The sequence below is a fragment of the Cornus florida genome, unplaced genomic scaffold (assembly GCF_030987335.1).
Source record: "Cornus florida cultivar Cherokee Brave unplaced genomic scaffold, ASM3098733v1 CherokeeBrave_3.0.0_Hap2_Chr02, whole genome shotgun sequence".
NCBI classification, from domain to species: Eukaryota; Viridiplantae; Streptophyta; class Magnoliopsida; order Cornales; family Cornaceae; genus Cornus; species Cornus florida.
In genome coordinates, this window is record NW_026775572.1 from 11,201,897 (window position 1) to 11,273,985 (window position 72,089).

General features: G+C 36.5%; 6 protein-coding genes, 1 long non-coding RNA gene and 1 pseudogene across 8 annotated transcripts; 1 reads left to right on the plus strand and 7 right to left on the minus strand.

Annotated features, from left to right (window-relative positions):
- Window positions 1-7,020: 7,020 nt before the first annotated feature.
- Window positions 7,021-9,175, minus strand: LOC132293579 (L-type lectin-domain containing receptor kinase V.9-like). Its single transcript, XM_059791114.1, has one exon. It carries the CDS (start codon window positions 9,047-9,049, stop codon window positions 7,091-7,093), a length of 1,959 nt encoding a protein of 652 aa, XP_059647097.1. The 5' UTR covers window positions 9,050-9,175; the 3' UTR covers window positions 7,021-7,090.
- A 1,090-nt stretch (window positions 9,176-10,265) lies between these two features.
- On the minus strand, window positions 10,266-12,447 carry LOC132293578 (L-type lectin-domain containing receptor kinase IV.1-like). Its single transcript, XM_059791113.1, has one exon. It carries the CDS (start codon window positions 12,401-12,403, stop codon window positions 10,403-10,405), a length of 2,001 nt encoding a protein of 666 aa, XP_059647096.1. The 5' UTR covers window positions 12,404-12,447; the 3' UTR covers window positions 10,266-10,402.
- Window positions 12,448-15,213: 2,766 nt separating this feature from the next.
- Window positions 15,214-17,872, minus strand: LOC132293581 (L-type lectin-domain containing receptor kinase IV.1-like). Its single transcript, XM_059791118.1, has one exon. It carries the CDS (start codon window positions 17,752-17,754, stop codon window positions 15,781-15,783), a length of 1,974 nt encoding a protein of 657 aa, XP_059647101.1. The 5' UTR covers window positions 17,755-17,872; the 3' UTR covers window positions 15,214-15,780.
- A 7,653-nt stretch (window positions 17,873-25,525) lies between these two features.
- Window positions 25,526-27,872, minus strand: LOC132293580 (L-type lectin-domain containing receptor kinase IV.1-like). The gene has a single exon (XM_059791115.1). It carries the CDS (start codon window positions 27,748-27,750, stop codon window positions 25,723-25,725), a length of 2,028 nt encoding a protein of 675 aa, XP_059647098.1. The 5' UTR covers window positions 27,751-27,872; the 3' UTR covers window positions 25,526-25,722.
- Window positions 27,873-33,276: 5,404 nt separating this feature from the next.
- On the plus strand, window positions 33,277-34,990 carry LOC132293582 (subtilisin inhibitor CLSI-I-like). 2 transcript variants are annotated; one of them, XM_059791119.1, is made up of 2 exons: window positions 33,277-33,567; window positions 34,580-34,990. In XM_059791119.1, exons 1-2 carry the CDS (start codon window positions 33,495-33,497, stop codon window positions 34,795-34,797), a joined length of 291 nt encoding a protein of 96 aa, XP_059647102.1. In that variant the 5' UTR covers window positions 33,277-33,494; the 3' UTR covers window positions 34,798-34,990. The 2 variants fall into 2 exon arrangements, with proteins under 2 accessions (XP_059647102.1, XP_059647103.1); XM_059791120.1 differs by having other exon boundaries at window positions 33,287-33,567; window positions 34,589-34,990.
- A 908-nt stretch (window positions 34,991-35,898) lies between these two features.
- On the minus strand, window positions 35,899-38,408 carry LOC132293583 (L-type lectin-domain containing receptor kinase S.4-like). Its single transcript, XM_059791121.1, has one exon. The coding sequence runs from the start codon at window positions 38,214-38,216 to the stop codon at window positions 36,126-36,128; it is 2,091 nt and encodes a 696-aa protein (XP_059647104.1). The 5' UTR covers window positions 38,217-38,408; the 3' UTR covers window positions 35,899-36,125.
- A 2,548-nt stretch (window positions 38,409-40,956) lies between these two features.
- On the minus strand, window positions 40,957-43,762 carry LOC132293584 (ribulose bisphosphate carboxylase/oxygenase activase, chloroplastic-like; annotated as a pseudogene).
- Window positions 43,763-46,450: 2,688 nt separating this feature from the next.
- On the minus strand, window positions 46,451-57,145 carry LOC132293585 (uncharacterized). The gene is made up of 2 exons (XR_009477865.1): window positions 56,605-57,145; window positions 46,451-47,061 (listed from the first exon to the last, which is right to left on the minus strand). It is a non-coding gene; the product is annotated as an uncharacterized LOC132293585 (long non-coding RNA).
- Between the last annotated feature and the right edge of the window lie 14,944 nt (window positions 57,146-72,089).

A 72,089-nucleotide genomic window follows, 5' to 3' on the forward strand; every position in this document is an offset into this window, starting at 1 on the left:
GATCAGAGTTTGACCTCGGGAACAGTGATTCGTACTCGTGAACAGTAACTGGGTCGCACAGGTTTTTTTCCATTCTGCCCAGATTTCATCAAACATTCGATCCCGCTTCGTCCGTGGTCCGATCGAGCTGAAATTTGGAGGATAGGTTCATGACTCAGTGTCGCACAATCTGAACGGTGGAGATCAGATTTTGAGTTCAGGAATAGTGTTTCATACCCGTGAACAGTAACCGGGTTTTGGAACTCGCCGGGATTTTTTTAAGAAGATGACGTTGAAACTTTGAACAAAAGTTTCTGAGGCAAGATTCTATCCTTACTCTTTCCCTTAGGCTTCATACTCTTTGCACTCTTAAATGATTCCAAGATTAATGAAGATTAAACCAAACTAAAATGATATCTATTTTGCTATGAAACTGGTAGTTACAGTAGTGTTGTATGCTTGTTCAACCTAGATTAAGCATGTTTGTGGATGCATTGTGGTTCTGTGGTTCACGTTTTTCCTTACCACTGCTAGTATAAATTATTGGAAGGATGGGTCTAGATGATAGCTATCTTAACTTCTGTAATAGCAACTGTTGGAACTTAAATACTAGGAGGATTTGAGTTTAACACTAGATCGGTTTTGTGGAACACTATAATTTGAGCATGTCTACATACATACTGTGAATATTGTTTTGATGCTTACATTATCACAGTTAGTATCAACTGTGGAGGTTAGGATTTTGTGATACATACCCTACATATCTGTATGTCATTTGTAAGGTGTTAAATGGAAGTTTTAATTAATTCTGTCTTTATATCAGACTAAAGGGAACAACTTAAATTGGGCATGTATATGTTGTTGTTGTGACCCTGTTTATCAATGCTTATTTTATCACTGCTAACATTGAATGTTGGATGTTGGAATTTAGTTGATATATACTTGATTTATTGGTATTATTGACTACTGGAGGATTGGAAAGTAGGCACCGGTATGGGACGGTGGCATACTAAGGATGGGTTTGGTTTTTAAAACAATACCATTACCCACCTACTTGGAATAAGGATGGGATTAACTAAAAGTTAAGTCCCGTGGATTTGTATTGTCATGGCAACTACTTGTTGAGCGGCAATACCAGGGATTTTGGATGGATTTTATATATGTACTGTTATGGTGCCTCGGTATGAGCTTGAGCCTCAGGACCGATGGCTAGGGAGCGTATATGTATCGGGATGTGTAGCTGGCTATGATGGTTGGAGGTGTACCCTGTTTAGGTATAGGTACATATGCCCACTTCGTGTGCGTTTTAGCATGTTACCTCTATTCAGGTTGAAACCGGCCTGTAGTCCAGTGAGAATCCTTTAGTGTGACTTTATATATATTTATGGACTATCAGCTATTGTTGAATTGTTTAGGATGTACATGCGTATCGGGCCTCTATTTGGATTATAGTAGTATAGAACTTGCGCGTGGGCCTGACCCACTTCTATTTTTTTCAGGTACACGATAGTTCCAGGCTTAGACGTGTTCGTGCTGAGCAGAGGTCTCTATTCACTCTTCCGATGATGTAGGGCTCTCTCTATAGTTTTATTTCTGGACTTTTATTACAGTTGTTCTATCTTCCGTTTGGATGTTTAATAGGGGTCCACTAGAGATGGATTCCTAAGTTGTAAACTGATGGAGTTTTGGAGTTTGGGTTTGATGGATTTTAATAATTATAATATTTTGCGGATTCTATTTTTAGTTCCTTCTAGCTTTAATTTCATTTCTTAATTTATTTTGTATTCTGTGTTCATTATGGAATATTAATTGTTTGATATTCCCTCGGGTTTGGGCCTGGGCCTGATAAACCCGTGTCTCGGATCCGAGGGGTATCACACTTAATACATCTTCTTACATATACTACACAAAACAAGCTCAAGCTTTACAAAATTATATCCAAAATGCTTTCCAAGTTCCTTTAATTTAGTGGTGGATTTTCATCTGCTGTTTCTTTGCCATGACCTGAAAAATGTTAAATATATTGGGGTGAGCGAATCGCTCAGTAGGTAGCACTTAAGACACGCCTTTTGTGTCCCCGTGAATCCATACAAAGAATAGAGCAATGGGAAAGGGGGTTATATCATGTTGGGAATACACAACATAATAACAAATTCAATATAACCAATGCAATGCAATGAAATGCAATGCATGCCAATATCGCTCCCCATTTTCATTCTAAAACCATCACTTTTAAACGGTTAACATAACCCACCCTTTGATGACCCCGCAGCGACACAAGAGAAGGATTGGTTAGTATCCCTGACCCTTGGTACCAATGGGGGTCTTTTTGGGCCCAGCTAGCTCAACCACGCTAGGGCAATCTCCCTAATTCCCTCTGGGCTATATTAACCATCTGGCCCTTTAGTACCCCCGCGGCCACCGGGTTTTCATAAAACCAATTCATCAAAACACTTTCCCCAAAATTCCCATTTTCATTTCAAAACAATTTTCTTCATGAAAACCTAATGATATGCACATGTATATGTCCCATGCTTGCAATGTCATAGAATTTAGAGAAATTACACTACACAATTAAGCATATTCCATTTTCATCATCTCAAGTAATTTATCAACACATTACACATAACCAAACAACATTTAAGCATGTTTTTCACACCAAACAACTCATATACATAATCATGTATTTTCTAAACAACACTTAGAAGATCTTTAAAATAGTTAACATTCAAATAAAACATGCTTGTAACATTTTAGGAGATATAATTCACTAAAGAGCAAGATAACATGAATTAAGAACCCCTACCTCAAGTTTGATGCAAAACCCTTAAAATGGGTCTCCAAATTCGAAATCCAAAGAGAGCACCAAATCTGAAATTGTTGCTATCCACGCGTAGAGCTCGTCGTGCTCTCCATTTTGCCTCAAACGGCACCCCAAAATTCCAAGTATTGAAGATGGGATCAAGATTTGAAGTTTGAAAATCAAAAAAAAAGAAAAATGAAGAAGAAATGAAGGAGAGGAAGAAAACCAGCGGGGAGAGAGAAAATAGGAATGGAAATGTGGTCTCTAGACCACTTAAACAATAGTGGTGGGCCCCCCATTTATCTTTTCTTTTCTCTTTTTCTTTTTGTTTAAATTTCCACACCATACACACATGTAAGTGCACCACCTCATAAATACTATATAAAACACATAAAATAAAATGTATGAAATGCAAGTGGACTCAACTAGAATTCCGTACGCAAAACGTGAAAAGACAGAAATACCCTTGCATCAACGAAATTCCAGAAAAAATGAAAAATGCTGAAAAATCGGAAACATCACACTACAAAAGTGGATTCTTTCATTATCAACAACAATTGGGATTTCCCTCTTTCCATAACCAACAACATACCGAAATTACTCAACCTACCTGCTCCATATGTATCCAGAAGTGACACTAAAAGGTGGACAATCTCACCTTCAGGCCTCTACTCCTTCAAACACACAGTTGTATACTTTTCAGGTGAGTTCCCCACTATTCCATGGCACAATCTGGTTTGGCACTCTCCAACCATCCCTAGAATGAAATTCAATCTTTGGCTAGCTGCTCAATCCAAACTACCTACCCTTGACAGTAAATCAATAGCTATATATACACCATAACATTTGCCCTCTGTGCAACATTTCAACTGAATCCCATACCCACCTATTTTTTAATTGCCCTTACATATTCCCTTTATGGCATTTTATTAAAGACAAAAGTAACATTCAAACATCAATTGATAATTGGGATACTCTTATTCTGTGGATGAGTAATCAATAGAAAACAAATACTCCTATCAATATACATCAGAAACTATGTCTATCTTCTTTGGTGTTTCATACCTGGGAAGAAAGGAAAGCTCAAATCTTCAGAGGCTAGAAGTCTTCACAAAGGGTGGTATGCGCCAAGATCTCCTCCACAATTGTAGCAATTCTGAAGCTTGGTTATCTCAAGGAATGTCCCCTTCTCGCTGCAGACCACCTCCACGCCCGCCGGACTAATTTCAGGCGGCGTAGCCGCTGCTGCGTTACCACCGGATTGATTGCAACCTCCATAAACGGCTTTTTGCAGTTAACGGTAGTTAGCTTGTGTTTTGTTATATTGTGTTTAGGATTGTTCGACGGCTGGGCTTGTATTGCAACCTTATGGGTTGGTTTCTTTTGGGCCAAAAGCCCACCATTTGTACATTTTATTCATATATGAAAATTGCTTTAATTTTGGAAAAAAAGAAAAGAAAAGAAATTGATCAAAACAGGTATAAATATAATTGAGACCTAGTCAGAAGATACTATTCTATTGTGACTAGCATTTGCACAACTCAGTTTGCACTCAAGTTTATAATAGAAGTGTTAAAACACGTATTAGTGGTACTAATTAGTGGTACTAATATAGCAAACAAGTATTGCTATACAACTTAAACCTTAGACTTGAGTGTTAGTATTACACCAACTTACCTACGAAACAAAAAAATAAATGGAAAATTATGTATTAATGGACTTTAGGAAGGAAGCTATATGAGAGCTTTTGGCATGTCTTGTGGTGAATTTTTTTATTTTTACACACGGGAGAACACGCGGTACATAATATAATTTTAAAAGATATTATGTCAATACAAAAGTAACATACAATTTAAAATTTAAATCACGATCTAACCTAGCCGACCTCCACCCCTACCGCAAGCTCCTCCATTAGCGGGAAGAAGCTCCTTCAACCATTATCTCTCCTCCACCGCGAGCTCCTCCAGGTTTTTCGCTCTCTCACTTTCTATTCCCTTGGGATTTTTTCTTGGGGACTGTTGATACATTGCTGTTGGCGACTGTTAGTGCATTGCTTTATGGCGATTGTTTTTGCTTGGAATTTGCTTTTGCAATTTTCTTCGTGATTTATCTTTTTTGTCATTGTTGACCTGAAAAAACGATTAGAATATTCTAAATGCTATATTGCTATTTGAATTTTGAAGGAAATGAATTCTACGATTTCGATTCTACTTACGTAAATCATGAAATGAGTTATTTGTGTCATGTAGTTGCTTTTTTATTTATGAACAAATTAATGATTACATTCATGATTTATGGATAAAATAAGCAAAATTCATTTTTTCCATATATACAATAACAAAAAGCAGCCATTTTTCCAACTACTTAGGATCCGCTGCATGAATTCTATGTTTTGGCATGAATTCTATGTTTTCATCCCACTGTATCTTAGGCTATAGATTGAATCAAACCACATGCCAATATGCCATCATATACTTCTTTAGTAACTCCCACATTAACTTTGGCCTTCCTCTTTCCCTAGCATTACCTCACAGTGGACTATGTCAAAAAAGTGAACATTTTCGTTATTTAGGTTCAATTATTCATAATGAAGGAGAAATTGGAGATGACGTTAATTGCAGAATCAAGGTAGGATGGGTTAAATAGATGAGTGCATTTAGTATATTGTGTGATAGGTGTATTCCCTTATGATTGAAAGAGAAATTCTATCGAACCGCTAGTAGACCAGCCATACTTTGACACAAAATGTTGGGCAACTAGGAAACAACATATGCATAAAGTGAGTGTGGTGGAAATGTGAATGTTGAGATGAATTTGCGGTAAGACTAGAGAGGATAGAATTATATGTAATAATATGCATCTAGTATATTGTGTGATAGGCATATCCCCTTACAAATGAAAAGGAAGTTCTATCGAACCGCCATTAGACAGCCATACTTTATGGTACAAAATGTTGGGCAACTAAGAAATAAAGTGAGTGTGGCTGTAATGCGAATATTGAGATTTTTTTATTTTTATTTTTATTTTATAAGTAAGTAATGCGAATATTGAGATGAATTTGCCAAGACTAGAAAGGATAGAATTAGATACAATAATACATTATATAATTTATTTTTAGTTTTTATCGTGTTGTACTTGTGTTCCGTGTCCGTATCTATAGGGGATATGCACCTCTCCACTTTGGTCTTTGAAGAAACCAGTGGAAAGCCTCGACAAAATGGAGACATCTTTTTATGGATAAATCTGAAATTGCTTCTCTAATGGCAAATAATGACAGAGAGATTAAGTGTTGGGAGAATCACGTGTAGTGGTGGAATTAGGGGGTTTTGACAAGAGAGGGTTTTTGGAGAACATGACAGTTTAAAAAGAGAGGAGAGAATAGAAAATAATCCGTTCTTTCACAGAATTTGAGTTTCCAATTGAAAAACAAATTAGGGTGCAAAATATCACATCATAGTATCCATTAAGGCACTGTGAAAGTGTGATGGAATTTTTGACAGAGTTTCGTGTAATTTTTGAAAATCTAGATAAGGTCTAATTTTTACGAATCTCAAGGAAGGTCGGTGTAATTTTACCTTATATTTTAAATATTCTGTTGAGGCTATTAATCGGATTACTACTTGCTGTTTGGGCTTAACTAATACTCCTCATGCCAATTTGGAAAGATTCCCCTTAACATTTATAGCTTTCTTCAGCTTCACCAAGCGACAGCAAACTGACCGGTGGTAACAGGAGTTCCAAACTTCTACTTGTAGATAGCAATTTCAAGAAAGATTATGCTTCAGAAAACTGAAGCTAAATTTAATTAACTAAATTTGACAATGGATTACTGGACAAACTAGCTGAAGTTTCAGATACCTAATGCCGATCATCAATCCATCTACAAGGCCTGATTTGCTGATGCATTACATCAGCCACCTATGTGATAAATATCTATATAACTAAATGCATGTTGCATTGAACCAATCTGAATGTTTAATAGAATAAATACTATCCTACGAGACCTTAGTTGCTGATTGTACTGAGCCAATCGTGACTTATCACACCGAAAATTTTCAATGAATTGAAGTGCTAAGTAATGGGTCATAACTCCCAGGAACACAACAACGATGTATACACTTTATTTGATACTAGAAAAATAAAATGTTTTAACACCAGCTGTCCAGCTTTGGGCTGGCACGCGATACTAAATGCTTCCTTTGACCTGGTTAAATTCATATATAAATTATACTCCTCAAACATAGATGATCATCAGGATTTAACTATTTATCTACAAAGTACAGCTTCTAAGAAATTTCTTTTATACAATCAACGGCCAGTAACAATGAACAATTCAGTGATCGTTAATGAAGGTTTAGAGTCATTTGACTGGGAAGTACCTCCAAAATGATCCTCTGTCCAATGAGAATCCAACTTTTCAGGAATCAAAGCATGGCCGTTCAAGTACTGCAGAACTTGAGACATGCTTGGCCTAATTGCTGCCGCAGGGTGTGAACAAAGCAGTCCAAGCTTCAGAATTAATTCTAACTCATCCACCTTGAAATCACCTTTCAGTTTGGAATCTGCCACTTTCAAAATTTCCCCATTTCTCCAACATTCCAATACCCAGTCCACCAGAATTACCTCTTCATATGGTGCTCGATGCTCCACTGGTCTCCTACCACAAGCAACCTCCAAGCAAAATGCGCCAAATGCGAAAACATCGCTGCTTGTTGTTGCCTTGCCATTTCTTGCAAGTTCAGGAGCAATGTAGCCCAATGTGCCAGCTAAGTGAGTTGTTTGAGGATCCTTTCCATGATTGTTACACCTTGCCAGTCCAAATTCGCCCAATTTTCCATTTAGTTCATCATCCAGTAGCACATTGCTTGCCTTGATATCTCTGTGAACAATAACTTCCACCCATTCTTCGTGCAAGTAAGCAAGTCCTGAAGCTATGTCTTTGATGATTTTAAATCTTTGATTCCATTTAAGCATGGCATTTGTCTCATTAAAGATAAATTTGTCGAGACTAGTATTTGTCATCAAATCATAGATCAAATAGAGCTCACATTTTCGTCGACAATAACCAAGCAGTCTTACCAAATTGGGGTGCCGCACTCTCCCAATGGTGGCAATTTCTGCAACAAATTCCTTCATTCCTTGTCTTGCATTGTGTGAAATTCTCTTCACAGCAATTTGAACATTGGACATTGGTAGGGCGCCTTTATAGACTTCACCAAAACCTCCTCTTCCAAGAAGTTCTGTATCTTTGAAACCTTCGGTGGCTAGAAATAGATCTTTGTATTGAAACCTGTGTGGCCCATACTGAACCTCCCAATCTTCCAGTATTTCGGAGTATTTTGCCTTTCTTTTCAACCAGAAAAAAATGATAAAAATTATTGTTGTTGCCAAAATTATACCCATTAAGGACAATCCAATAGCCAGAGTAATCTGTGTCTTTATGGATTTTTTTTCATGTGAAAGAGACCGAAGTTTGGAAAGATCAAGTTCCTCAGCTTTCCCATTCAACTGAAAACTCCAACCCAGAACATAATGAGACTGTTGATTTACAACAATAGATGAAGAAAACCCCACATACATTTGGTCTAAAAAGATTGGTGATAGATCAATTTTCAAGGACAATAGTGGAAGATTTGGTTTGTTTATGTTTATGGGTGACAAAGTGACATTAAGTTGTTTCACAATACCATCATATTCCACCCAAGCTTGTATTGGCTCCCCACTTGTAAGGCTGAGGTTTTTAAATTCACCATTTTCATTTTTAAAATAGCCTGCAGGAGCCGATTTGATTGATCTTATGCTGTTAATATTAATCCCAACATGGTTATCATTGATATCCCCAAATTCTTTTTCTTTAGATGTGTCAAACCTGATGGAGACCATGTGATTAGATGGTTGTCCATCATTTGTAAGATTGACTAACCCAAGATGTTGGGAATCTCCAGCTCCAGGGATCTCTTTGGAGGGAGCAATGACAAAACCCATTCCGAGTCCTATGCGATCCTGAATTTCAGGGACAATTTCAAATACAAACATAGTGGAGAAAGAGAGAGCATTACCAGTTAACGAATTCTTGAAGCCGAACGGAAGGGAGTAGAAAGTGTGGATTATTCCCCATGATGTTTCATTGATGTGCTTGAAGAGACCATCAGGTGCAATTTCTGCTTCTCCAACTAGTTTGAAGCTTTTGTAAAATGTGAAACCATTATCAGAAGAGGAAACCACTTTGATAAGGAGAAAGAGCAACAAATGAGCCTTGGACAACATGAATCAAAATATTTATTCTACTTCAGAACTATTTGTTCTTCTCTAAAGGTGCGTAGAGAATTATGAGAGATTGCTTAATTATCCTAAAAATGACTTCTAACTGAGCAATTTCTTGTTTTGTGTTGTGCATATAATGATATAGAATAGATGAACAAGACAGGCATTACTATAAAAGATTAAGCTGGAAGAAATTCAGACTCTCTGAAATCAATGAAAGTCAACTTAAAGTAATTCTTGTTATGAATTCAAGGTCTGTCCTTCCCCAATTTCCTTTCTTTTTCTTGGTGCCTTGGTTGACAAGATTTTGGATGGACTCAGAATAAAAAAATGCTAAAGAGGTGAATTCTGTTCCAACAAATATTTTAAAACTCAAATCACCACCAAAGCTATTTCAGAAAACATCTTACCTCTTTGACAGACACTTCCATTAGAACAATTGAGATAAAGATTTTTCACCGGCCTTTTAGAGTTGGCTGAGGAGCAACAATGGCTACCCCATGAAACTTGAAATCAGGACTAGATTATTTACGTGCCATCACTAGGGTTCTTGATTTCATGCCCTCATGCGGATGAAGTTCCGTGATCCCTGTCAATGGAAAGTGGTTGCCTTTGTGGCTTTGGGTTACTTTTCATGCCAATACATGTACCACCCCCTTAACCCAAAAAAAGAAAAAAAAAGAAATAGTGGTTCTTTGTGAAGAATGCCACAATACTTTAAATGAAATTCGGACTAACAATACTTCAAATGAAATTCGGACTAACTTTTATTTTTAATCAAGTTTAGAAATTAGAGAGCAGGCAATTTGGACTGACTTTTATTTAATACATTAATTTTGTGAGCATATTGGCAATCTTTCTTTATTTCTTTCTTACTCTTATACGGAGTAATTTTTTCTTATATATATATATATATTATACAATAGTTTTCAGTAAAATTTTCTACCCCTAGTTTGTAAGACTCTCACCTTATGTCATTAGTGTAGATCATCATAATCCATCTGCCTTCCTGTGCTCTTTTAACATTAGCTCGATATATGTGATGTATAAAATGTGTATCCACCCAAAAATAGAATTTACAAATTGGAAACGGTTTTAATTTAGATGGTGGGTTTTTTTAGAGAGGGAGGAAGGGAGAAATATCAATCTGTGTGCAAGAACATCTTACTGATATAGATTTCTCCCAAACGATATGGAGTTTGTCCGTACGAGACTTGGATTCGAAATTATGTAATGACCCTTGAAAATAGAAACCAGTGGAATTGTGATTTACATTATTCTATATTGCACCAATACTGATATGGCAGGTACACTAACGCTTATGAATAATTACAGAAACAAATGGTTTAGTACTCATTATCCAGAGAGAAGTGATTCTGCAGCAGAGCATGAGTGTGAAAATGCGTTCTCCATAGAAGTTGGATACGATGATGCAAACTCATCGAAGCCTTCACGGTGTCCAAAAGTTAGGCCAGTGGCAGTTATACCAAGAGATGACAACTCCGGTAGAGGAATGTCACCCTTCAAATACTGCACAACTTGTCGCATAGTTGGCCTAGCCACAGGCTCTGAATGAGAGCACAGCAAACCAAGTTTCAACACTAACACCACTTCCTCTGGCACATAGTTGGTATCCAAGTTTGGATCAACTGCCCGAAGAATATCACCTCCACTCCAGCAAGCAAACACCCAATCAACCAAAATTAGATCCTCAGCTGGTGCTTGTGGCTCTATTGGCCGTCTTCCACAAGCAACCTCAAGCAAAAATGCCCCAAAAGCATACACATCAGTGCTTGGCGTGGCCTTGCCGGTCCTAGTGTGCTCCGGGGCAAGGTACCCAAATGTTCCAACCACATGGGTAGTTTCAGGAGCAGTTCCATGTTGATACAATCTTGCTAGGCCAAAATCCCCCAATCTCCCATTTAATTCTCCATCCAACAGGACATTACTAGCCTTGATATCTCTGTGAACCACAACTTGTTCCCATTCTTCGTGTAGATAGAAAAGCCCTGATGCTACACCTTTGATGACTTGAAATCTCCGGCTCCAGTTGAGGGTGAACTCTGGTTGGTCATACAAGAACTTCTCTAAACTTCCATTGGGCATGTAATCATAGACCAAAAGCAACTCTCCTTTGCGCCTGCAATAGCCCAAGAATTGTACTACGTTGCGATGGCGGAGCCTGCCAATACTAACAATTTCTGCAACAAATTCCTTCATACCTTGTCTAGATTCATGAGAGACCACCTTCACTGCTATTTCAATTTTAGAGGTAGGTAATACACCTCTGTAGACCCTTCCAAATCCTCCAGTTCCCAACAATTCTGTCTCTCGAAACCCTTTGGTGGCAATATATAGATCTTTGTACTTGAATCTATGAGGTCCATAGTCAAGCTCCCAATCTTCTACTACTTCTGCATACTTCATCTTCCTTCTAACATAATAAACTGTGCCCCAGACCACTGCTAACACTAAAACTACACAAATCACAGGCAACCCAATTGTCAAAACTCGAGATGTTTGCTTTGGTCCAATTCGAGGAAGCTTAGGAAGTTGAGAGAGGTTGAGCTCTTGAGCCTTGCCATTCATCTTGAAGCTCCATCCTAATATATAATGGGTTGCTAGAACCGAGCCAGTGGACGAAGAGAAGCCAACGTACATGGTTTCACTGATTACAGGCGAAAGATCGAAGTAGAAGGACAAAAGTGAAATATTTGGTTTCTGGACATCAACAGGAGCTAGTGTGACATTCATGAGCTTCTCCACACCATCATAGACCACCCAGACTTGCATCGGATGGCCACTAATAAGGGACAAGTTCTGGAAAAGACCATTATTAGGAGCATAATAGCCTGCTGTCTTGGCTACTTTGGATTTCAACCCATAAATGTCAATCCCAACATGGTTGTTATCAATATCATTGAACTCCGGGCTCTGAATTGTATCGAGCTCTACAGCAACAACACGATTAGTGGAGTTGCCTTCGTTGGTCATGTTGAAAAGGCCAAGGTATGTGCTTGGAAGAGCACCGGGGAGGCCTCTTGTTGGTGCGATCACGAAAGCAATACCGTGACCACTCACGTCTGGATATTTGGGGATGATGGCAAAGACGAAAGTGGTGGAGAAGGAGAAAGTAGTGTTTGATGAATTCTTGAAGTTAATTGGGTAAGGGTAGAAGGCATGACCCATTTGTTGTACGGTGTTATTGGTGAGCTCCAAGAGGCCATTGGGCGTGAACTTGGCTACGCCGTCGAGGTTCAGATTGTCCGATCGGAAATCATTGTAGGTGAAACCAAGATCTTCAGTGGCTGCTAAGCCAAGACACAACAGTAGTACTGTTACAAGTTTGGACCACATGGCTAGAGTCTGGTCCAGGATTGATCATCTCAAATATTTGATTCACGGTTTCAGTGGTTAGATATTGCCTATTGGCCACTGGGAGTGGACCAGTCTAGAAGGAAATAAGATATTTGGTGAGCTAGGCCCACCGCGTCCACCATACAATAAAATTGGCTCCACACACATATTAACAATTCCGGTTTGTGTCCCCCTTTAAGCCAACCAAAGGTCCTTGCTTGACATGGTCACCTGAGATACGTTGTAGCTACTATGGGCTGGGTTGAAGCCTTAAACAAATGTTGACTAGGAATTATCACTTGGTTCACAGCCCCCAAAAAAGTTAATGAACCCAAAAACTGTTAAAGACTTGTTATCGGAAAAAGTTAATGAAACAACTGTTTGGCTTAAAATCCCGATCGTTAATCATCATTATCATCATAACGACTCACTCCATCACATGATATGATATTATTCGTTTTGAGCCTGAACTTGCATGATTTTTATGTGAATTGTGCATCTATAATTCATCTAGTGTGGTAGTCTGTCAGTGCACCATATGATATGATATTGTCTATTTTGGGTTCGAACTCGCACGATTTTAATGTGAGTTGTACACCTGTAACTCATCTAGTGTGGTAACTTGTCAGTACTTCTTGCACCCGCTTACGGCATACCTGTTCACAAGGTCGCCACAATACCCCCTTAGGGGTCCAACGTCCTTGTTGACTACACTTTCAGCTGGGTTAGGCTATGATATCATTTGTAATAACCCATTTCATCATATGGTATGATGATATTGTTTGTTTTAGGCCCGAGTTAGCATGGTTTTGCTCTTAGGTTTACCCTAAAATGACTCATACCAATTAGAGTTTACAAAATCTACAAATATAGCACTTCCCCTTTCTACATACACCCAGGCGATGTGAGATTGTATACGTGTAGCTCGCTCAGTGTGGTAGCCTGTCAGTTTCTCTTGCATCCGCCCACCGGACCGGACACCTGTCTACAAAGTCACCACAATAAATATAGGGTAAATTACACTGACTTGGTTTGTCATAATTTCAGAGACTACCCCCATGGTTTCAGAAATTACACAAAAATTCTCTGAAAATAAAATTAACCTACACAGACCTCTTACCTCTTACGCACCGTCAAATGCACTAACGAATCTATTTAATTTACTTAAATGCCCTTAAATTTCTATGATAAATGACTGAATTACCCAATTATATGTGTGTATGTGTATAGATATATATGGCAATGTACATCCAACCACCATGGGCTCCGCCACCGCCGCCACCACAACCATCTTTATCAATGGAATATTTTTCTCCATCTTTGTGTGTGTGTGTGTGTGAACAGTGAATGGATTCACCGGTGAAGGTAAAGTACGAAGGTACAATGCTTTAATAACCATGAATTCTGGCAAAGTTCGGTTCAGTCCGGTGAGCTTTGAATTTTATTTTTGATCCGTTTAGTTTGGTTGATCTGCATAGTGCATCTTCTTCTTTCAGTCTGCAATTACAATATATATATATATATATATATATATATATATATGGGAATGTACCATTGTCTCTGTAAACCCAAATTTTTTAAAATTAATAATTTTGACTTGAAATTGGTCTTCATTGTGTGGTTTGCAGCGAAGGTCATCGGGGTCTTGTTGATCCTGGATGTTTATGTGTGGTTGTCGCAGGGGTCATCATTTGCCTGTAATTGCCATTGTGAAAATTCTCCTAAAGTTTTTGTACATATATGTATAGAAGAGAGATAGAAGAGTTGGTATCTATTCTATTAAATGTATAAAAATAGTTCCCATAAATTATCATACATAACTAATTCCCCCCCCCCCCCCCCCCACACGCCACAGATACACACACACATATATACCCATCAATTGAAAACCCTGTGAACAGCAACTTTTAGTTTTATACACACACACACACACATACATATATATATATAGCTTCAAATAATAACATAACATAATTCAACATTCTTTATTCATTTGTTTTTTTTTTTTTTTCTTTTTTTAGTTGTTTGTCCCAAAACTAGGTTGCTTTTGGAATGTTGAACCCAAAATGTTGCTTCTGGAAGAGATGATGGTATTTTGGTAATTCAATTTTTTTTTTTTTTTTTTTTGTAAGATTTAAAATATCTTTCATTGCAATAAGAGTTTTAATTTATTTATGACATGATATCAACAAAATCTGTCATTGACTCGCATTAACGGTTACGGAATGAAGGTATGTGTAAGTTAGTCTAGGGAGGGTCCTTGTAATTTCTGAAATCGCAAGAGAGAGTCTTGTAATTATATAAGATGATTGGTGATAAATCAATTTCGTTTTTAAAGTGTGGGTCTCCCTTTCGTTTTCTTGATGCCATGGTTGACAAGGTGTTGGATGGACTTTGAAAAATCTAGATTTTTGGGTGATTAAAAGGGTTTAAAGACGGTAAATTCCCCCTAGGACTCAAAGACGACAAAGAAGTTGCCAAAAATGAATAAATCACAAGGATGCACAATTTTCTTTTTACCAGTACTACTGTTTTTATTATATGTTATGTTAGTCAATAGTGGTTGCTCCACTTTGTTTACTGCATACTAGTATCCACTAATTATTACTGTAGATAATCATAGTTGATCTTCCTTCTTGTGCTCTTTTAACATTAGTTTTTTTTTATTTATTTTTTATTTTTTATTTATATATGATGCATAAAATGTGGATCCACCCCAAGCAGAGCATAAAAATTGGAAACAGTTTGAATTTAGATGGGGGTTGTTCTTGGAGAGAGTGGGAGGGAGAAATAGTAATCATACTATGTAATACCCTTGAAAATTGCAACAGTTTGAATTTAGACGGGGATTTATGCACCAATATTGACATGAAAGGGTACACCAACGTAAATAAATAAAATAATAATAAAAAAGGGGGCACCCCTCAAATACGTCAATTGTCCATAATGTCACGGGTCTAGAGATTTGGCGCAGCGGCACGGCCTGTGCGGCACCAAGGCATTGCTTCAGCTCGCGCAAGCGCCCTGGTCAGCCACCACGACCTGCCTTCCTAAGGATACATGCTGACTGGTTTCGGCCTGCCATGGCCTCGTCAGGGGAACGGCTCCAGCTCCCGATCAGTTTGTGCAGGGATGGCCAACTCCCTTCTTCATAGTCAAGTCCACGACTAGCGACAAGCACCTCGAATTGAACCGAGTCGACCTGTCTGAACTCTGAAGAGGTACCATCCTGTGTTCCTGCACGCCCCTTCCCTGAAACCATTCCCAGTCAAACTCTGCTCTTTGCCAACCAGCATGCGTGTCTTCCATCCTCCAAGCGTCTTAGGAATCATTTCGTGACAAAAAGGTTGATAACTGAAACAAATGGTCTAGAATTATTATCGGCCTCCAGAAAGAAGTGATTCTGCAACAGAGCCTGGCTGTGAAAAGCCTTCACCAAAAGTTAGTCCGGTGGCAGTTATAGTAAGCGATGTCAACTCTGGCAGAGGAATGTCACCCTCCAAATATTGGACAACTTGACGCGTAGTTGGCCTAGCCACAGCCTTTGAATGAGAGCACAGCAACCCAAGCTTCAATACTAATTCCACTTCCTCTGCCACATAGTTGGTACCCAAATTTAGATCAACTGCCCGAAGAATATCACCTCCACTCCAACAAGCAAACACCCATTCAACCAAAATTAGGTACTCATCTGGTGCTCGCGACTCTATTGGCCGTCTTCCACAAGCAACCTCAAGCAAAAATGCCCCAAAAGCATACACATCAGAGCTCGCTGTGGCCTTGCCTGTCCTAGTGTGCTCCGGGGCAAGGTATCCAAAAGTTCCAACCACACGGGTTGTTTGAGGAACGGTTCCATGCCGATACAATCTTGCTAGGCCAAAATCTCCCAATCTCCCATTAAATTCTCCATCCAACAGGACATTGCTAGCCTTGATATCTCTGTGTACCACAACTTGTTCCCATTCTTCGTGCAGATAGACAAGCCCTGATGCTACACCTTTGATGACTCGAAATCTCTGGCTCCAATTCAAGGTGAACTCCGGTTGGTCATACAAGCATTTGTCTAAACTTCCATTGGGCATGTAATCATACACCAAAAGTAACTCTCCTTTGCGCCTGCAATAGCCCAGGAGTTGAACTATGTTGCGGTGGCGTAGCCTCCCAATACTAACAATTTCTGCTACAAATTCCTTCATACCCTGTCTAGATTCATGAGAGACCCTCTTCACTGCTATTTCAATTTTAGAAGTAGGTAATACACCTTTATAGACCCTTCCAAATCCTCCACTTCCCAACAAATCTTTGTCTCGGAACCCATTGGTTGCAATATATAGATCTTTGTACTTGAATCTATGAGGTCCATAGGCAAGCTCCCAATCTTCTAGTACTTCTGCATACTTCCTCTTCCTTCTAACATAGTAAACTGTGCCTGAGACCACTGCTAACACTAAAACTACACAAATCACAGGCAACCCAATTGTCAAAACTCGAGATGTTTGCTTTGGTCCAATTCGAGGAAGCTTAGGAAGTTGAGAGAGGTCTAGCTCTTGAGCCTGGCCATTCATCTTGAAGCTCCATCCTAATATATAATGGGAGGTTAGGACCGCGGTAGTGGACGATGAGAAGCCAACATACATGTTTTTATTGATTACAGGCGAAAGATCATAGTGAAAGGACATAAGTGGAGTATTTGGTTTCTGGACATCAACAGGAGCTAGTGTGACGTTCATGAGCTTCTCCACACCATCGTAGACCACCCAGACTTGCATCGGATGGCCACTAACAAGGGACAAGTTCTGGAACAGACCATTATTAGGAGCATAATAGCCTGCTTGTTTGGCTACTTTGGAATGCAACCCATTAATGTCAATCCCAACATGGTTGTCTTTAGTATCATTGAACTCCAGGTTCTGAATTGCATCGAGCTCTACAGCGACAATGCGATTAGTGAAGTTACCATTGTTGGTCTTATTGAAAAGACCAAGGTACTGGCTTGGAAGAGCACCGGGGAGGCCTCTTGTTGGTGCGATCACGAAAGCAATTCCGTGACCACCCCCGAGTGGATGCTTGGGGATGATGGCAAAGACGAAAGTGGTGGAGAAGGAGAAAGTAGTGTTTGATGAATTCTTGAAGTTAATTGGGTAAGGGTAGAAGACGTGAGCCGTTTGTTGGTCGGTGTAATTGGTGAGCTGCAAGAGGCCATTGGGCATGAACTTGGCCAAGCCGTCCAGGGTCAGATTCTCCGATCGTTGGAACCCATTGTAGGTGAAACCAAGATCTTCAGTGGCTGCTAAGCCAAGAATACTACTACTACTGTAGACCAGTATTAATATTAGAATCTCAGAGAACATGGCTAGAGTCTGGAAACAACTCTTTCCCGGAGTGATCACCTCCTAATATGATTGGTGATAAATCAATCTTTAAGGATAAGAGTGGTGTTTTTGGTTCGCCGTTTATAATTGACGATATTGGGATACCAAAAGAGAGTGGGTGGGAGGTGGTGGATCCCACACACTATTTTCAGTCGTTATTTCAATGTCGGCGATCGATCATTTTCATTTGCAAAATAGTATTCGGGATTGGATTTGACTGAATTTATGCTTTTTAATGTTTATGCCGACATGGTTGTCATTGATATGCTCAAATTCAAAATCAAAGTGTCAAAGTCAATTACGACGGCATGTCATTATATCAAGATGCTGGGAATTAACAGCTTCAGGGATGCCACTCTCCAGGGTATGCATTACCAGTTGATGAGTTTCTTGAAGCTAATTAGGAATTGGTGTGCCCCACGATGTTTTCATTGATGACCATGAGAAGATCATCTGGTGCAATAAATAAGCGTGGGACAACAAGATTGGAATTTTTGTTTCTAATAGCAAAAGAATTTGGAAATTCATTTAATTAGTATTATGAATTTGTGGTATAAAACACAACTAAATTTGAAACCATCAATTACCAAAGCTTTGACTTGAGTGCTACTACATCATTCACCTCTGCAAAGCAAAAGACTAAATACCCCAGCGAGAAACATTGTATTTCAAAAAATTATGAAATTACAGTGCTTGCATTTTCAAAAAGTCATTTTTTGGAGACATAAACTTCGATAATTCAATAACCAATAGCACTTGTTTTGATCGAAAGAATAAATGGTAATATGCAATACCCAGAAAAAATAAGGAAAGAAACATACAGAACAAAAGTAGCTAGTAGAGTCTAGTTGCAACACTTCGATAATTTGAACAAAGACTGTGAAGTGGACATTTTAAACCTGAACAAATAATTCTCAATGCATAATTTAATCAATGTATATATAATTATTTTGTTTAATTTAATCAATGTAAAAAATAAAATCTTAAAATAGTTCATTTACTATTTAGAATCTTTAATTTTATGTAAATGTAGTTAATTAGAGTCATGGATGAAATTTGTAGAAATTACAAACAATTTAAAAGCCAACAACTCACATAGGTGAAATATAGTTCATACTTCCTACTCAATAAAAAATGAGTAGTGATTGAGCAATGGGATCTTATCTCGAAAATAATCACCGAATTGGCCACCTCAGACTCCTTAAAAGGTAAAACTTAGATAATAAATCTACTCGATGATTTTTCGTGCAAACTGAAGGAAAAAATAAAAGATAAAAGCCTGCTCAATAATCGTGGATAGAGAAAGACAATGGTGTGAAGATATGGTAGTTAAATACACAAATTTGACACACACACACACACACACACACACACACACACACACACACACATATATATATGAGTTCTCACAAATTATAAAAGTTAAATAACAGAATATATTCTCACAACAATATCGATTCGGGATTCACACTTACAATAATATCGATTCGGGATTTACACTTCTTCCAAGGTTTGTAACGAGTTTTTTTCTCTAATAGCTATTTAATCAATACTCTCTTTCACAATTTTTGAAAGCAAAGATTAGGGCAAAATATGAAACCGACATGGTGATGGTAGAATCGAATGGTAGAATCGAATGAATTGGGTTTTTTATTTATTTTTTATTCTATTTTATTATATAGTTTTAATAATATTTTGTATAATCTTTGTGGTCAAGCCTACAAAATATCTAAAAGACCAAGTATTCAAACGAGAATTTTTCTTTTTTTTAAAAGTCTGATATGACCGATCCAGCTCACGAATTGGTGGTTGTTGCATGTATATTTTTCGGGTGTTCTCTCCTTTTTCATAAAGAATTCTTATTTTGTTTGTATTGTAGTGTCGTGATTTTATTTACTTCTTTATAATTTATTATTATTTTTACACGAGGAGATGGGAACTCTGGGAGAGTATATGTGGCTCAAAATATAATTTCAAAAGATATTATGGATCAATACGAAAATAACATAAAATTTAAAACCTAATTGACGACCTAGCCGCCCTCCACCGCCTACCGCGATTTCCTCCACCACCAACCGCAAGCTCCTTCACCAGCGAAAAGAAGCTCCTTCACCACCTTATCTCTCCTCCACCGCGAGCTCCTCCAGGTTTTTCGCTCTCTCACTTTCTATTCCCTTGAAATTTATTCTTGGCGACTGTTGATGGATTGCTGTTGGTGACTGTTAGTGCGTTGTTTTTTTATAATTTTTTTTTGCTTGGAATTTGCTTCTTTGTGGTTTTTCTTATTCGTCATCTTTGGCCTGCAAAATATAGCAAAAACGATTAGAATATTCTAAATGCTATATTGCTATTGCTGAAATGAGTTATTTGTGTCATGTCACTGCCTTTTTTATTTATGAACAAATTTTTTATTACATTCATGATTTGTCGATAAAATGAGCAAAAATCAATATTTTTCATATATACATCAACAGCCAGATTTGTTTTCCCAATTAATTAGGTCCGGGTACATAAATTCTATGTTTTCATTTTTCTCTATCTAAAGCCATAGTCTCATTCAAGTCACATCCTATCCTATCATATCTTTTTTTACTAATTCTATCCACGTTAACTTTGGCCCCTAATTTTACCCTCAATGTGAACTATGTCAAAAAAGTGAACATTTTTGTTATTTACGTTCAATTATTATTCATGATGAATGAGAAATTGAAGATGACGTTAATCATAAAATCAAGGCAGGGTTAAATGGAAGGGTGCATTTAGTATATTGTATGATAGGCATATCTCCTTAAGATTGAAAGGGAAGTTATATCGAACCGTTATTAGACCAGCCATACGTAATGGCACAAATTGTTGGGCAATTAAGAAACAACATATGCATAAACTGAGTGTGGCAAAAATGCAAATTTTAAAATGAATTTGCGGTGAGACTGGAAAGAATAGAATTAGATATAATAATACATTTTTGTCGTGTTGTACTCGTGTTTCTTGTCTGTATGCACCTCTCCATTGTAAACCCCATCTCCTTCAAACATCATATTATTCGCTACCCACCATCTGCCATTAGTCCCATGTTCCACCCCACCACTATAAACTTTTTTTTTGATAAGTACCCCTCCATTGTAAACATCGCCTGTCACAGAGTGACTGTTCATCACACGCAATGATAATTAGGTGGATACGTGATTTTTTCTGGGTTACCTTGCTATGTGATCTTTGAAGAAACCGGTGAAAGGCCTCGACAAAATAGAGATATCCTCAAGAGTGGTGAGGACAGAGATAACTCTGTTCTTTCACAAAATTTGAGTTTCCAACTGAAAAACAAATTTAGTATTAAGGGGCAAAATATCACATTAGAAGATCCATTAAGGCCCTGTGAAAGTGTGATGGAATTTTTGACAAGTGAGTTTAGTGTAAATTTTAAAATCTAGTTAAGGTCTAATTTTTACGAATCTCAAGGAAGGCCGGTGTAACTTTTGCGGATCCATTACTACTTGTTGATTGGGCATAACTAATACTCTTGATGGCAATTCGAAGATATTCCCCTTAACTTATAGCTTTCTTCAGCTTCACCAAGCGACATGGTAACAGGAGTTCCAAACTTCTACTTGTAGATAGTAATTTCAACGATAATGTTTTAGCACCATCTGTCCAGCTTCGGGCTTACACAAGGTACTACATGCTTCCTTTGACCTGATTAAATTCATGTATAACTTCTACTCAAACGTACATGACAATCATAATTACAGGAATTAACTATTAATCTGAAAGAACAGCTTGTATGAATTTTTCTTAATACAATCAGCAGCCAGTAAAAATGAACAATTCAGTGATTGTTGGCGAAGGTTTAGAGTCCTTCGACTCTGAAGTACCTCCAAAATGCTCCTCTGTCCAATGAGAAATCCAACTTTTGAGGGATCGAAGCATGCCCGTTCAAGTACTGCAGAACTTGAGACATGCTTGGCCTAATTGCTGCCACAGGGTGTGAACAAATCAATCCAAGCTTCAGAACTAACTCTATCTCATCCACCCTGAAATGACTTTTCTGTTTTGAATCTGCCACTTTCAAGATTTCCCCATTTTTCCAACATTTCAATACCCAGTCCACCAGAATTATTACCTCTTCATGTGGTGCACATTGCTCCACTGGCCACCTACCACAAGCAACCTCCAAGCAAAATGCGCCAAATGCAAAAACATTGTTGGTGGTTGTCGCCTTGCCATTTCTTGCAAGTTCAGGAGCAATGTAGCCCAATGTGCCAGCTAAGTGAGTTGTTTGACGATCCTTTCCATGATTGCTACACCTTGCCAGTCCAAAATTGTCCAATTTTCCATTTAGTTCATCATCCAGTACGACATTGAACAATAACTTCCTTTTTTGATAAATTTCTGTGAACAATAACTTCCAACCATTCTTCATGCAAGTAAGCGAGTCCTGAAGCTACGTCTTTGATGATTTTAAATCTTTGATTCCATTTAAGCATGGCATTTTACTCATTAAAGATAAATTTGTCAAGACTAGCATTAGTTCATGAAATCATAGATCAAATAGAGCTCACCCTTTCGTCAACAATAACCAAGTAGTCTTACCAAATTGGGGTGCCTTACTCTCCCAGTGGTGACAATAAGGTTCCCCCTATGGAGTCAGATGATGCCAAAATTGCAAAAATTTACTAAATTACAAGGATGTATATTAGTGTCTTATGTTGTATAACTGTTTAAACCCCAAAAAACGCAAAAATTTACTGTGTTTATGTTATATGTTCTATTAGTCAGTGGGTGATTGATCACTTTGATTATTGCATATTACTGTCAATTTGTTGGAAACAAGAAGGAAAACACACTTCACTTCCATTGGTTAGATTAACTAAACCAAGATGTTGGAAATCTATAATTCCAGGGATGTTACTCGTGGGTGCAAATGTGAAAGTCATTCCAAGTCCTGTGAGATTCTGAATGTCAGGGACAATATCAAATACAAACATAGTGGAGAAAGAGAGAGCATTACCAGTTGATGATGAGTTCTTGAAGCTAAAAGATTTATTGTAGAAAGTATGTCCTAAGCCCCATGAAGTTCCATTGATCAACCTTGAGAAGACCATCTGGTGCAATCTGTGATAACTCTGATTTTTTTTAATTTATGATTTTATTATTATTTATAATTTTAATATTTTTAGTTCAGTTCAGTGGAGTGTAGTAATAGTTATTTTTTTTTATAGTTTATATATATATATATATATATATATAGTATCTTATCTAATGATGAAGGTGGGACGCAGTTGGCCGAAGAGAGAAATGAGAATGGAAATGTGATGGTGATGATGGCTTTTGCGGGCCCACAGGATTAAATTTAATGGATTTTGATTTTTGTCACATGTGTGTGTATATATATTATATATGTATATATTTATCACATCTGACGAAGGAAAGTGGGCTGCAAGGCAAAACGTGTAGAGGAAGAAAAAATGTAATGATGTATTGTGGGTCCCACGGGTTGATTTTTTGGTCAAAAATTGCTTGGGCGTTGGTTTTGTTCACGTGGGTGGTAGACAGTGTGAACAAGGAAAATAGTGGGGGTTCACGTGGGTGTGTCTGTGAATTTGCAAACAAAGAACATGAGAGAAATAAAGAAAGAGAGCAAAGTTAAAAATGAGAGAGAGAGAAATAGAGTGAGAGAATGGACGGCAGACACAGGAGCCGAGAGTTGCAAAGGAGGCCGGAGCTTGAGGCTTGATGATTTTTAGTGTAGGGTTCTCTATATTTTGAATGGCGTGGGGAGGTTTTGATTAAATATTTTATGAAATGTTTTGATTAAATATATATTTATTTTATTTATATTCACCTGTATATGTTTATTTTGTGAAGCTGTTTTGTTAAATCTCCATGAAATTCTTGTTATGGTTTTTCCTACTGGGACTTTTGTCTCACCACCCTCCAATTTCAGGTATCAAAGATGGACGGGGATCGTAGAGACGGGCTTAGGATGAAGAGTTGGCAGGATTTATTTTATTTATTTGGAGAATTTTTGTATATTTGAGGGAATTAATTTTTGTAAAAGAGAGGGCAATTTTTGTGATCCTGGGTGTATTTTGATGTATTTGTATTTGAATAAATGGAGGATTTTATTAGAATTGTCGGGTCGTAACACAATCTCTGCCACTCCAACTATTTCATAAAAGATTAAACCATTGTCATAAGAGAACACCACATTGATGATAGGGGGAAAGAACAATAAATAAATGTTGGAAAACATTATTGGAAATTTGTTTCTAAGAGCAAAAGAACTTCTATATCGTGCATTGAGAAGTATCGAGGGATTGTTCCTAATTAATAAAAATGTCTTAATCCGATCCCTACAGATTGGTGAAAATTGAATCTAATCCGATCTGTTACTTTACGGATTAGATCAGATTAGATTAAGCCTTTTCACGGTTTGGATCGAATTGATTCTACGGATTGGACTTTTTCATATAGACCAATATTATTATTTTTAACCATGACCCAATAGATGAATTTTCAACCATTAGTAAAACTTAAAAATGACTAGGTCTCTAGAGTTAAAAATTAGTAAAACATAAAATATTTTAAAGGAAAATGAAATAGTTTATATATATATATATATATATATATATATATATATATTTGAATGGATTGGATTGGATCATTTAACGGATCAGATCGTTTTTTTTAAGACCCTAATTCGTTAACTGATCTGTGGATTTTATTATTTATCAATCCATAACCGAACCATGAGGCTAAGAAACCAATCCAATCTGCACGGATCGGATTGGATTGGTTTTCACGGATTCACAGATCAAATGGACACCCCTAATAACTTCGTCCACAATTTGGACTTTTAATGTGTGACCTATTGGAAGTTCATTCGCGTGAATGAACTCATTCTGCATAAAAAGTCAAGTCGCGTGGTGGAAGATATATGCAGGATGGAGCCCAATGTGGATCCCCCTTTCTTTTTCATTATGCCATGCTTGACAAAGTGTTGGATGGACTATGAAGTAAAAATGCATGTAAAGTTGGAATAAATTAATAGTCCAACTGCTTAACCATTAGTAAATCTAGATTTTTGGATTCTTGGGTGATTAATAGATGAACGTGCTTAAAGACGATAAGGTTCCTCCTATGGAGTCAAAGATGACAACGAAGATGCCAAAGTTTCAAAGATTACTAAATCACAAGGATGCACAATTTTCTTTAGACCAATACAAATGTTTATGTTGTATGTTCTGTTAGTCAATGGGTGATTGATCACTTTGATTACTGCATATTAGTGTCAATTGGTTGGAAACAAGAAGGAAAGCACACTTCACTCCCATTGTTAGAAGACATATTTACCCAGCCAAATTACCAGGCACATTGTTCAAATTTTGTGAAAATATTGGTCTTCCATTACTTGATTTCTTTCCTACTCTCTTTCTTTTATTTATTATCTTTCTTCTTCTTCTGTTTTTTTGTACAAATATTTTATAGAACAAGATCAGTGAAATATTCTTCTTAATGTCATTAGCATAGATCATCATAATTGATCTTCCTTCCTGTGCTCTTTTAACATTAGTTTTGCTGCATCATGGTAGATCAATTTCCAAGTGCATGTGATATATTTGATCCACTCAAAATAGAGCATATAAATTGAAAGCAGTTTTAATTTAGATGGAGGATTTTTTTAAAGAGAGAGGGAGGGAGAAATATCAAGGATCTGTGTGTGCAAGAACGTCTTCCTGGTTATACGAGATTTAGATTGAAAACTATGTCATGACCCTTGAAAATTGAAACGAGTGTAATTGTGATGTACATTATTCCGTAACGCACCAATACTGATATGGCAGGTACACTAATGCATAAGCAGGAAAGAAAAAACAAAGCACCCTTTATGGATCACAAATACCACAATTGTCCATAAGGTGAATAACTGAAACAAATGGTCTAGTATTATCGGCCTCCAGAGAGAAGTGATTCTGCAACAGAAGAAGATGTTTGTGAAAATGCCTTCCCCACAGAAGATGTATACGAGATTGCAAAATCATCAAAGCCTTCGTAGTGTGCAAAAGTTAGTCCGGTGGCAGTTATACCAAGTGATTTAAACTCTGGCAGAGGAATGTCATCCTCCAAATATTGCACAACTTGCCGCATAGTTGGCCTAGCCACAGGCTCTGAATGAGAGCACAGCAAGCCAAGCATCAATACTAACTCCACTTCCTCTGGCACATAGTTGGTACCCAAGTTCAGATCAACTGCCTGAAGAATGTCACCTCCACTCCAACAAGCAAACACCCAATCAACCAAAATTAGATACTCAGCTGGTGCTTGCGGCTCTATTGGCCGCCTTCCACAAGCAACCTCAAGCAAAAATGCCCCAAAAGCATACACATCAGTGCTCGCTGTGGCCTTGCCGGTCCTAGTGTGCTCTGGGGCAAGGTACCCGACAGTTCCAACCACATGGGTAGTTTGAGGAACAGTTCCATGTTGATACAATCTGGCTAAGCCAAAATCTCCTAATCTCCCATTGAATTCTCCATCCAACAGGACATTGCTAGCCTTGACATCTCTGTGAACCACAACTTGTTCCCATTCTTCATGTAGATAGAGAAGTCCTGATGCCACACCTTTAATGACTCGAAATCTCTGGCTCCAATTCAGGGTGAACCTTGGTTGGTCATACAAGAACTTGTCTAAACTTCCATTAGGCATGTAATCATAGACCAAAAGCAACTCTCCTTTGCGCCTGCAGTAGCCCAGGAGTTGCACTAAGTTGCGGTGGCGTAGCCTGCCAATACTAACAATTTCCGCAACAAATTCCTTCAGACCCTGTCTAGATTCATGAGATACTCGCTTCACTGCTATTTCAATTTTAGAGGTAGGTAATACACCTCTGTAGACCCTTCCAAATCCTCCAATTCCCAACAGTTCTCCGTCTCTAAACCCATTGGTGGCAATATATAGATCTTTGTACTTGAATCTATGAGGCCCATAGTCAAGTTCCCAATCTTCTAGTACTTCTGCAAACTTCCTCTTCCTTGTAACATAATAAACTGTGACTGAGACCACTGCTAACACTAAAACTACACAAATCACAGGCAATCCAATTGTCAAAACTCGAGATGTTTGCTTTGGTCCAATTCGAGGAAGCTTAGGAAGTTGAGAGAGGTCGAGCCCTTGAGCCTGGCCATTCATCTTGAAGCTCCATCCTAATAAATAATGGCGCGTTATCACCGAGCCAGTGGATGATGAGAAGCCAACATACATGGTTTCATTGATAACAGGCGAAAGATCATAGTTGAAGGACAAAAGTGGAGTAGTTGGTTTCTGGACTTTAGCAGGAGCTAGTGTGACATTTATCAACCTCTCCACACCGTCATAGTCTACCCAGACTTGCATCGGATGGCCACTAGCAAGGGACAAGTTCTGGAACAGATCATTATTATTAGCATAATAGCCTGCTGGCTTGGCTACTTTGGAATGTAACCCATTAATGTCAATCCCAACATGGTTGTGATCAATATCATTGAACTCCAGACTCTGAATTGTATCGAGCTCTACAGCGACAACACGATTAGTGGGGTTGCCATCGTTGGTCTTATTGAAAAGACCAATGTATTGGCTTGGAAGAGCTCCAGGGAGGCCTTTTGTTGGTGCGATCACGAAAGCAATTCCGTGACCACTCAGGTCTGGAGACCCTGTGACGATGGCGAAGATGAAAGCGGTGGAGAAGGAGAAAGAAGTGTTTGATGAATTCTTGAAGTTAATTGGGTAAGGATAGAAGGCATGACCTATATTTTGTGTGGTGCCGTTGGTGAGCACCAGGACACCATTTGGCGTAAACTCAGCTATGCCTTCGAGGCTCAGATTCTGTGATCGGAACCCATTGTAAGTGAAACCAAGATCTTGAGTGGCTGCTAAGCGAAGGAGAGAACTAGACAACAATATTAGTATTACAAGCTTGGAGAACATCATGAACATGTCTATAATCTGGCCGGCTGTATGAGATTACATGTAGGCTCACCCATGGGTATTATTACTACTCCGTATTACAGAAAAGGGTACATGGGAGCAATTTTCATGTGGTGAGCAATTTTCATGTTTATTGCTATTACATAAATTTGATTTTAATATAGCTACCTGTCATTCTACTATTTGCAGCGGTTAGTCATTGGTGGGTCACTGTTAGTGGACCAAGCTACTTTGGCACGGTGATACAATGGACTAAGACTGTCACAGAGTCAACCCCGTGTGACTTGGTGAGTGCACAGCTAGTCCATGATCTGTTTTTCATTTAGTAGTAAATCATTACTCCATTCATATTAACTCATTTCGTGCTGTGTATTAGTGTATAGTGTATACCAAAAGCATGTCGTGATTATAGATCATTCTAAAATTTATGACTTGGGAGAAGTGAAACAGAATAATCTAATGTTAGTTAAAATATCCAAAAGCTCAAATGTATGTACGTGTCAGCTAGCTCATATTCACAAGTGATGTATGTTATCATATATGTATGAATATATATTAATAATTATTAATTCAAATAAAAACTATCTGACCTAATGTATAAGTGTTGCTTAATTATAGGAGTGGATCCAGTCGGCAGAATTAGATACCCACATTTAAAGATATCATTTCTCTCTCTCTCTATATAATATATATTTATATATATATACATTTCATCATTTACCTTGACCAAATCAACTATGTCCTCGAAAAAATAGAAAAGATTTCATATATACTTATATATATTCGGAGGTACATACATTGAATATTTGTAGTATTCAGTTTGGGAAAACATTTTATAGAAAAATCAATTAAGAAACCAATTAAATATCCCAACATTTTTATAAGATGCAGAATTTAGTGTTAACATGGCAGCATTTCGTTCACTAGTTTCCTCATTTTAACCGAAGCTATCACTTTCTTCAACATTAACCATTATGTCGTGGAGAAGAGTTGATCAGTATAAATACTGCTTAATTACACCACAACACAACGCAACGTTCTTCTCTCTGCAGCGAAGTTTCCTTTTATAATGAATGTGTCTGTGAGTAGAGAGACTATGTCAACAGATTCCAATTAAGTCTACCATTGGTAGCTCTCGCGCATTCAAGTGTTGGATTTGAAAAGTCAGTCCCTTGATTCCACACCGCGCTTCTCCCTCCAGCGAAGTTTCCTTTCCTTGCCACGGTTAAGGCTGCAAGTTGGGCTGGCCCAACCCAGCCTAATTCTAACCCAATCTCAACCTGAATCGGGTTGGGTTGGGCCAGTCCGAATTGTACCAAACATATATAGTCAAAATCCAGTCTGAATATTTTTGGGCTGGTCTGGTCGGGTTGACGGGTTGAGTTTTTTAAAATAAACTTTTTGTTTCGAAAATTTATATATATTATATATATTTGATTATATTATTATTAAAAAACAACAAAATTTTAGGGCAAATCATTTCAGCCTCCCCAGTCGCCTCGAGTCATTCTCAACTCTCTCTTCCTCTGCAACTGCAAACTACAAAATCTACAAGAATCAGTAGTTCAAAATCCATATATTTCAGATCTGTTTGCAAGAATCAAAAGTTCCAAACCCATATCGGCAGATCATTTCAGATTGTTTAAAAAATCAAAACCTATATCTTTCAGTTTCCATCGCCCGCTGTTCCAGTTTGGGTTCGTCGTTCGCAAGCTTCAGCCGCTGTCTCTCAACTCTCAAGCTTCCCCCCCGCCCCCTTCTCTGCAACTGCTAACTTGTATGGAAATTTACTGACCATCATCACCCATCGTCATCAAACCCTATCAAAAACCTAATTTATTGAATAAACATGGTCAGAAATTTCCATATTTATTGAATTTATGGTTAATAAATTCATGAGGATCTGGTCTTTTTAGGGAGATGACCATGTTTTGATGGTGGTGATTCAATAAATTTACTGACCATCGTCGTCGTTGTCTCTCAACTCTCAAGCTTGCCCCCCTCTCTTTTTAGTTTTCTTGACGGCGATGGATCAGTTGCTGAGAAACGGTGGCGGCGGCTGAGGGCGAGGGACGACGGCAGTGGCGGCTGAGAGAGAACGAGAAAGAAGAAAGAGAGAGAGAGAGGAGAAATACATTTTTTTTTTTTAATTTTGGATTTTGGGTTGGGTTCGGGTTGAGCCTGAGCCCAACCCGAATATGTTTGGGTTTTGACAAAACCTAACCTGAATATGAGTCTGATTTGTGAATTGTATGTCCAAATCTAAGTCACATAATGCGGGAGCGGGAGCGAGAGTGAAAACGGGAGCGCGAGAGCGCCAATATCCAAAATACTTGAGAGCGGGAACGTCTCGAGAGCGTCTATATATATATATATTCAAGCTCTTTAATTTTAAAACCCATATAGGGAGTATTATTCTACATCTAAGAGTTTAACCCTTATTATTCTTAGTTCGGCCAATAAGCATTATTTAATTAATAAGGCCTAATGTAGTATAATTCTTCTCAACCCATCATCTAAATAAAACTTTATCCAATGTAGTAGTATAACTGGTTTCCTTACCCTAAAGCCTGAAACTAAAACCAGCAGCAAAGTCCTCTTCTGCAAATCAGCCCCACTGTGACCATCGCATAATCCGTCGGTAGCGCCAGCCCGCTTCATGCCAGTCACACAACTCACTTTTATCTCTTTCATGGATCTGGTCACTTTGTATCTCTCTTAAATCTTAAGGTCAAGCATTGGAAGGTTTGATTTCTTCTTGAAAAATTGATTTTTTCTTTCTTATTTCTTGTCAAAGATGAAGAAGCTAGGTCAGATTTCATGAAAGAGACGGTGATTTTTTGCATCGGTGATGCTTGAACAATACATGTTGAATGGGAACGATTTGAATCAGCATTCCAAAACATGAGTTTGCGAATTCTCAAAATGAATTCGCGAATTCCCAAAAACGAGTTCGTGAATTCCTGCCGAATCCGCTCTCAATTCAGAAATTCGCGCTCGGAACGCAAATCGCCGACCTTCCTTGGCGAATCTTGTGACTTGGGTCCAAATTTTAAAATTTTTTGGTTGGGGTTGGGATGGGCTGGGTTACCCCGCCCAAGTTGCAACCCTAGTCACAGTCCACGGTGTAGCTACGATGGGCTGGGTTGAAGCCCTAAACAAATGCTGACTTGGAACTTCACTATTCCAATAAAAGGAACCAAAACATGCCCATTTAAACTATAGACTTGCATTGATAACGTCCGAGTGAATATCGACTGGTCTGGCTATGGCCTACCACTCCGAAGATAGAAATGGTAAAAATCAAAGGCATCATTTGCATCGAAAGTTCTGTTTTTATTTTTATTATATACATGGAGAGAGAGAGAGAGAGAGCGCATTGGGGACGATAGTGTATTCTTGTTGAGTACGTATACGTACTGGGTTTATATTAACCAGCAAACCAATCTGCCTCAACCTTGCGATGAATTTCCTACTGGGTAAGTAATTCTTTATTTGTCTCACTTTTACTGTAGATTTTCAATGAACCCAACAGCCGTTTGACTTGTAATCCCGATTGTCAAATACTACTACAATTTTCAATGCAATGATACTACTAGAGCGCCAAGGAAATCTTCAATCACCAATATTTAACATATTATAATTTTCAACATGTTTATGTTTGGGTTTATGGATGTGATGTGTGCTTGTGTGTGTATACACATACCTGATAGTAATTAAAATGCATTTTTTAAAAAAATATTGATATTTACCTACTGGGTTTGGGCCATGTTGTTTGTTATTGTTAAACTGCTGACATGTTAGAAAATTAGAACTATCATATATGTGTGTGTGTGTGTGTGCGTGTTATTTATATTTTCCAACGTGACATATAGTACTAGTAATGCTAAATTGTGGGTGATAATTTTGATGAGTTGTTTGGTAAATGAAGTGGATTCAAAAAGTTACATAGCTTCAAAAAAAGCATGGCCTGAGGTGTTGTGGCTGACAGCAGATGAAGCAGAAACGAAGATAAAGGAAGAGATGCCGAGCGCTCTGATTCAGGTAGTTCTACCAAATGAAGCTGTGACTTTAGAGTTCATTCCAATCCGAGTCCGGCTATTGGTCAATTCCTCAGGAAGGGTTGTCCGGCTACCTACGATTGGCTAACTTCCATCACTCTCTCTTTGAAATAATCTCACTTCCAGTCTTTCCAAGAAGGTTCATATTGTATTTATATGAAATGGTGATGAGTGCTTTTCTTGTTTAATTGCAATCTAGTAGATTTAAGCCGGCTGATGAGGTTTCATTGATGATATTATGAAGACCATGTGTTGCAATCTCTGTCACTCCAGCTATTCTGAATTTTTCATTAAAGATGAAACCATTGTCATAAGGGACTCCACTTTTAAATATTTTATTTTTTTAACTTGGACAAAGGCAATGACACATTTTTTATACTTTTAATACACAGCTGATTTTATAATTATTTTTTTATATTAAAAGAATGGAATTTAATGGAATTTAAAATATATTATGGTTTAATTAGAAAAATAATATAAATTTTAAGATAAATAAAATTAGCAAACATTTCGCAATTAGTTACTTGATTTATAATTGTGTGGATAAAATGAGTAAAAGGTATTATTTATATATAACAATATATTATTATTTTTTAACGAATTCTTAGGTATTCATTTTTTAAAACTTTTCATATTGTTATGTTTGTTTCCTGCAAATATAAAATTTAGGATAATGCTTAACTACTCACCCTTTGTATGTTCCAATAACAATTTACCACATCAACTTTAATAAAAAAATAATCCACATTATTATTTTCTTAGATTAACCATTGAATAATCGTGAGTTATTTTTTTTATTAAGTAAATTGTTATTGGAACACTATCTTAAGTCAAAAAGAGTACTGCAACTGTAGAGCTGTAGTACAATCATGGCTAGAGTTTGTTCGCTTCCCAAAATTGTTGGTCTCCAAATAAATATGGATGGTGTTGTTGGGTAAAATAATATTGATGAAGTTGTTAGGTAAAATAAGAATATTAAATAAAAAGACTATGCTTTCACAGGACAATTTTATTTTTCTTGTGTTTTGTGGAAGAGACATTTTGGAGAAAATAAAAGGTTACAAGAATTCTAATTTTCTATAGCTTTTCCTTTTCTATTTAACCAAACTATAAAAAAATAAATAAAAATAATAATAATAATAATAAAATTTACTATTTCCTTCCGGTTGATTCTATCACTAATTTAAAAATCAAGTGATATCACCAGAAGTTCCTACGGTGTAGCTACGATGGGCTGGTGGGTCAATCAAAGTAGAAGTTGAGTTGTTCTGCCCCAAAAGAATTTAAGCAATGTAGGCCCATAGGCTTAAGTGGGCCTACATTGATATCCTCAAAAGTTGATATTGAACACTATTTGGGCTATATATTTTAGAAAGGCCCTTAACAAACATAATAGCATCGGAGTCATTGTCCAATACTTGTGGGCTGAACCAATCAATCTCTCTTCTCTGTCGCTTTCGCGACGACTCCGTCACGACATGACCTACAGAGGTACGTTTTCGTGTCGGACGGCAATTGGCATTTCTTGGTAAAATCAAAGACATCTTCTGATCCCAAGTTTTGTCTTTACCTATATGTCGATTGTAGATCGATTTGTTTTTATATAAATAAATATATATGTATATATACCTACAGAGAGATTGTAGATCATACAAACGCAGAATCGAGTACTAGTTATATTTGATCCTTATTATGGCCGAGGAGGACAATCAGCAAACCAATATGCCTCAACCTGATGATGAATTAAAAACAATCCCAACACTAAGTAAGTAGTTCTTTATTTCTTGCTCTTTTCTGTGACATTAAATGAACACAACAGCCATTTGATTCATGTGATAAGATGCATCATGAATTTTTTTGTTGATGATTATCATTTTCCTAAATTCATAAAATTTGGGAATCAAAAAATGTTTTAATTAGTAGAACTATAGTGCTTTGATTTCTTTTTACTGTATCATAATTTCTTCTCGAAATACACGACATTCTACGAAAGAAAGACCTGTTTTTACTTCAAATCTTCACTCAAAATAGTTTTTACATGTCTATTCAAGGCATAAAAATGTCCTACAATCCTTTTGCTTTATTACTTACAAGTGTAAATGTTGTTGATATATAAAGCAAAACACATGTTATATGAATTGAGGTGTCAGAATTCATATGCTTAGACAAGATATATGTGGTAAATTGGTAATATTATTAATTTTTAACTTGTATATGTTTGGGTTTATGTGTGTAAATGCGCGCACATACGCATTTCTTACCTAATCGTAATTAAAATGTTAGTACTTGGTTCTTAAAAAGATTATTATCTCCTAGCTAGTAGGGTTATTTTTTATTTTTTAACAAATCTTGTTAGTCAAAGAATATCACTTAAGAATTACAGTTTACTTGGTATATTAATTATAAAGAGGGTCAATCATATATTTCTCTAATATATAATAATTCAAATTGGGATTTCTTAAAAGAATAATTATTTACTTAGTAATAGAATTATTAATTATGCACCTAGAAATCAAGTTGTTTTCTCAAAAGACAATAAATTATTATTATCATGAATTTACTAAATGTTAATTGTTAAGAGGGTCAACTGTAAGTCTGTAACTATGGTGTAGCTTGGGCAACTAAAATTTAACATTTCCACACGAGGTTCTGTTAATTGACCTTTTTGAAACTTTTAGAGAGAATGTCACTTAATATTTAAATATCCTAACATGACATATAGTACTAGTATTGCTATTTTTGTGGTGATAATTTGATAAGTTGTTTGTTTAATGGAGTGGATTCAGGATGTCACACAGTTTCAAAAACAACATGGCCTGAGGTGGTGGGCCTGACAGCAGATGAAGCAGAAATGAAGATAAAGAAAGAGAAGCCGAGGATTCAGATTCAGGTGGTTCCACCGGATCATTTTGTGACTATGGACTTCAGAACAAACCGAGTCCGGCTATACGTCGATTCCTCAGGAAAAGTTGTCCAGCCACCTCGTATTGGGTAGTTAAACTTTATCATTTTCTTTGAAATAATCTCATTTCCAGTCCTTCCAATAATGAATCTTAAAAGACCTTCATAATGTATCATATGGAAATGGTGATGATTGCTTGTCTTGTTTACAATCTGTCATCCAACATCTCCATCCAAAAAGTTGTGCATTTTAAATCCAATGAAAGTACGTTTGTGTTGTGATTTTCTTTGGTTTTTCCTCACCTGGTGGGTGTTGTGATTCCATGATCAGATGTGTCTTGATTGAATATAATTCTTGATGGCCACTATTTCTTGGGATATTTTTCACTCTTTGGTTCGTCTTTTTCTATTCTTTAAGGAAAGAAAACGCTAATAAGATCTGAACTAATTTGAAGCACTAAAAAATGGAAACAAGTCTCTCAAATGTATAACCTGTAACTAAATGTGAAAAGGTTAATGTTGCCTGTTTCTTAAATGATACTTTTCTTCTTTGGAAACACAAACACCTATGTCGAGAGAAAACTCACATTTGGTTCCTTTTGCTTTTTTTTATGTTACCGTGTTTTTATGTGTTAGCATAGTTTGGGTCAATATTTTAGTTTGATATTGCAGAAAAGAGAGGTTTTATTATTATTTATTTGTTTATCATCGTTGGAGTCCACAGTCTCCACACCCAACTTAACCACTCTCCTCTCCTCATTCTTCCCCCAAGTGGCCAACCATATAAGAAAAGTTTGAGCATGCTTTTTTTGACATTCATTTGAACATAGCATACAAGTCAAGTCTATCAAGTGAAGGTATTTGTATTTTCTACAAGCAACTGTTTGTCCCATGGATTGGTATAGGTTGTGTACCAAATGGATGTATTTCTTTTTCCCCCATTTCACTTTACCTAAAAAAAAAAAAAAATTTGTTTGAATTATTGGTTATGATATGATTGACTGCAATCAGTAGATAAGATTTTGGAGGAAATCAGGCTTCAAGGATAGGCATCTGCTATGTCAGAAAGCACAATTACATTCAATGATGTCCGGTACTATTGTTAATAGCCGTCTAAATTGTTGGTTCAATTATGGTCTTCAACTTTCAAAATGTGACATCATGAGTCTTGAATATATTGAGCATTCCTATGATATGAACAAGAGACTACATTCATTTCATTTCAGATGCTGCATTGTAAGACACTAAATTGTAGCAGATGCTCTGTTCAACCATCACTTTAAATCATTTACAGGGAAACGTGGAGGAGAACAAACAAATGTTACAACTTGGCAAGTAATTTGAACTTTGTATTGAAGAGATAAAGGAAGAAATTATCAAGGCTTTAAAACTTTTTGAACACATTTTGCCTTATTTCTCACATCATCTGATCAACTCTGCCATCACTTCACTGCTATCTAGGGTTCCTGAATTGTGGAGAAGTGAAAGAGGCGAAGTAGAAACATCACGGTTTGCCATGAATGAATAGGACGAGCTCACTTTGTCAAATGATGACGATGATGCATAAGAATCAAACCCTTCCACTCCACCCTTCTCTCCACTGTGTGCACTCTTCCCTCCACTGCGTGCAGTGTAAGGCGGTTTAAGGTCCTCTGGAACCCTAACCTCCCCTTCCAAGTACCCAACCACTTGCCTCATGCTAGGGCGCGCCACAGGCGCGTTATTGGAACACATCAACCCCAACTTCAACACCATCACAACCTCACTTTCATCAAACACACCCTCCAATTTAGGGTCTACTACATCAATGATCCTCCCATGTGTCCATTTGTCCCATACCCAGTCCACCAAAACCAACTGTTCAGGCAATGCCTTGGATTCAATTGGCCTACGTCCACAAACAACCTCAAGCAACAACGCACCAAAAGCAAACACATCAGACCCTGGTGTTGCCTTCCCTGTCCGTGACAACTCTGGCGCAAGGTAGCCCAGCGTGCCCACCACCCTAGTCGTGCCCGGGTTCGATCCATGCTCGTGCAATCTTGCAAGCCCAAAGTCACCAAGTCGACCATTTAATTCCCCATCTAGCAGCACATTACTAGCCTTAACATCTCTGTGTATAATAATCTGTTCATATCCTTCGTGCAAGTACAATAGCCCCGAAGCAACACCTTTGATAATCTTGCACCTCTGTTCCCAACTCAGTATCGATTTGGGTTTGTCAAACAAATGTTGATCTAAGCTTTTATTAGGCATAAAATCATAAACAAGTAGTAGGTCACCGCGACGACGACACCAGCCCAATAACTGAACTATGTTCCGGTGACGAAGCCGGCCAATGGTAGCTATCTCAGACACAAATTCACGCAAACCCTGCTTTGATTCATGAGAAATACGCTTCACAGCAACTTGGGTTTTCGACTTTCGCAGTCTCCCTCTGAAAACTTGTCCAAATCCACCATGCCCAAGAAGCTCACTGTGCTTGAAGCCTCTAGTGGCTTGCTTGAGTTCTTGATATGAGTATCTATGCGGACCAACTTCGAATTCCCAAGCTTCAATTATGTCCCTGTTTTTCATTTTCCTGTAGAAATAAATAGCAACGAAGGCTGCACCAATTACAAGAATAAAAGACAAAACGGTAGCAACTAAAATTAGAGTGGTGTGTTTCTTCTTGGTACTGGGTAGTGGCACAGATGGGAGAGAACCTAAGTTGAGCGATTTTGTTTGCCCATTCATTTTAAAGCTCCAACCCAATATGTAATGGGAGCTAGCAAGCAAACCAGTGGAAGCAGAGAACCCAACGTACATCTCTTGCTGGAGAATCGGAGAGAGATCACAGTGAAAGGACAGGATTGGTATTCTGGGTTTGGAAGAAGAAGGAGAAATTGTGACATTGATAAGGTTTGTAATGGAATCGTATTCGATCCATGCCATCATGGGTTTTCCACTCTTGAGACTCAGATTTTGCAAGCTTGAATCTTCCGCAAAGTAGGCTGCAGGAGCTGACTGATTGGATTCCATGCCGTTGATGTCGATGCCAACATGGTTGCTGTTGATGTCTTTGAACGGGAAGTCTTGAACGGTGTCGAATTCGACGGCGAAGAGATGGTTGGAGAATTTACCGACGGTGGCGGAGTTGAGAAGTCCCAAGTACTGACTCGGGAGAGCGGATTTGAGGTCTTTGGAGGGCGAGATTGCAAAAGCAAGGCCGTGGCCGCCGAGTTTGGGGTACTCGGGGACCATGGCGAAGGCGAAAGAGGTTGTGAAGGAGAAGGCAGAGCCAGTGGTGGAGTTCTTGAACTGAAGTGGTGAGAGATAGAAACCGTGACCCAATAATCTACTGGTGTCGTTTGTTAGTTTCAGTATGCCATTTTTGCCAATCTCTGCAATTCCAGTCAAGCTCATGTTGGCCCTTGCTTCATTGAATCCGCTAAAGAAGAGTTCTTCTACTTGGGATGAAGCTGGGATGGAGAGGCAAATGAAAGAAAAGAAGATTCTGAGAAAACCAGTCATGATAGATGGCTTTGATTGATGTTAGAGCTTTCTTGAATCAAAAAAATGTTTTAGGATCTGCTTTGGGTTTGGTGACATGGTAGTGAAACAATGAAGAAAATTTAAGTATGTCACGGTTGAAAGAAGATTTTTGATGGGGAAAGGTGTGTTGCTGCTAAAGAGGACTAACCAAACCTATACGGCATTAATTAGTAGTCAAAAGATTTGGGAATGTAAAAAAAAAAAGATTTGAGAATGAAAGTGGGATTTGTGGACCACACCGTATAGTTGCGGAATAGAGAGAGAGAAAATTGCATAATCTTGTGAAGTGATGAGGGCCACACAGTATTGTTAAGTGATGAGGGCCACGCAGTAACATACAACATCAGTACTACTCTGAATAGGACCAATCAATACACAGGAGAAGGTAATTCCAATGCAGAGACCCTTCTTAAATTTATCAATTCATTAATAGCAATATTTAGTATTTTGTAGCTAACTTATTTGTTGAAGATAAAGTGCATTGATTAGAGTAGTTCTACAAACTAAAGTCAGATGAAAGAAATTAAAGAATCATGTGGTTGCAATTAAATAAATTAATTAATTAAAGCAGCATGGATTTTTTTGTCCATGATTTAAAATTTATTTTGGTTGCGCGTGAATGCATGAATTGGAGTTTTGGAATTCTTTCGTGGGTTATTTTTTTTCAATTTCGTAGATTTTCATTTTAAAATTTCAATTTCATGCCACCAAAGAGAAGCATTAATCTCCCTCTTTCTTTTTTTTTTTCTTTTAACTTTTGAGATAAATTTTAAAGGTTAGAACAGCTTATATTACATGAAAAGAAAAGCAAAGTCCCTCAAAAAAATCACTCCATATATCCCAGAATCATATGCACTAGTCATTTTTGTACACAAAAATAAGTGCACATCCCTTATCATCACATTTCAAGCTTCAAATTCCAAACCAATCGGTAGTATGACATGTTGCCCAAATACATTGTAACGAGATCATAGAACATACTACAGTAAGTGTTTGGATAGCTGATATCATAGGGGAGAGAATAAAACTCTAATACTAACTTCAGTCTATGAGTCATAATACAGACAACTCGCACTGTTTTCGTATGAGTGGGACTTACCAGATTTCTAATCACGTAAAACAGTTGAATTTGTGTAATGTGTTCGGTGGGATATTAACTCATTGGGGTAGCTCATGAAAGCTTTTATTAATGGAACTAGGGGCTGTCTTTTCGATGAGCAATCATACATATTCCTTTCCTAGAAGCAAAAACAAAGTAAAAACAGCATCTTTAGACCCATCATGTCATGTGATTGTGGGTCAACCAGACACAAGACACGATATGGTAGGCGCTTACAACTTGTGGCATGCTTTATGAATTTTGTGAGATTGAAAAATCCAAATTGTTTCTAGATTGATGGAAATTGATGTGAATTGAATACCAAGCTGGCCTACACATACGAGGACCACGTATCGTTTTTTTCGGCTTCTTTAAAGAAGACTATAAACAATGTATATATGTCTAACCCTTTCTTGGTCTTAGACTTCAGCATAATATTGAAAATTGGGAGCTAAATTTCAAACCCACTTACTCTAATCATAATTTCAAGTGGAGTGCAAGCGTTTTTAAGAATGCGACCAGAGTCAACTTACTTGACTTATAAGACAAAAGTGGCGTATATATATATATTAGACACTCAGTGATAATTAAATAATCACTTCATCAACTCTAAGGATTTTGGTTTAATGTTTGCTAAACTAATGCTGAGGGAATAAAAATCTTGAATGCCACTATAGATGATTCAGATTCATGTTTTAGTGGTCATACATACGCCATGCATGATTAACTTGTCTTAGTAATTTTTAATTTGGGGATTCAAATTTCAAATGAGTGACTCTCTTTTGTATATACTTTTTCTTTTTCTTTTGCCTTTTATCTTTCTCTTGCTTTTCTAGTTTCATAACTACTACAAACTACAATGAATTATTAGCTCTAGTGGATCAATCATAAGGCCCTTCTTATCCATTTCTTATTCTCGATTAGTCAGTTACAAAGACACACAGAATGCTCAACCCATTCCTTTCAACACCCGCGCGTGCAGAGCGCACTAGGGTTGTTTCTAGCGGTATTCCAGTTTAGTTTGTGTGTGTGTGTGTGTGTGTGTGGACAGAACTTGATACATTTGTAGTTGTAAAAATGATTATTGATATTTGTCCTCTAAAGGCCTAATTGGCGTAACAGTTGATCTTGACACTTTATTAAATTAATTTTTACTTCTTTTTTTTTGTACTAAAATTTGCATGATGTTTCATAACCTTCATTTTAGAGTAAAGGTGCAGAAAATACAGTGTGTGATGTTATTCTGCATTATAAGAATAGCTGATAAGGGTATATGCATAGATATGCACCTTTGAATGAAACTTAAGGAATTTCCCTATCAGGTCAATCACTTAGTTGCGGAGTTGTGGTAACTGCACTCTTTAGAAGCTGAGCCTAATCAAACACTATCCAGTGCCAAGCATGCCACGCCACCTAGCAAGGGACTTTGGTGTTGGAGTTGTTCAAAGCCTTGTCCTGTTTTCTATACTTATTTTTAGGAAAACCAGAAGATGGTCATGGTGGTACTGTATAAATCATGTTCAGTCATAATGTTTTACTTATTGCCCTCTCAATTCCTTTATTAGGCTTAAACATCATTGCTAGGGAAATGGTCAAGCTGCATTACTTAGGACTAGACATATATGTAGATTAACTATTTTAGGCCTGCCTCATGAACAAAGCTGCATGCATAATACCCGATCAAAGTTACTGTTCAGCATTCGCCAAGTTTGAATGAAGCCCGTCACAATTGCAACTATTTTGGTATGTCTTATTGATGTGATACTACTGTGTTTTGGAACTCTAGGCATCATCGATCAATCACAACACCTCTTGTAATTATAGAGGGTGAAATTAAAACACCATAAAATGCAAAAAATGGACTATTATATACAATAGCTGAGTTGCACATACTCTTTGATTGATGCATCATTTTTGACTGAAAAATAAAATTGAAAAAAGAGTATACACTATAACACAATTAAATAGAGTTGACATAATTGATTCCATTTTTTTTTTTAGTGGCTAATATATTGTTTGACATAATGAATTGCCTAGGACAAATCTAAAACTGACACAGGCAGCTCTCATCATCATCACTCCTGGTAGTAGGATCAAAGTTTGTTGCAGATGGATCTGTGGAGCGCGCCTTCAGGGACATGAAGGTTAACTTCGTTGGGATGCTTTGCCTGCATCCAAACAACATTGAAAAACAAACTTTTCTCAAATATTTATTCCATCTTAATCCAGAAGCCAAGGGTGCTAACCATAGAAAGTGCCTCTCTTTATCTCATCTTCGTTTGCATCTCCGAGAGCAGCCTCTTTCAGGTACTTGTCAGACAATTGGACTCTCTTCACATTCTCCTGCTCTTGGACAAGCATGTTTCCGTACTCGAGCAGCTTCTCGACAGTCATCTTTGGTTGATCGAAAGTTGGGGGTCCCTCCTTTGAGTTCACAAGCCTTTTCCCAACATTTTCAACCCCAATTCCTGCAATCCACTTCCTCACTTCATCATCATACCCTCTTGCCCTGAGGGCACCAAAGAAATCTGCATACAAACACCAACATTGAAGCTTAGTTTAGTTCATTCTGTTTGTTCTACACTCAAGTTTGTTATCTCATATTGATTATACTGGAATAAAATTAAGTTATTTCTGCCGCTACTTCCAATACTATTCACCTTGATATCAACATTTAGCGATATAATTTATTGTGGAAGATGTAATTTATTGAATCTTACCAATAGATTGCCTGGGGAAGGTGTCAACAAGATTGACAATGCCCTCCATGGGAACATTGTCACTCCGAAAAATACCAGTGCAGACACCAATCCGGTCTTCCCTAGTAGGTGCCCAGTAGAATTTCTCCATACGACCATCACGGATGAGAGGAGCGTATAATGTGGAGAAATCATTACCAGTGACTATGACAGGAACACGGGGATTGTCCCCCTTATTGTACATACCAGGGAGCTGAACATTGGTTGGATTGTCAGCAATGTTCATAAGGGTGGCATTCACCATCTGATTGTTGACTGTGTATTGGGTGGTTCCACCAAGCCTACCCGCTCCTGCATCAAGATCATTGATGAAGAGGACACACATTTTCCCTTTCCTGATGATGTCTGCTGCCTCGCGGTACCTTTGCCTAATCAATTTCGCTGGCTCTCCTGCATTCCCGCTTTCCAATTCTCCGGCACTCAACATTATGGGGCTGAAATCTCGTCATCACAACACCAAATCATAAGGATTAAACATGTACATATGCTAAAGGTATGGAATTTCAACTCTTCTTCAAAATATGCATATGATATGCCTTCACACTCGATCCAAACTCACTTGATTCCCATTTTGGCAAAGACAAGCTCACACTGGAATGATTTCCCCTGACCTTTGCCTCCCCAAATACCCAAAATCAGAGGTATCTGTATCGAATTTCCATAAAACATTCAACTTCAAGAATGAACTCTGGAAAGTTTGAGAAATTTAGTGAAATACCTTGATATTTGGCAGATCCATGAAGTTCTTGGTGATGTGAACAACAAGCTTGTCCATAAAAGCCGGAGCAATATAGAATCCATCCATATTATTGTCCATGTTGTATCTACATAAATTAGTTAAAACAATATGACATGATCAAAATCAAAGTCTTACATAAGTTGCATAAGATTAATAAGACAAACAAATATGCAAACAACTGCCAAGAATAGACTACAAACTTAAATAAATTCCAAATTAAAATAACTTACTGGCGAAGACCAGCACTGTTGTATTCATAGGAACTCATGACTGCATAATGAGTACCACTGTCCATAGGAGCTTGAAAGAGAGTGTCCACCATTCCCTTCCCTCTGGTGATGTCCTGTTGGTCATCAGACACGTCGAATGCAAGACCTCTCCATCTGTCATTGGTGGTCTGCTTCTGCTCATCCACTTCCGCGACAACCTTGAAATTACTGGATGAAATCCTCTGGCTGCTGGCCTTAGAGCTTACTTTCTTTAAATTATTGCCGAAGAAGGCAGAGTTCGGAACTGAAGTTCCAGTACCAGAGCCATTCAAGTTCAGCTGCAAAACAGACGTTCCTTTCTTTATAGAAAACAAACCAAAAGATTTTGAAGAAATCATAGATTCCATGTCAAGTCAGCTGAATTCTAACAAACCCACAAAATAAAAATCCAAATAAAACTCAAATTGATACTTCTAACATTTTGTCCAACAAATAGTAAATAAAATCAAATGAAATTGAACTATGCTAAGCTAATATAAAAACTTCAATGGGAAATAGAATTGTTTCTTCTGCTAATTAATTTGATTAAGTTAGGGGAGAAAGAGTGAAGAGTCAGAGGCGTCAAGAACAACAAGAATGATGGGCATATAGGTGCAAACACACAAGTTTGTTCGATGATATCAGAAAATATGTAAAAAATTAAAAAATAAAAATAAAAATAAAAATAAAAAACGCACATATTCACGTAAAGGGTGAGAAAGGGCGGGAATTTCGAGTACTGGTGGTATGTTGACAGCTCCAACGGTTAGGATGGGCGTGGCCATTTCGCGTAGATTGATGTAATAAGGAAGCTGACAAAGTGAAACTGAAAACTGAGTTCGATATTTGTCTTTGCGTAAAAGAGAATGAGAGTGGGTTTATATGTGTGTATATATATATACATATAAACACATTAGTGATGGGAAAGTTGCGGGTGGGAAAATTGTGGAGAAAGTGAAATGGAAAATCCAAATGCTGTGGGATTGGCTAACGAATTTCCAACGGCCATGCAAATGGGAATTGGCTGCATTAGGTGGGCAAGATGAGGTGGACATTGGTTTTGACATCATTTAAATCAGTACACAATGGAGGCTGGCATAAAATAAAAGCAAAATTGGAGGTTTTGGGGGAGTATACTGGCTTTGAGCTATTATTTTTTTTTATAAATGATGAATAAAAACTCGTTCAAATAGGGAATTGTATGTCGGTCACAATATGGATGTACCAAATGTTTATATCATAATAATATCACTGAAAGGTACTAAATTTAAGTAGTGGTCCATTACGGAATGGTGTTCAGTGTTGAAGGATGGAGAACAATACCAGAAATTTTGACGGAAGCAAGCGGTGGTTACAATAGAAAATATATAGATACGTATGAAACAGCGTTTTCTTTGAGAAGCTTCTCTTGTGATGATGTGATATAGCAATTCGGATCCATCCTTTTTCTGGCTAAGTGATAAGACAGAAGATAACAATTCACGTGGTGACCTCAGAGAAAATATTCTAAAAACCGTTTCGCGATGTTAACGTGTCACCGACTTGTTGCATCTCATTCCAATTTATTTATTTATTTATTTTTTATTTTTAAATCATGTTTGGATATGAGGCAGGGGTGGTAAAATGGGTAATGACTTATCATTTCGTCCGCATAAAATAAATATGGATAAATCATTTTAAAATATGGATCAAAATAAATAATTCATATTCAACTCATTTTTATAGAGGATTAATGGATTGAATATGGGTCATCCATTTTGACCCATATTTCACCCATTATATAAGAGAGACAGTTTCATATTCTCTATTTGACTCAAATTTACCTTTTCTTCCTCTCTAAAATTCTCTAACACCATTCCAAATTCTCTCTCTCCCACTTTCTTTAAAATTCTCTCTGTATCATCCTTTTTCTCTCTCTAAAATTCTTGTAGTACTATAATCTTGTTCTATTACATTCACAACACATATACAATGAGAATTTACAATTATAAATAAAATAAAATAATATAAATTTAAAAAAAAATTAAAATAAATTAAAGGATTTACAATTATCCATACATAGTTTTACAAGTTTTTATACATTTAAAAAAAAACTACAATAATGAGATTATCCAAAATAAAAATATATATTTTTCCTAAAACGGATTAGTGGGTTATGACAAGTTGACCAGACCTATTTTAACTCAACCCATATTTAATCCATTACAAATGAATTAAATATGAATCACAACCCATATTTAATCCATTCATATTTGACCTTACTCAAACCCGACCCAACCTGCCCGTTTACCACCCTTAGGATATATCATATATTAATTGCTGCGTCTGGTGCTTTTTGTAGTGGGCAGCCTCTACTCTTTACTCACACTCAGAAATTTTTACATAATCAGACTATATGATTCCAAGTAAATATTGTCACGGGTCATTGATCTTGAGTAATTTTTAATCTTAAGAAATGGCAATACTCTACCCAGCCCACCAGCGTGCCAGTAATGAAAGCCCACACGAGAGAAGTGGATCAAGGCCTGTTAATTTGATGGGCTAAAACATTTTCATCCCTACCCACAAAGTGAATGAGTTGAAATATACCCTAAAGGACTCTTTGGGACAGATATGAGCTGTAGATTTTCTACATGTTCTCATTCAGTTTTATTCTTCATGTCATTTGATTGAAAATTAATTTTAACCATGGTAGGTACACCATTATTGGATCTGTCCACAACCCATCTCCCCAAGCATCTTTTAGGGGATGAGAACTCAGTTAGTCAACTCTTAAAATTAATGTCAACCCATTTTTCTATTACTGTAGTATTTTTATAATTGACAGGTAATGAATGAACTAAGCCTACAAGTTTAAATACTCCTTGTCTACGGAATAATATGTGTATGTGCTAGTTGATTGTATAAAATTAACAATCACCCTCAAGACTTTCATTTACAAGAATTGCAGGGTGATCAAGATTCGAGGCACAGCTTTATTGTCTGTCATATTTCAGCTACTTAGTAAAGTCAGCAGAACTTGCCTTACTCTCCCCATCATCCCAAGACATGGCCTCAATTGGTAGGAATGCCAGGAGAAGTATCTGCTGAGGTGATCAAGGCTGAGATGCCCATGCTTCATGTCCAACTCATCCAAGTGATCCAACCACCCTATGGTCTGACTCAAGATTATAATCCGAAACGAGTTAGGATCCTCATTGATGGTTTCAATCGCGTCTTTGTTGCTCCAGCCATTGGTTAATTTCCTAATAAGGTCCCTTTCTCATAAGCTAGCTCCATGTATGCTTTTTCCGTCCTTCCATTTTTTATTTTTTTTTGGTATGATGTTAATCATTGTCATCTACCATGTCGAAGAAGATATGTAAAGATTAATCTAAAATAAAGAAAAATGATATTCAAGTAGTCAGGTTATGCTGCTTTTGACATAGTTGGCACAAACTTACTCGACTTGTAAAGCTTGCCCAAAAAAAAAAACAAGGAAAGGAAAAAGAGAGAGAAACTAAACATCAATCATAAAGATGTTCAGTAACAAGAAGACAGTCTAAATCGACAGTGCTCACTACCATATGTAGCTATAGATTTGTTAACAAAGTGATTTGCTCAAGGCCTTGGATATCTATCGATGCAAATAGCAGATTTAAGCAGCTTCAGTGAAGAGAGTGCCCCTAACCCTTTTCATCATTGCAGAGACATTTTTCATTTCCGGTCTCTCTTCTGGTGCCTCACTTGCACATGATAAACCAATTTGTATGACACATTTCAATTGATTCGTGCCCCAAACCTTACAATATTCCATCAATTGCTCATCCAGAATCTCCTCCACTCGATCAGGAACTGCTGCTCTTACCCACTTCTGAAGATTCAATTCCCCAATGAACATCTCTTCAGTTGGCCTCTTTCCTCATATCAATCTCGAGCAAGAGTATTTCATAACTGTACACATCACCTTTTGTCGATACTCCACCACCAAGACCATACTCTACATTAAAAAAAACAATAATTATATTTTAAATCCATTTAACTGTAACCACAAAAAGTAAGAAATAATATTGTTAAAACAGAGGAGATGTTGAAACGTCGAGCCCTGCTAGGGGCAAGATTGTGAGTGTGTGTACGTTTGTTTGAACTTTTAGGAAAAATAAAATGCAATAGGAACAAGAGTAACTGGTGCAATGTAACCAATGGATCCCTCTAAGCCAATGGTGCTACTCATATGAGTATTAGAGAAAGATAGATAAAGCATTCTTGCCAGTCCAAAGTCTCCAACATGAGCAGTCATGTCTTGATCAAGTAGAACATTACTAGGTTTGAGATCACAATGCACCACTGCATTTTCACAGTCATGATGTAGATACTCCATTGCCAATGCAACATCTATGACTATCTCCAACCTCTGTTTTAAAGTAAGCCCCTGCTTTTGATCTCCATTCTTATGGTAAAGCCATCTCTCCAATCTTCCATTTGGCATGAACTGTAGAACCAGTGCCTTGAATGTTGAATTTGAACAAGCATTCAGAATTTTGACTAGATTTCGAAGGTGGATGTTTCTTAAGGCTTCACACTGAGCTAGAAAACTCTTTGTAGCTCCACGTTGATCCATGTTAAAGACTTTTACAGCAGCCAAAGTCCCATCTCTCAAAACTCCCTTGTAGACACAGCCAAAACTCCCTTCTTCAATCAAACTCTCATTACTAAAATTATTTGTTGCTGATTTCAGATCATCGTAGGAATACAATCGGTGAGGGCCTTCAAATGAAACTACATCACTGATCATTGGATCACGTCGCTGTCGCTTACTCCTTTTCACTAAAAAGATGAAACTCAATACCATGATAACACGTATAGCTGCATGAAGTATTTGAGGACCAATTCTAATATCATGTTTTTGTATGACTGGTTGGTGGCGGTGGTGTGACTGTGCGCTGGCGGAGGTGGCTAGGTAGGGGGTTGTGTAATGGCAATGGTGGTGAATATATACTATATTATATGTATACATATATTTTTATATATGATCCTTTATGGTGTATTTGTTTACATAATATGATATATTTAATTCTATTTATTTTTTCTTGCTAAGATCAGTAGTGAGGTAAGCATATAATTGCGGAGTATATAAGAGTGAGGGCAATTTTGTATTTTTATAGTGAGAGTTAAATGGGTGTGGAAGAAAGTTTAATCTTAAGGGTATTTTGGAATTTTTATAAAAAAATTAGTGAAAATTAGGGCAATTTGTACCAAACTTTGAGAATAAAAGAATTTATATGCACTTATTATTTAAATAGGGGTATTTCTTGCACATTTTGTATATAACAAGTAGGACTGCAACTCGGGCGGGTCCAACCTGAAATAACTTGAGCCCAGCCCGAAATTTTGTAGGCTTGGGCAATATTTTTTTAATTTCAGTTCGAGCCCGGGCTATATATTTTGAGCCCGAATTCAATTCGGGCTGGGCTTGGGTTGATATAGATAAAGCCCGAAGCCCAACCCGAGCCCGAAAATATTATATATATTTATAATTATTGTAATACTTTTTATTTTTATTTTTCTGGTGGCCCCACTTTGACTTAGTCATTATAATGACCAATGGTCATTTTGCAGACCATTTCCCTTCTCTCTCTCTCCTGTGAGTTACTCTTCTCTCCCTTTATAATTTCTTTTTTTTTTCTTTCTTTTCACCATTCAAAGCTTGATCCTTACCATTCTCTTAGGTATTTGATTTTGCCACTCAAGGCAAAGTTGACGAGCGCGTCGAGACCTTCGTTTTGATCGGAGCAATTTTCAGTTTGAAGCATCCTTGGGATTCGGATTTGGGGCAAATTTGGGGTTTCATTGAGGCTTTGCTTGGGTTGTACTTCTTGTGAGGTAGGGGTCCTTCTAATGCTTTAAGTTTTGTCTTTTGATTTAGCAAATTCCATCCCTACTTATTAAATTTTTAGAGTTTTAAACTTTGATGTGAAATTGTTGTTTTATGTGTAAGCTCAAGTATTAAAGCATTACTTGTTTTAAATTTTGTATCAAAGACTTGCATGATTTGGTATATGGAATTTGTATTGATGTCTAAGGGATAGTTTAATATTGGTGTGTATATAATTTTATGTTGAGCATACTCATAGACAATTCTTGTAAATGCCGTTCTTGAAATAATGATGTGACTTGTTGTATTAAATTTTCAAAGCATGCTACGATCTTGATTAATTGCTATAGAATGCCTTGATTAAGTTCTTTGAACTATGACTACCATGTACATGTATTAATGTTATATTGTTAAGATTGATGTTTAATGGACATAATATGGTGCATTGCATGACATGGCAAGAAAGGGGATGTGGAAATGATTTAAAAGGGAATTTTTTTTTTTAGAAAGTAAAGTCTTATTTTAAAGAGGGAAAATATTTTTAAAAAATGAGTCGGATTTCGCGAGTCCGAGGCTAGCTTGACCTAGAGGGACCGCGACCCGGTGTAGGGCGTGAAAAAGTTGATACTAGACCCTTTAACGGTTGCCAGGCTTTGCCAGAATTGGAATCGGGGATAGCTATCAATCTCGCCTCGATAAAGTCAGTTAGCGGGTTTTTGAAAAGTGAATGTTGGGTCGGTATGGACCAGATTTTGGGATGGGTGCATCACATTTCATATCATGCACATCATTTTAAAGAATTGTATTATGTGTTGAGATTGTTGCCTATTAAGTTGTAAATGTTGTACGGACTTTCATTGTATGACCTCGGTTTCTGTTCTATCCATTTATATGTTACGTGGGTCAAGGGAGTCCAAAACTGACGCCTTATGTAATGTTTTCATTTTTTACCATTTTTCAATTTCGAGAATTTTCTGTTTTCGCAAGGGCATTTTTGTCTTTTCTTATTTTGTGTACCGGTCACCATGGAGTGTGAGTTCAGGACTCTTAGAAATGTAATGGTGGTCATTTTAGCATTTTTCTATTTTTCTGGTCGGACGGTCCCATGTGGGACCCGTTACTGGAATTGTTAGGTACAGGGATTTTCGTTGGGTCCATTTGCAACTCATATATTTCATTTTATATGTTTTATGTGGTATTTATATAATTGTGTACATATATATTTGTGGTGCAAAAGAAAAGTCAAAATGAAAATTTGGAGGTGGGCCTCATTTTCCACTAAATAGAATTAGTGGCCAAAAGGCCATCCTTGGCCTCATTTCATTTTCTCTTTCCCATAAGTTTTCCTTCTCTCTCTCATTTCTTGGTTTCCTTTTTCTTTTCTCATCAAAACTTCAATCTACAATTACTTCTTCATCTCTTGGAATTTTTGGGTGCCGTTTGCGGCAAAACGGAGAGCACGGCAAGATCTACACATTGATGTAAGCAATTCTTTATTTGGTGCACTCTAGGGATTTTGAATTTGGAACCCATTTTGGGGATTTTTCTACAAAATTGAGGTAGGGGTTTCTAATTCTCAATTTCTTGCACCTTTGTGAATTTTTCTACAATAATTGTTGCAAAGCATGCTTAATTTGAGTTGATTGCCTCTAAAATGATTAAATTGTTGTGTATGAAATTCATGATTATATGTATAAGTTGATTTGTGTGAAAAACATGCTTAATTGTTGATTTTATATGTTTATATGCATAGTAACTTGTTAGAAATCATTATGTGGATACATGTTGATTTTATGAGTTTATGAAGCTCCTTATGTCATAGCATTTTAAGGCATTAGATATTCATGCATATCAACAGGCATAAAAAGGGGAAGCAATTTGATTTAAAATGAAAAAGGGGCTTTGGGAAAAAGTTTTGACAAAGTGGTTTTGAGAAAACCTGGATGCCGAGGAGGTACCAAGGGTCCGTGGTGTTAATGTAACCTAGAAGGAATTAAGGAAATCACCCTAGTGTGGTTGAGCTATTTGAGCCCCATATGAATCCGCGGAGGTACCAAGGGTCAGGGACAATAGCCAATCATTCTCTTGTGTCGCCGAGAAATCACCAAAGGACAGGTTATATTAACGGTTTTGAAAAGTGATGGATGGTTTTGAAAATGGGGAGTGACATAGCACGGCATTGAATTTCATAGCACCACCTTGTTCATTAGGACTTGAAACTGATTTTGTATTTCTCCTGGTATAGCATGATCTCGTTCCCTATTGTTCTATTCATTGTTTGGATTCACGGAGTCATAAGAGGTGTGTCTTAGGCACCATCTACTGAGCAATTTGCTCACCCCTTATATTTATGGAAAAGAAATGACAGACGACAATCCACCATAGCCTTAGCTTGGACTAGAAGACTACTTTTGGTTACTTTTTTTGTAATTAGATCCTATTTTGTAAAGCCTCGTATAACATATATAATTTTTGTAACTTGTGGTTGTACTTATAATTTCATGATAGCTAATGTTGTAAACTTGATGCAATGTCATTACAACACTTGTGAATCATATTGGGATCATGTATCGTATATTAAAAAAAAAATATTCAACTGAATAGAAATTAGAAAGACATTTACAGCTTGTTCGAGCAGGTTTTGATCTATTTAAAAGCTCTCACATAAACTAATTGCACACTTCTGAAAAATTACTGCATTTCAGTAGCAGTTCTCAGTTTATAAAGCCAGCTTGCCGAACTTCTCATTTCGGCCGATCGAACCATCCAAAGACCTCAGTTACTATTTGGTTCACAACCGGCTGACCGAAATGGCCATTTCGGTCGACTGGTACAGACTTCATTCCGGCCGGCTGAAGCTCCATTTCAGCTGACCGAAATGAAGTTGTTATGTGCGTTTTGTTTCCCCTCTTGCATGATCATTCTTTGAGTCTTGGAATGTTATTTAACGCCCCTCTTAAATATATTTGTGACGCAAGTATGACGTGTTGACCTTAGAATGATGTTTTGACATGAGAAATGACGGGAATGACTTAAGTAACCTCGGGTTCGGGTAAGGACCCGATTAACGGTTCGGACCTCCGGGTTTAGGTCATTACACCTTAGGCGTGTTCTACTGAGCCTTGTGCTCACCCCTTATTTTAACAATTTTTCAGGACACGGAAAAGAAGTAGCGGACGACGTTCCTCCACAAGTTTGGACAGATTAGTGGATTGTTACGACACATCTTATATATGTGATTTTATTTTTTTTGTATGAGTCTTAGGATGGCACATATATCGTGTATCGACATTAGAATTGACCATAGTGCCTTTAGACGACCTCGAGTTCGGGTAAGGACCCGGTTAGCGATTTGGACTCTCGGGTTCGGGTCTTTACAATTATATTTAAGTCACAAGAGTGTAGTAGCTAAGTTGGTAGTATTCTTGAAATTTATACTTAAGGTTTTAGGTTTAAGTCATAGTTGTAGCATTAATTGATTTATTTTTTACACACAAATTCTTCTGAGATGGGCTTAGTGCGGGTTCGGGCTGGAAAATTATGTATGGGCTGGGCTGAAGATTTTCTATATGGGCTTAGCCCGAGAAGAGTGTCAAGCCCGCCCAATCCTATAATACCCTTGATTTTAAAAAGATAATCTCGGTATTATTTTAGTTATTTTTAATTGCATTTTTAATTGTTTATTTGATTTCTTTGCTAATTGTTTACTTGTTATATGTTAATTGAATTATTTGTTTAAATTAAATTGTGTGCTAAAATTATGTGTATTCGATTTCTTTGTTTAAATTAAATTGTATGTGATGGTTTATATTTGTTTAGGAATTTAATTATTTTATTTTATTTTATTTTTATATATTTTTATTTTTTTAAAGTATTGGATATGGATAGTAGTAATGGACCAACCAATTGGATCCCATGGACTATTTGGATAAGGGGTTTAATGGGTACGAATAATTACCCATGGATAGTTGTATATATATGTGTGTGTGTATATATATATATAAATAAAAGGAAAGTCATTTAGTAATAATCTGATGTATATTTATGTATTATATATAAAAAGGAATATACATAGATTATACATAACATATATTTTAGTTACCTTTTTAGTATTTAAATTTTATTTTATTTTTTATTAGTTTGACTTGGATTGGGAAAATGAGTAGGGTTATTATTTAACCTATAAATATATAATTATAGGGTTGGAAAAGGGGTTATAAATATATCACGTAGTATATTTTAGAGAGAGAGAAAGAAGGAAGAGAAAGAGGAAGAATGAGGCTAGGGTTTTTATTAAATCCTTAAAGGCAAGTTTTAATTCTTCTTTTCTCCTTTGATTCATACCCTATGCATGCTAGATTAATTCTAGATTCTTTAAATAAATTAATTGAATCTAATTACAAGAATTTATTTGGAAATTTCAGTTCATAGGTTTTAATTTTGTGATAATTTTCATGTTTTGATAAATTAAATTTTCATGTGTTGTAATATATTATGTGTTGTAATATATTATGGGTTTAGCATGAAGTAGTTTGTATAAATTAGGTGAAATTAAATTTGGTTCATAGTGTGTGCGCCGAACGAGGGGATTATTTTTAGCATGAAACAGTTTATATATATATATATTAGATGAAATCGGTGTGTGTTTCCTTCGATGCACGCCGAACGAGGAATTACTATAAATATGAATCAGTTTATTGCTGTGAGGGAAATCAGAATTGTGTGTGTGTGTAAGCATGCCGAACGAGGCAAATTATAGTTTGGCATGAATCAGTGCAATGTGAATTCAAATTTTGGGTTTTCTAAAGTAAAGCAATAATTGATATAATGATTGATATCATGATTTGGTTTTCTAAAGTAATGATTGATACAATGATTGATATCATGACTTGGTTTTTTTTTAGTAAGTAATGATTGATATAAGATTGATATCATGATTTGGGTTTTTTTTTTAAAGTAAGTAATGATTGATATAATGATTGATGCTTATGTCCACTATATGTGCGTTTTGCATGTTGCCTACTATTTAGGTTGATACAAGTCTAGTGATGTTTCTTTAGTGTGTATATATCTATATATGGACTATTTAGTTATTGTTAAATTAATTAGGATGTGTACGTGTATCGGGTCTCTATTTAGGATGTAGTAGATTAGAACTTGTTTGTGGACCTGACCCACCTTTATTTTTCAGGTGTTCGTCAGTTCCAGTCTTAGAGATTGTTCGTGCTGAACAGAGACAATTATTCACTCTTCCGACTCTACGTAGGACTCTTCTTCATGTTTTAGTTATTGGATTTATTTCAATTCAGTTATTTCAGTTAGGATATTATTAGGGGTCCATAGTATGGATTCCCAAGTTGTAATCTAAATAATTACTGGTATCAGAGGATTAGAGGATTCTATTATGGGATTTTTAATTATTATTTATTTGAAGATTATTAAGTAAGGATTTATTATTCAGTTCCCGTGACTTTGGAATCGAGGGGTATCAAAAACCCGCCCGAGTTGTAGCCCTAATAACGAAAGATTTTTTTGCACTTAACCCAATTTTAAATATATCCTCGGTCCACATAACTTGAATTGATTTTATTAAAGGTAAATTAAGAATATTATATATACTTGTATCAAAATTAATTTCAAACTTAATTTTAAGTCATGACCGGCTAACCCAATTATTTGGGTGCTAAAATTGTGATCAACGAAATCATGCTCCAGATCAAATAATAATTTCTACATATTTTGAGATGCTTCAAATTTTCTTTTAAAGGTCAGATCTTCATATAAGTTTGATTGTTGTTTTCAACTGAAAAGATTAAAAAGCTATTACTTTTTTCGAAAATTAAAAAATATACGAGTATTATTTTACATCAAAACTCATCACAGTCGCTTTCCGTGTTTCGAATCTCCAGTATATGCTTCCAGGAAAACATATCAACTCATCACACTCAAATAATAATCGTGTCACAAACCCAAACACGCAATCAGATATGTACTCTACTCGGCATTTTCATTTATCGATCGATTAAAATCGAATTGGGGTTATACAAGGTTTTTATTTGGGTTTGGGTTTTATGAATGGACGATGAAGTCTCTGCAGCAGAGACTAGAGTCATGGATCAGAGACCAACGGATGAAGATCTTGAAGGTCCTGTGGCCTCAATAATGACGGACGCCCGTAAAGTAATCATGGACCAACGGTAAAGAACAGAGGAAGAGGATTCAGAAGGAGTACCAACGAAGGAAGAGACAGCTTCATGAGCTTTCTAGTGCCATCAAGGCCAAGTCGATTGCTGATTTACAGGACATTCTCTGTTGCATGGTGCTCACCGAGTGTGTTTACAAGGTTCAATTTTTTTTTTCCCCGAAATGTTTGGAAATTAGATTGTTTATGTACTAGAAACATCATCTATTGGAGTTTATAATCCCCTTGATAGGCATTTAGTGGTTGTTTGGAATCAAATTACTGAATTCGTCGCTTTAACTATGCCATGTTCTGAAATTCTATTAAAAATTTCATGCAGTATAGTGAACTCAACTCTAAGACTGGAATTGACTAGGAAATGAAAATATCAACAAAGAGCAGGTTAAACCCACAAGCATGTCCTCTTTACTACGACACAATCAGAAAACCGATAAACAATCCACCTCTAACTAAAACTCATGCAAATAGCTATATAGTTATACATACATATACACATTAATAGACGATCACTATGTATAGGAAATCAACTGAAATAGATAGTGACCACTCAAAACTCACACGAGACGGTCAAGTGTCCCAAAATCCTACCCAGGAAATATATCTTTTATACATGCAATACATCCCCAGCAATATACACATCCATCCTAAAAACTGATTACGGGGCAATGAATACTCACATCAAGTCACATAGATATCAACAATATAGTCATATCCTTACATTAGCACAATATAATATCAACAACATAGCCATATCCTGATAATGACACAATATAAATAAGACTAAACTTATTAGCTAACTCACCTACACACACCCAAACATTATAGCCATATCCTTACAATGACACAGGATTCATATAGTCATAGATCATATCATAAATCATAAATACATCAATACATATGATTATAATCATAAAACATCTTTTTGTATTTATTAACACAATTGTAGCATCTACAAGGAATAATTACAAAACATACTAATATATTTTATGCATTCTAATATTTATACAAGTCCATTGATACATTTACACCTCACTTAGAACAGTTAAAACAAAACCAGATAGCTAAACATAACCCTTCTGTAACAAGGAGAACCAGTCGACGGATAATCCAGTTCAGTCGACCGAATTGCCCAAACCGGTCGACCGAAACTTGGGCGTGTCATCTTTATCGCGACCTAAGTTTCAGTTCTATTCTCCTTCATGCATTTTAGGTTCCATATGATCTCCACAATTAATATAACATATAACACATGCTTTAACAATAAAAAATAGAGATTTAACACATTAATTCAGGGGATTAATCACATTCATATATATATATATATATATATAAGAATGCATATACAATTTAGGTCTAGTTCATATAACGACAAACATGTTTAATTCTTCTATTTTTAATTCCTAAAGTTTAGTATGTGAGGTGTAGGGTTTATAGATTCAAAGGGAAATAGTAGAAGTAAGACTTACCTTAGATTTTCGAATCCAAAATCACATCGCAAGCTCTTTGGTTTTCTTCTCTAACTCCGGCAACTGTGGGTTATCGTTGTCCTTCTTCCTTGCCAGTTTCCTTCATTCTTCCCTGCTCAGCCTCCTTGTCTTTCTCTCGGCTTCACCCTTCTCTCATTCTCTCTTGGTTTGTGTAGTGACCTACGTGGACGTGTGAGGACCGAGTATTTGTTTTTTTTTTTTTTTAATTTATTTTAAATTACATTACCATTATTCATGAAATTGTGGTGTTTATTTTATGTTTGTAAGAAATTATTTTCATTTATGGGACATTATTGCATTTTGTTATGTTATGGGGATTATGGTTGACTAGTTGGTGAGATATGTGTGGATAAGAATGTGTGTGATATGTATATATGTGTGTGTATAGAAAGAGAAAGTGGATGACAAGCCAAAATCCTCACATTCTCCACTCCATCACTATTCTCTCTTCTCTTTCCCTTTATTTTCTTTTTCATTTTACTTCAACCATTTTTCCACCATTTCACCTCCAACCTTTGATATTTTGAGCTTGCCATAGAAGGGATAGTTGACGGGGACATCGGTAGCTAAAAACCCCTAAATAAATTTTGAATTTGGAGCACATTCTTCCTTTGGAGTAGCTAGGGTTTGCTCCTAGCTTAAGGCAGGGGTAGGGATGGCAACGGGGCGGGTTTGGAGTGGGTTTACCTAAATCCATCCCCGCCCCGTTTGATTAATGGCAACTCCATACCCGCCCCGTGCCCCTCGACGGGTTAAATTTTTATATCCATCCCCGCCCCAACGGTATACAAATTGTTCTCATATCCATTGTTGAAGGGGCGGGACGGGGCGGAGCCCCGGCGGGGCGATAAAAATTGCCACCACTATGTTTTAATACAAAAAGCCTGGAAATGGCATAACATATATGAATCCCAATAAAAATAAATAAATAAATAGCATGCTCGTAGCATAATTCAAAGAACATAATCAACAAAAATAAGGGTTTAATACAACCAAATCATAACAAGTTCTAAGCTCCAACTTTCCACCATAACCAAAACAAAAGCAAATTTACATCCCAAATTATTCAAAATTGAAGTCTGAAATTAACAAAAGATAACAAAAACACAAAAACTGATTTAAATCCCTTAAATGATCTATTGGCATTTGCAATCTCCCATGTCTTCCACAGTGTTCATGAATTAATCAAAACCTGAAAATTATGAACAAATGAATCGTTTAATACATAAAAAAATATCAACAAATTGAAGAAAATAAAATTTATATGAAAACTATAATTCTAATGATCATCAAGCAGCCTTGAAAAACAACAATCTTATGTTCAACACCGGTGTGCTAAATTGCTAGCTTGTACCAGTTGTACCTTTTCAATAAAAAATACAAATGTTCGTTACAATTCGTGACCCCTTGCCTCTCTGTTCATCAATTAACACATATGCACAGACAGCTTCACTAAAATGCTTCATTAAAGCCGCTACTGATGTTGAGAGAGAAAAAGAAAGCCAATGAAAGAGACTCATCGCTACTCCTATAGAGACAAATTGGTGTCTACTACTACTTGATAAGGTCTGGTGTTCCACACAAATTTCTGCATCTTTTTCATGCTCAATATCTTCTGTAACTATCAACTATAACACTGCACTCTCCTAAGTCTGGATAATACAAGATAAATCAAAGTATAGTAGTACTAATTAGCACACTAAATTTTAATTTAATACTTGCATAACTCATGTACTATAACAATATCAGATGAGATCAAAACAGATCTTCTTTTAGTAATTGATGGTGACTAATTGTACAAAAAACTATACATTGATTTAACAATAGTTAATATTACTAAACTGCAAAAAGGAGGAGGAAGGAAAAAAAAAATAAAAATAAAATAAAAATAAAAAAACTATACCTTGAAGCCTTTTAATCTTTTTCTTCATCACAGATTGTTAACCGAGAGATTCCAGCAAAAAGAGTTGATGCCGATGCATTTGCTGCAAAACAGTGTAAAATTTTTAAAAAAAAAATGAAAAAGAAAAAAACTAAATGGGACATTCAATATAAAAGCATATTTAAAATTTCATTACCTTCTAGATCATTCCACAACCAAGATTGAGAACACATCAAAGCCTCTATAAGGCCAGGACTAAGTCGATTGCAATGTGGACTCACCAACCTACCACTTGTACTAAATGCTGATTCAGATGCGACAGTTGATACTAGAATAGCCAAGATGTCTCGAGACATCAGCTGCAATGTAGGATACTTACTCTTATTTGCATCCCACCAATTTAAAATGTTAAAATCCATGGTGCATGGCAAGACGGGTTCATCTAAGTAATGGTCTAACTCTGATTTCACATTCCCAATCCTTGACAAATCACTAACAATTATATCATACTCGGCATAAATGTCCCATTCTTAACTTGTAGAGCTTGAAGATGCAGCCAATCCACTTAGATCTTCACTTAGACTAGTTCCCTCCTTACTTCTATCTTGATACTCTTGAAGTAAATCATAACATGCTTGGCGTACACGATCTTTTTGAGAGAAATATTTATCCCCGTGTATCCTCTGAAGAACATGCTCCAAAAATGTCATTTTATGCCTTGGGTCTAACACTATTGCTATTCCTGCAACAAGATGGCACTCACTCCAATACTTATCAAATTTCTCCATCATACTTGCTACCATTTTTTTTACCACCTCGTTCTCACAATTGCACCAACTACGCAATGCCAATTTTACCTCACAAATTTTTTGGAAAGAGACAATTTGTGGTGACAAATCGAGTCCCAGAGAAAATTTCAGTAATAGAATAAAATAGTTCCAATCTCCGACAAATTTCTTGTGCTAAGCTCCATTCCTCCTCCGATGGCAAAGATGTATAAAGTCTCTCACGTTGTTTCAATCGTGGAAACACATCCTTATAACATATAGCTGTTTCAAGTATCAAATATGTAGAATTCCATCTAGTTTTGCAATCAAGAGACAGTTTTTTATGGCATGGATTTTTTAATTGACTGGCTGCCTCCACAAATTTTTCTTCTCTAGCTTGGCTAGCCGTCCAAAAGTGAACACTATCACGAATTTTCCCAATTGCGACTCCAATTATATCTAGACCATCCTTCACAATCAAGTTTAATATATGTGCAGCACAACGCATATGAAAAATTTTACCATCCAAGAGAAGTGACTTACTACGAATAGACAACTTGTTCGAAAGACCCTGAATCAATGCATCATTGGTTGTACAATTATCTACCGTAATAGTAGATATCTTTCTGTCCAAGTTCCAATCCAAGAAGCAATTCATAAGTGCATCACAGAGAATCTCACTTGTATGTGGAGAAGACATATAAACAAACCTGAAAGTATTCATGAATTAAATATAAAAGTTAGTCACTGATGGATAACCAACTTTTGAGATATCATGTAATTGAAACAAAATAAATAAATAAAGATTAAATACTTACCCAATAATCATATTTTGCAAGCACCAAAATTCATCAACATAGTGAGCAGTGATTCACATGTAACCTTTTTTCTATCTAGAAGACCATATATCAGTCGTGATAGCAACTCGGCTCTCAAGTTTGTCAAACAACCTATAAGCTTTCACTTTCTCCGACTGATAAAGCTTCATAATATCACTCCTGATTGTATTCCGAGTCATCATTGTGAAGCCGGGCTGGAGGCTGCTAACAAACCTTTTAAATCCAATATGCTCAACAATACTAAGAGGATACTCATGCAAAACAATTGCATTAGCAAGTTCATTCCTTGAAACTTCTTGGGTAAATGTAAAATTGCCAAATTGCATTGACCCATCAACATTTGGAGAACGTGCAATCATTTTTTGACGTATATCAGTATTAGTTCGCTTCACACACCTCTTTAAATGTTGTTTTAAATGAATAGTACCAGATGAAGGTTCAGCAACAAGTTTCTTCTTACAATGATGACAAATAGCAAAAGACCCCCCATTTGGCCCATCCAATATCACATTTTCAAAATCCTTCCAAACTTTTGAAGTCAATTTTCTCTTCCTCGCCTGTGATGTTGCGAGTCCTGTGACCCCTAAACTTGGAGTGGGTGCTGATTCAGAATTGATTTCAATTGGTGCATCAAAACTTGTAGGTTGTGTAGCTGATGCAGATGGCACACTTTCCATATTTTGAGTTGGCTGGGACATTATATCAACCACTTGCTGGATAAAAAAAATATAGAAGTAATTAATTCAAAGGTTCACTTTCAATGGATAATCAAACTGACAAATGAACATGATAAAGGGGAATGAGAAGTGCCAATATAATTGAATAAAACAAAAAAGCTTGGTTTTTTAAAATATAAAAATGAAAAAAAAAAATTTTAATTCCCAAGTGGGTCATCCCGCAACCCTTTATCACGTAGACGAAAAAAAAGTAGTTTTATATAGATTAATCAATCAACAAATGTAAAATCCAAAACAGCTGAAACATTATTGCATAGGAGAGACGAAAAAAGAGAAAAAAAAATTACCTTCTCAACTAGTATTCAAATTTGTAATAGTCCAGTCTAAGGAGTTCAAGCTTTCATCGTTGTTCTACCTCGAACTCAAGCTATCTGTTCTAAAGGAACGTTATCAGACTCCAATGCACAAGTGGGTATGATAAAATATATATATATATAATAAACATAAATATATATATCCACTGAAAGAATATATATATATATATAACTTAAATCATAGACTACATCAAAAAAACAAAAAGATTTACAGAAATCAAAAACCTTAAAAATCAAGACCAAGTACGATATCAGAACCACAAACATAGAGACATAATCATACTATTCATACATGATATCAACGAAATAATATTAGAGCATGAAGAAACAAAAAAAGTCATGAGAGAGAGAATGATGGAATACCTGATAAAGAGAAACAAAAAAGTTAGGGTTGTGTAACTTGTAGAGTTGTTATATCATATAAATTGATTATAAGTTATTAATATTATATAATATATATATATATATATAGTTATATGTTTAGCGGGGCGGGGCGGGGCGGGGCGGATATGAATCAGAACCCGTTCCCGCCCCATGACCCTCGACGGGTACAAAAATATATCCATACCCGCCCCAACGGTATAAAAATTGTTCTCATACCCGTTATTGAAAGGGCGGGACGGGGCGGAGCCCCGGCGGGGCGGTAAAAATTGCCACCCCTAGGTAAGGGTGTATTGTGCTTATAACCTATGTATACAATTGTGTGTGTGAGTTGGATTAGAGAGTTTATATAATGATTTACTTGCATGTCCATAATATTTCATTGAGTTCTTATATTAATTTTCATGTGCAACATATTATTTATTTCATTGTTGACATTATTGATGTTTATTAAAGTGTTAGATCTTAGTGTGTACAATTACTTGCAATTAAAGTGCCTTAAATGTTGTGGTTGTTCATAGAATTATCATGTGTGTGTTATCTTGTGAGGGTTAACTTTGAAGATGTATATTTCTATGATGATATTAAACATTTACACATTGGAAATTTGATATAATGATAACATGAAATCACATGACTTAAAATACTCAATTTGTTGACATTGCATCAAAGAGTATGTCATTATAATGATTTGGACCATAGGACATGAATTGTGTAATTAGTATAATTTATGTGCGCTTATGAGTGCAATTTGGGCATATCTTGGTTTATGAATTATTTTGTGGACTTGTTTGTTGAGTTTGGAAAATACTCGAGGGTTGTTAATTTGAGAATGCGAGGGTTTGGCACTCGCGGGTGAAACATGAGTTTCCCCACTTTATATTGATCAATCAGTTAGTTTCCATCAGACTAGTAATCTGAGAACGATTATTTTTATTTAGGCGCATAGCATGGCTATGTGACCAGAAGTGTAGGCATGTTTCGAGTTATCCTATTAATTGATTTCGACTTTTGTTTTCAAGTTGGCATTTATGTGTTATTGCAACTTATGGATTTATATACATAACACTATATTGTTTATGTTAGACTATAATGATCCTATTTAGGTTTTCCTTGAAACTAGACGTTAGGAAGCATGTTCCTTGTATTGTATGGCTATGCCAAGTTTATAGAATTTTGATAAACTTAGTTTATATTCACGAGACATTTTTACGAAGCAATTCGTTGCTCACCCCGTTGATTCTTATATTTTTCAGGAAAGTGCATTGTCCAAGAGGAGGTTCATCATCCCTATCTTAATTGGGACCTTGACAGCGTTTTTGAGCTACTTGTGATAATTGTGACATCCATTGTGTAGCTTACTTTTGAACTTCTATTTTGACTCAAGGTGTATTTGGATAATGTATTTGATGACACGTGTTTGTAATATTCTTTTGGAGGGGGAAAAATGACTTAGGAACTCACCCATCTATCTTTTAGGTTTCTTATAGAATTTTCCTCTCTTATCTCTATTCATATAATCCCATAACATTATTTCTCACTTTATGGATTGTAATGAGGCCATGGGGTCATGACTTCTATTTAGACTATATACATCCTTATTATCCCATAGTTTTGGGAACTAAAGTTATGGACTTGTGTAGTGGGTTTGAACAATTATTGTATGATGTTTGTAAATAGGTTCACTTAAATAATCTAATGTAAATGATTTTTTATTTTATTTTTTGTATGAGTTTAATCAAAAGTGGGTCATAATTGTGGTTTCCATGTATTTAAATTTAATACAGGTTCTTTAATTAAAGCCATGTACTGACTTGTCTCCATGTATATGATTGGCCTGATATATCATTTATATTCATATTATAATCATGATTGTCATTTTGCCATGCCCATGTATATTCAAGAAGGATTTGGCACCCCTTTGGTGACATGCACGTGTCTCCATGTAAAGCATTTTACTGGGCATTATGTATGCCTTGTTTACTTCCAATTTATATTTAGGAATTGATTTTTGGGGCTGACAATGTTGTCCGTACTGGCAGGTCAACCAAGTTACCTAGTTTGTCGACCATGTGTGTCAATTTGTCAATTAATTTCCACAGCCCACTGTTTTGCCAACCTTCAAATATTATTTTCTTTAAAAATTATTATTATTATTATTATTATTATTATTATGGTGAATGACACCGGTTTTCTCCAATTAATTATTTAATTATCTATTTTTATTTATTTTCTTTTATTTTTTCGCAACTCGAATCGTGGGATTTGGGGCATGACAGGGCGGGTGCGATATACTGGTAGGTTATCACATTGGGTGAACTACAGGTGCACAATCCCACATTGCCTAGGTGTGGATAGGGAAAGTGTTGTATGTAGATTAAATACTCTTTTATGACACAACGTGTTTTAAAGTCGTGATGGCTGAGAACCCACTAGAACTCCGCAATTAAGCGTACTTAACCTGGAGTAGTACCAGGATGGGTGACCCCTGGGAAGTCTCTGGTCCAGGGGAGCCAAAAACAAATAATATTGTGTCTGACTAAGGTGGGGTTGTTACAAATAGTATTAGAGCATGACCCAGCTGAAAGTGTGGCTAACAGAGATGTTGGGCCCAAAAGGGAGTGATTGTAGCGACTTATGTGGGCAGGTGCGATACACTGGCAAGCTACCACATTAGGCACAATGTATTTTAAAGTGCTATATGTTGTTACAGTTCGGCTCCCCCTCTCTTTATCTCTGCCTCTATGTGGTTCTCACGTTCCAAAACCTAGGGATGGATCCACATTGAAGGCAGTTGGGCAATTGCCCCCATTAATTTTTTTTTTAGTATTCTACCCTTATAATTTATTTATTTTCAGTAATATATTCATGAAATATTACATTTCCCCACCCCCCCCCCCCTAAAATTACTATAAAAAAATGCATTATTACCCCCCCAAAATTCATTTTTGCCCCCCTTTACCTTACATCTTGGCTCCATCCCTGCCAAAACCCCTCCTATGTAACAAGTAAACACATATATATAATACCCTCAATAAAACCAACCCTAATCCTACATATACACATATATATAAAATTAATAATCAAATAAACATGTAACATATACAACTAATACACACACACACACATATATATATATATGGGCCTAAACTAATAAGCACACCCAGGTCTAAAATCCATCCAAGCCTTCACCTCCATGGCCTAAACCAATGAATTCAAATACCTTTGCCCAACTCCATTAAAGCAAATAAATAAAATAATAAATTAAACAATTAACTACACAATTAATAGCAAATAAATATTTAAATACACATAACATAATAAACAATTAAATAATCAATTAAATCAAATAAATAATTAAACAGCTAGCACAATAATCAATTAAATATATATACATATTCAAATAATTCAATCAAATCAAATCAAATCAATTAATTTAAATAAAATAAATCTTTGGGGGTATTAAATTACAGACATGTTAGTTTATGACTATAGTGACCCAGTCATTTTCCCTCTTTTATTTTTTCTCAAATTTTACGGATAAATTTTTTCCGTTTAATTTTCATTTCCAAGTTCTGTTTCTCATCATTGGGTGTCGTCTTGAGTGCTTGAAAATGGTTTCTGAGACTCTTTCATTTGAATTGACAACTTCGTTTAAAGATCGAGTCATTTCCACATTTTCACTTTTTAGACACTATTCACTTTTCGTCTTTTTCCCCGTTTGTCACTTTTTGGCACAACATCACTTTTCATGCTCAGAGTTGGTTTTTGACTTCATGTATATTCATTTTATGTGGTTTTCACAAAATACGTATCTTTACTTTTATAGAAAAGTACTCCGGTTGCTCCTAGTGTCCATAGGGGCATGGATGTATAGTTCTTCAGAAATATTTTCTTTTCTTTGGGTGTTTTTCATAAATATCTTTCGAAGATATTTTATTTCAGGGGTTTTTAAGAAAATATCTTTTGAAAGATATTTTCATTTTAGGCCAGTTTTACAATTAACCCTTTTTATAGGGGCCATTGTGCAATTAATGAAAGTGATTGCAAAATATCTCGTTTTGAGCCTGAATCCTCGTATGGGATTCATTTTTATATTTCGTTGAGTTGTGTACTCTTAAAATTCCCTTCCGGACGTTTTCCCCAGTTTTAGGGATTGCTGACCGGAGTTGCCGCTGAACTTGTTTGGGGCATATCTCTATGCTCGGGACTCAGTCTTTGACGCCGTTTCTTCTGTTATTCATATTTTCTCATTTTGGTTCTTTTTTCATTCACAGCATTTTGTCATTTGAGTGCGTCTGCTCAAATTTTACTTTTCCAGACCTGGCGGGGCCCTTTTGGGACACTTTTAGGGTTTTCTTATAAAAAGGGGGTGAGACATTTCATTTTTGACCTTCTCCTCTCTTCATGGGCGACCAGCAGCTTCCATGGCAACCCAAGGGGGGCTACCACTCTTCTTCTCTCATTTTAACCTTCTTCCCTTAGATATTTTATCGTAGTGTCTTAGTGTTTATTGAAGACCTTGACGACGCGCACATTTTCCCCTTATTAGAATCCAAATCATACCACTTTTGAGTTCGGGTTTGGATTTTCATGGTGCCTCAAAGGTTAAAATTGTTCCTCTCCTTGTCCCCGACATAACCCCGCGGTATCGTCGAATTCGGAGTATTTTTCTTTCGGTGGGGATTTTGAGACATCTTAAATTGAGGTAGAGGATGTCTTAGGTTTATATCTTGGTTATATTAAGTGTATTCTTTGCTTATAAAACTTAATCACATGCCTTTGTATTAAATTTATAAACTTTATTTATTTATTTTCTTGTATGAGATTTAATTCTCCCGGTTGGTAATAGTTTGGTTTAAATATGTGGTATGATATTATATTACACCTTGATATGATCATTGACATATATTAAATTGAGAGCATTTGAACAAGTATTGAAGTTTTTTTTAATATTTTTTTTGAATGAAAATTTAATTCATGTGGCCTTATCTAGCTTGAAATCAATATATGATGTCATATTATATTAGACCCTAGCATACTCTTCAACATATGTGAATTTGAGAGTATTCAAAGATGTTTTAAAATCTAGAGATAATTAATTAATTTATTCTAAGTGTACTATTTACTCCATTGGATTTCCGACTTGATATTATTGATATGCATGCCATATACTTTCACATATATTAAATCGGGAATATTTGATTGTAACGACACAAATCCGGGGATCCGGACCGTTACCCGGGTCCTTACTTGAACCCGAGGTCATCTACGTCAAACCTAACATTCCAAGTGTCAAAATGTGCTTATCCGGATCAAAATCAAACTTTCCCAAGGCTTTAAGCAACCCAAGGGTTAAGAATGAGCTATAAGGAAGAAGGAGAGACAAGACCCCAAAATAGGTTCACTTCGATCGACCGAAATGGGGCTTCGGTCGGCTGAAGCAAGCCTTCCTGAATTGGTCGACCGACATACAACTTCGGTTGACCGAAGCTAAGATACCAAAAGCATAAAAAAAAGGTTTCGGTTGACTGAACCCTATTTCAGTCGACCGAAATGGAAATCCCGAGAGTCCACAAAGAGGTTCGGTCGACCGATGAGCCATTTCGGTCGACCGAAGTACCTTCTTCAAGCCCTGCATCCTGATCTGACTTGCTACCTTGTAAATGAACTAAAAATGGAAGGGAAGCTAATATGTAAACTTTACATCATAGACAACTTATATCAAAATGAATTTCAAGCTTCTAATTACATTATCTTTTACATACCCAATGAATTTTATACATTTTACATCATATGCTTTACAAAATAAGTTCATACTCTACAAAAATACATCCAAAATGCTCTCCAAGTGCCCTCAAGCCTATAGTGGATTATCATCCGCCAACTCCTTGCCATGTCCTGAAAAATGTTAGATATATATTAGGGTGAGCAAATTGCTCAGTAGAAGGCACTTAAGACACGCCTCTTGTGTCCCCGTGAATCCATACAAGGAATAGAGCAATGGGAATAGGGATCATACTAAGCCGGGGTAATATAATACAACAACCAATCTCAACATAAACCATGATGCAATGAATTGCAATGCATGTCGATGTCTCTTCCCATTTTCATCATTCAAAACCATCACTTTCAAACGGTTAATATAACACGCCCTTTGGTGACCCTATAGCGACACGAGAAAAGGATTGGCTAGTGTCCCTGACCCTTGGTATCCCCGCGGCGTCATTTTGGGCCCAACTAACTCAACCACGCTAGGGCAATCTCCCTAGTTCCCTCTAGGCTATATTAACCATCCGGCCCTTTGGTACCCTCGCGGCGACCGAGTTTCATAAAACTATTTCATCAAAATTCTTTCCCAAAATTCTCCTTTTTCATATCAAAACAGTGTTTCCCTTTTTCATACCCAATATTGATGCATGAATGCATTAATGCCATGTCTATATCCATCATTCTACAACCAACTCAAATTTAATTTACAAAGCATGGTTCATGAGGATTTCCAAAGAATTTACAACATGTGGTCATACAATAAAAATCTAGCATGATAGGTATACGAAAATCAACACTTAAACATACTTTTCACATAGATCATTCAACACACACAATGTAATACCCCTAATTTTAAAAAGGATATTCCTGGTATTTAATGGTATTTAATTTATTATTTAAGTGCATTTTATTTGATTATGTGTCATTATTTTTTTATTAGGTGCTTAATTGTTTTCTTTTGTGGTGATTTAATTTATTTAAATGATATTTATTTTTAGTTATTTGATTGGAATTACTTGTTAGTGTTTTAATTATTTAATTGGCATTAATGGTTTAAGTGTAATTGGTTTAGTTATTTGATTGGAATTACTTGTTAGTGTTTTAATTATTTAATTGGCATTAATAGTTTAAGTGTAATTGGTTTAATTATTCTATGTGTGTCTTATTTTATGTGTGTCTTATTTGGTTTAATTGGGTTTACTAATTATTATTTTTGTTCAATTAGATTATTTGTTAAGTATTTAATGGTGAATAGGGTAATTAGGTAAATACATCTAACTAGGGTTTTCATTACAGTATAAATTAGGGTTTTATATTATAGCCGTCGTAGGTTTCTACGTTAATTGGATGGGCCGGTTAGGATTGTGAGTTGGACTTAAATGAACCTAGGGTTTAGGAAAACTCTATAAGTATAAGGTAGACGTTTGTGTAGGGTTTTTTTTAAACAAAGCACACGTTTTGTGGAAGTGGAGAAGGAAAAATGCAATTTTTCACATTCTGCCAAGGTTTGATCAAAGCTCCGATCCCGCTTCGTCCGTAGTCCGATCGAGCTGAATTTGGAGGAGAGGTTCACGACTCAGTGATGCACAATCTGAATGGTGGAGATCAGAGTTTGACCTTGGGAACAGTGATTCGTACTCGTGAACAGTAATCGGGTTTCACAGGTTTTTTCCATTCTGCCCAGATTTCATCAAACATCCGATCCCGCTTCGTCCGTGGTCTGATCGAGCTGAAATTTGGAGGATAGGTTTATGACTCAGTGTCGCACAATCTGAACGGTGGAGATCAGATTTTGAGTTCGGGAATAGTGTTTCATACCCGTGAACAGTAACCGGGTTTTGGAACTCGCCGGGATTTTTTAAGAAGACGACGTTGAAACTTTGAACAAAAGTTTCTGAGGCAAGATTCTATCCTTACTCTTTCCCTTAGGCTTCATACTCTTTGCACTCTTAAATGATTCTAGGATTAATGAAGATTAAACCAAACTAAAATGATATCTGTTTTGCTATGAAACTGGTAGTTACAGTAGTGTTGTATGCTTGTTCAACCTAGACTAAGCATGTTTGTGGATGCATTGTGGTTCTGTGGTTCACGTTTTTCCTTACCACTGCTAGTATAAATTATTAGAAGGATGGGTCTAGATGATAGCTATCTTAACTTCTGTAATAGCAACTGTTGGAACTTAAATACTAGGAGGATTTGAGTTTAACACTAGATCGGTTTTGTGGAACACAATAATTTGAGCATGTCTACATACATACTGTGAATATTGTTTTGATGCTTACATTATCACAGTTAGTATCAACTGTGGAGGTTAGGATTTTGTGATACATACCCTACATATCTGTATGTCATTTGTAAGGTGTTAAATGGAAGTTTTAATTAATTCTGTCTTTATATCAGACTAAAGGGAACAACTTAAATTGGGTATATATATGTTATTGTTGTGACCTTGTTTATCAATGCTTATTTTATCACTGCTAACATTGAATGTTGGATGTTGGAATTTAGTTGATATATACTTGATTTATTGGTATTATTGACTACTGGAGGATTGGAAAGTAGGCACCGGTATGGGACGGTGGCATACTAAGGATGGGTTTGGTTTTTAAATCAATACCATTACCCACCTACTTGGAATAAGGATGGGATTAACTAAAAGTTAAGTGCCGTGGATTTGTATTGTCATGGCAACTACTTGTTGAGCGGCAATACCAGGGGTTTTGGATGGATTTTATATATGTACTGTTATGGTGCCTCGGTATGAGCTTGAGCCTCAGGACCGATGGCTAGGGAGCGTATATGCATCGGGATGTGTAGCTGGCTACGATGGTTGGAGGTGTACCCTGTTTAGGTATAGGTACATATGCCCACTTCGTGTGCGTTTTAGCATGTTACCTCTATTCAGGTTGAGACCGGCCTGTAGTCCAGTGAGAGTCCTTTAGTGTGACTATATATATATTTACGGACTATTAGCTATTGTTGAATTGTTTAGGATGTACATGCGTATCGGGCCTCTGTTTGGATTGTAGTAGTATAGAAGTTGCGCGTGGGCCTGACCCATTTCTACTTTTCAGGTACACGACAGTTCCAGACTTAAACGTGTTCGTGCTGAGCAGAGGTCTCTATTCACTCTTCCGACGATGTAGGGCTCTCTCTATAGTTTTATTTCTGGACGTTTATTACATTTGTTCTATCTTCCGTTTGGATGTTTAATAGGGGTCCACTAAAGATGGATTCCCAAGTTGTAAACTGATGGAGTTTTGGAGTTTGGGTTTGATGGATTTTAATAATTATAATATTTTGCGGATTCTATTTTTAGTTCCTTCCAGCTTTAATTTCATTTCTTAATTTATTTTGTATTCTGTGTTCATTATAAAATATTAATTGTTTGATATTCCCTCGGGTTTGGGCCTAGGCCTGATCAACCTATGTCTCGGATCCGAGGGGTATCTCACACAATTACACAATTGACCAATATACACAACAACTAAGCAATTAACTAGATGCTATACAAGTTAAGCATGTTAAACAACCATTTATAAGGAGATAACTCACAAAAGTACAAGATTTCATGGATTAAGAACCCCTACCTCAAGTTTGATGGAAAACCCTTAAAATGGGTCTCCAAATTCGAAATCCCTATAGAGGATCAAAGTTGAAATTTATGGTACCCACGTGTAAAGCTCGTCGTGCTCTCCGTTTTGCCCCAAACGGCACCTAAAATCGTTAAGTATTGAGGGAGGAATCTTGATTCAAAGGTTTGAAGTAAAAGAAGAAAAAAAAAAATGAAGTTTGAGAATGAGAGAGAGAGAGTAGCGGGGAGAGAGAAAATGAGGAAGCAAGAAGTGGTCTCTAGACCACTAAATGGTTAGTGGTGGGGCCCTCCAAAGAACTTTTTATTTTCCTTTTTCTTTATTCCTTCATTATACACCATATAAACATATAAATACACATCATCCAATTACTACATAATTCTCATAAATTAAAATGTATGAAATGCAATTGGACCCAACCACAATCCCGCACGCAAGACGTGAAAAGACATAAATGCCCTTGCGGCGACAAAAATTCCAGAAGAATGGAAAATGCTGAAAATCAGAAACATCATATTGATTAGGTTTTGAAACCTTTCATTTATTATTTTTCTTGTATGAAGGTTTAATTATCATGGTTGTAGCTTGAATGAAAATCACTTGCATTAGGTTATTAAATCAAGTCTTGGCATGCTTTATAACATACTTTAATTTTTGAGAGCATTTGGATGAGTTTTAAAATCTAGAGATTTTAATTAAAAGAATTAATTAAAACATATTCAATGGTTCCATGAGCTTGATTAAGTTTCTAACTTGGTATTCAAGATTTCCTTGACAAGTTCCTTCACGTGCATCAAATTGAGAATAATCGGATAAGTTTTGAAACTTAAATTTAATTATTTTCTTTGTATAGAACTTAATTCACATGGTTGTAACTTGTATTTCGTGGGGCTTTTAGCTTTTTATCATGTATCTAGACTCCTTATATCTTGGTTTCATTATTGTACTTAATGAACTTGCACAATTGTCTTGGAATGATTTAATTACTCATGTGTTGTTTAGTAAATAATTAAATTATTAATCTTATACTTGTGATATATTTACATCAATGGATTTCATGTGTTAGATATCTTTGTTGTAGTTTATATAGATGCACACTATGATTTCTTGACATTTCACATGCCATTATAGTTGAGAACTTAGGGCATGACTTGTGTGTTTCCAAAATCTTGGTTG

Bases quoted from the DNA above. Each gene is read 5' to 3' on its own strand.
- LOC132293579 (XM_059791114.1), bottom strand. From the start codon at position 9,049: ATGTTGTCCAAGGCTCATTTGTTGCTCTTTCTCCTTATCAAAGTGGTT.
- LOC132293578 (XM_059791113.1), bottom strand. From the start codon at position 12,403: ATGTGGTCCAAACTTGTAACAGTACTACTGTTGTGTCTTGGCTTAGCA.
- LOC132293581 (XM_059791118.1), bottom strand. From the start codon at position 17,754: ATGTTCTCTGAGATTCTAATATTAATACTGGTCTACAGTAGTAGTAGT.
- LOC132293580 (XM_059791115.1), bottom strand. From the start codon at position 27,750: ATGTTCATGATGTTCTCCAAGCTTGTAATACTAATATTGTTGTCTAGT.
- LOC132293582 (XM_059791119.1), top strand. From the start codon at position 33,495: ATGGCCGAGGAGGACAATCAGCAAACCAATATGCCTCAACCTGATGAT. The intron at 33,568-34,579 runs GTAAGTAGTTCT...TGTTTAATGGAG, and splicing joins AAAAACAATCCCAACACTAA to TGGATTCAGGATGTCACACA.
- LOC132293583 (XM_059791121.1), bottom strand. From the start codon at position 38,216: ATGACTGGTTTTCTCAGAATCTTCTTTTCTTTCATTTGCCTCTCCATC.